Here is a 60,948-nt window from a genome sequence, read left to right on the forward strand (position 1 = left end):
TTGCTCTACTCCACAACATTAATGTCTTGTGCGGATATCTGTATTTTGACTTTCGGTTTTAAGTAAGCGATTTAAAAGTTCCCGAGTCCCAGCGGAGTCACACGTTGATTAACCGGTGGGAATATACACAATAGGCCTACCTGATATTGAACACAAGAGGGCAGTATAGCACTACGTATGACTCAGATTATTTTTTCTTCTTCTGAATTTTAAAACCATTCTGGCTGTTTTTGAACGTAAACATAATTCTTAAATGAAAAAAGGGAAAAACTGGTTTAATTATAATATTTGTATAATTTAATTTAGAAACAAATGATGTATAATTACATTTTTAGAAGATAAAACACTTTTAGTGTTTACTGTTTACTTTTTTGACATTACTTTAATCTTTTGCCAAAGTTGCACATGCCTACTGGCTAATAAATGTGATGTATCTGTCGAGCTATCTGTATCTATCTGTTTCAAGCAATTTCAAGCATGCTAAGAGTCCCAAAAGTATCAAAAAAGAATGTTAAAGTTTGATTTGTTGCCACAGCAACAGTATCAAAGATATCAAGAATCCATTCACAGGTCTACATCTGCTGTATTTTTACATTATACAGATGAAGTTTGAAGCAAATCGGTTAAAAATAAGAGGGTGATATCAAAGCATTTTGAAAGTGACACACTTCCTGCTGCCAGTTGGTGGCGCTATAACTTTGACTCACAATAGTCACATCCATGTAATCAGCCTCTTACAGTGAACACACTGCTGGAGTTTCATCAAGATCAGTTAATGTATGCTGAAGTTATAACACACTTCCTGTTTCACGTTTCTCGCCATAATTTTGTTTCCTCGCCACGGCCAAACCGTTCGAGATATCAAAAATCCCGTCGCAAACTTTCATCCTCAATGCCTTGACTTCATGCTGACCGAGTTTCGTGCCGTGTGTTTGAATTCTCTAGGAGGAGTATTGCACATTCCATTGCGAGCGTTTTACAAACAAACCTCAATAGCCGACTTCCTGTTTGGCTGGGGTAAAAAGTAAGAGCGTGAGGTATAGATGAAACGATGAGATCAACATGTGTACCGAGTTTCATATTATTACATGCAAGCGTGTTTGATTTATGGACCAAGTGTTCGGACCCCGTTCCAGGGGGCGCTGTCTAGCCCCCCTGCCACACCCAGGTACCATCTTCAGCCAGGCTCTGGTGGCTGTGGGATCTGACCTGTGTGCAAAGTTTCAAGAGTTTTCAAACCCGTTAAGGGCCCCAAAAGCCGCTAAGAGTCTCAAAATCATAAAAAAAAAGAATTTTAAAGTTTGATGCGTTGCCACGGCAACAGTATCAAAGATATCAAGAATCCATTCACAGGTCTTCATCTGCTATGTATTTACATTATACAGATTAAGTTTGAAGCACATCGGGTAAAAATAAAAGGGTGAGTTCAAAGCATTTTGAAAGTGACACACTTCCTGCTGCCAGTTGGTGGCGCTATAACTCTGACTCACAATAGTCACATCCATGTGATCGTCCTCTTACAGCGAACATACTGCTGAAGTTTCATCAAGATCAGTTAATGTATGCTGAAGTTATAACACACTTCCTGTTTCACGTTTCTCGCCATAATTTCGTTTCCTCGCCATGGCCAAACCGTTCGAGATATCAAAAATCCCCTCGCAAACTTTCATCGTCAATGCCTTGACTTCATGCTGACCGAGTTTCGTGCTGTGAGTTTGAATTCTCTAGGAGTAGTACTTCAAATTCCATTGCGAGTGTTTTATGAACAACCCTAAATAACCGACTTCCTGTTGGGCTGGGGTAAAAAGTAATAGTATGAGGTATATATGAACGATGAGATCTATATGTGCACCGAGTTTCATATTATTACATGCAAGCGTGTTTGATTTATGGACCAAGTTTTCGGACCCCGTTCCAGGGGGCGCTGTCTAGCCCCCCTGCCACGCCCGGGTACCATCTTCAGCCCGGCCCTGATGGCCGCGGGTTCTGACCCGTGTGCTAAGTTTCAAGAGTTTTTGAGCATGTTAAGGGCCCCAAAAGTGCCCGAATAGTCGTATAAATAATAATAATAATAATAATAATAATAATAATAATCCTAAGGAAAACAATAGGGCCTTCGCCCTTTCAGGGCTTGGGCCCTAATAATCGTTAGGAAAACAATAGGGCCTTCGCCCTTTCAGGGCTTGGGCCCTAATAATAATCGTTAGGAAAACAATAGGGCCTTCGCCCTTTCAGGGCTTGGGCCCTAATAATAATAATCCTAAGGAAAACAATAGGGCCTTCGCCCTTTCAGGGCTTGGGCCCTAATAATCGTTAGGAAAACAATAGGGCCTTCGCCCTTTCAGGGCTTGGGCCCTAAATATAGGTGCGAGCAGCGATGAAGGGCCCAAGCCGGTGGCACCGCAACCCCGGTTCCTTAGTTACCTAAAAGCACCAGGGTGGCCATGCCACTGGCTTTGGCCCTTCATCGCGGATCACAGCTATATATATATATATATATATATATACTGTATATACATATATATATGAAGCCGGTGGCACCGCCACCCTGGTGCCTTTAGGTTTATTGTGCACGACATGCAAAATGTAACCCTGCTTTGACTGATGCAAGCTCTACAGCACAGTTTATAGTAAGAAAGAATATAGTAAGAAAGAAAAGTAAGCTGTTACTCTGAGATGGTTTGGGAAACAAACATTCATCATGTCGCATTGGTTTTAGTTACTTGTCCTCGAACAGAGCCCTAATCTGTTTATATTTCAGTTACACATTCTACATTGATTAAAAAAGAAAAATCAAATGTGTTTTTAATTCATACAGAAATAAAATATTTATAATTCAGCTGAGAATAAAGTTAGTTCAAATTTTAAGAAAAAACAAATATGATCTGAAATATAGCACATTCATTTTTAAATTCATTCAGGTTCAATTACCAAAAATACAATCTTAATTTAATTTAAAGCAAATAATACATCTAAAATATATGGGTTATATGCATATTTTGTAAAAAAAGAAAAAAAAAAGAAAGAAAGATATATATCCAAAAACACAAGGCCTTAAACTTTAACAAGGGTGCAACTCTTATCACTACAACAAACATAGTCACACACACAAGTCAAGTCACTTACATTTTAGATGCAATATTGACTTTTTAGATGCAATATTGACTTTTTTCTGTTTCAGCAGAGAAAATAGTTAAACAAAGATCACAGCGACCCATCGCGCATCTCAAAGCAATGTGTTTTCTCATTACTGAATGATTCACCATTTTGAATCCATGACTCGTTCATTAAGACGGTCATCTGGCGACACCTTATGGTGATTTAGGGTTATGTTTAAAAGTATCGTTCTTTACAGCGATTTTTAATTGACTCCTGTTAAACCAATCTCGTAACATTATTGTGTAACCGATTTAATTTGATCAGCCTTACCTAGGGTAACAGCCCTATAGTGTCTTATTATTCTAAATTATTGAATTTATTGATCAAATTTACTAATGAAAAATGAAGCATACATTTATTAAGACTAGGCTGCCCTGCAGATATTAGGCTACAATATGCAGATTTAAATATACCATTTATCAAATAATCTGTTTATTTTTAGGTTACACATTACATTGTTTAAAAAATAAAAATCAAATGTGACCCGGCGAAATGAGTCGGAAGTTGCAACCTTCCATTTTAAGATATGGGCCGATTATATGGAAAAACCATGAAATAACAAAAAAAAAATATATATATATATTTTTTTGCTAATTTCAAAGAACAGACATTCAAAAATAATCTCACAGGGTTTCGTAGTCGAGATAATTGAGTAAAGGTATTTAAATAACGATTAAAGTTGTCAAAGCTTTAAATTCGCTGAAATAAACATTGCTCTTCTCAACTCCCCTCGTCACCTCTGAGCATTTCCCGGGTATCCCCTGAAACGTTGAACTCACTGGAGGCTTCTAACCTAAACTGCGTGAGTATATTTATCTGCAAGAAAAATATAGCCTATTAAGGCTGTAACGATCGCGACACTCAGATCCACGAACCTGTGTCGCGGTGTGAGAGGACAGAATCACGACACCGACACGTCCCTTCAACTCCCGAAGTTATCCTTCACGTCCAGACCCAATGCTAGCTACAACATCTTTAAATTACTAGTATTATTTGAAGTTAACATTATAAAATACGTAGACTTACACCACAAAACTTAAATTATTACTAAATTTGTTAAAATTGGGCAATTTCAGCATTATGGAGGAGATCCAATTCCCAGATAATTAAATATTTTAATAAATTGGCCTATGTGAACCACACTGCACAAACCAAAAGTAATACTCACCGGATGAAGAAGGGTTGACTCTCTCCAGAACATAAAATCTTTATTTTATTTTCAGTGTTCGCATTTATGAGGAAAAACAATCCGAACGTGACCGTTCTCTGGAAGCAGCACTAAAACTTTCACATAGCTTAAACATGCAAGCACAAAGCCTTTCTTTAAAGTAAATTTCGTTTTAAAATAATTATCCTAATTTAAATCAATGTTTCATCAACCAATTACTAGGATTTAATAATAAGAAATAAATTGCAGACAATAGGCTAGGCCTAATCACGACGCTGAGACGCGCGGCACGTGAACTGAAGCTTGTCTCATGAACCGAAAGTCAGCGTATAAGGTATCCTCACAGACATATATATTGAAATGTCTACTTTTAAAGACAACCATTCAAAATGAAAGAAAACAGACTGCTCTCTGCTTATGTGGGCTAATCCGTATGAAAACTGAATTTCTCTCTGACTCCTCTTCAATCTTTCTGATTTTAGAACATTTTTGTAAAAGTGACTTTTTAATTATTTATTTCAAAAAAATTAAAAATAAGTTGAGTTTCAGCCTCGTTAAATTGCATTTATATATGTTAATCTATTTGGTCAAATTAAGCTATATAAAATAAATAGTTTATCCCTTAAAATGCTATGGATTTTGAAAGATATCAAAAAAAAAAAAAAAAAAAAAACGGGCAAAAAAACTTTAAAAGCGATTTTCTTAGGTTTTCAATTGGAAAAAAAGGGCAGACGAACAGAATTCAAATCTGTATATCTTTACAACCATTCAAGGTATGACCAAGGTATCATTTGAAAGCTTACAGTGTCCTCTTTTCATTAATATCAAAATCTCAATTTTTAAATTTGGGTCACTGTGACTAATTTTGGTGGATCAGGTCGGTCACAAATGTGTTTTTTATTGTAGTATTATTTTATACAGAAATACATTATAATTATATATAATATACAAAATATAACCGTGGGCGCGATTAAACAGTGTTACAATAAAACTCAACATTGTGCTTTTTAAAAATAAATTCAAATAATACAAATCCCGAAATTGCGCTAATTTTAAAATTAAACTAAAACTCATGGCTGCACAAGCATTCATAACTGTGCGCGCCAACAGCGAGGAACCAGCAGAACAGAGTGAACGTTCATTCTGTTTAGTTCAATCCTACTTAATAGGAATTTATTTAAAATGCTTGCTCTACTCCACAACATTAATGTCTTGTGCGGATATCTGTATTTTGACTTTCGGTTTTAAGTAAGCGATTTAAAAGTTCCCGAGTCCCAGCGGAGTCACACGTTGATTAACCGGTGGGAATATACACAATAGGCCTAACTGATATTGAACACAAGAGGGCAGTATAGCACTACGTATGACTCAGATTATTTTTTCTTCTTCTGAATTTTACAACCTGGCTGTTTTTGAACGTAAACATAATTCTTAAATGAAAAAAGGGAAAAACTGCTTTAATTATAATATTTGTATAATTTAATTTAGAAACAAATGATGTATAATTACATTTTTAGAAGATATTAGGCTTTTAGTGTTTACTTTTTTGACATTACTTTAATCTTTTGCCAAAGTTGCACATGCCTACTGGCTAATAAATGTGATGTATCTGTCGAGCTATCTGTATCTATCTGTTTCAAGCAATTTCAAGCATGCTAAGAGTCCCAAAAGTATCAAAAAAGAATGTTAAAGTTTGATTTGTTGCCACAGCAACAGTATCAAAGATATCAAGAATCCATTCACAGGTCTACATCTGCTGTATTTTTACATTATACAGATGAAGTTTGAAGCAAATCGGTTAAAAATAAGAGGGTGATATCAAAGCATTTTGAAAGTGACACACTTCCTGCTGCCAGTTGGTGGCGCTATAACTTTGACTCACAATAGTCACATCCATGTAATCAGCCTCTTACAGTGAACACACTGCTGAAGTTTCATCAAGATCAGTTAATGTATGCTGAAGTTATAACACACTTCCTGTTTCACGTTTCTCGCCATAATTTCGTTTCCTCGCCACGGCCAAAACGTTCGAGATATCAAAAATCCCCTCGCAAACTTTCATCGTCAATGCCTTGACTTCATGCTGACCGAGTTTCGTGCCGTGTGTTTGAATTCTCTAGGAGTAGTACTTCAAATTCCATTGCGAGTGTTTTATGAACAACCCTAAATAACCGACTTCCTGTTGGGCTGGGGTAAAAAGTAATAGTATGAGGTATATATGAACGATGAGATCAACATGTGTACCGAGTTTCATATTATTACATACAAGCGTGTTTGAGTTATGGACCAAGTTTTCGGACCCCGTTCCAGGGGGCGCTGTCTAGTCCCTCTGCCACGCCTGGGTACCATCTTCAGCCCGGCCCTGATGGCCGCGGGTTCTGACCCGTGTGCTAAGTTTCAAGAGTTTTTGAGCATGTTTAGGGCCCCAAAAGTGCCCGAATAGTCGTATAAATAATAATAATAATAATAATAATAATAATAAATATAGCTGCGAGCAGCGATTGCGGGCCCAAGCCGGTGGCACCGCAACCCCGATGCCTTTAGTTACCCAAAGGCACCGGGATGGTGGTACCGCCGGCTTTGGCGCTTTATCGCTGCTCACATCTATATTTATATTTAATATAAAGCCGGTGGCACCGCCACCTTGGTGCCTTTAGGGTTATTCTGTACGACGTGTAAAAACATAACCCCCGCTTTGACTATCAAAAAGAAGTGTATTGTAGAGCTTGCATCAATGCGGACTCGATGCGCTGTGCGCTGTAACTCCATGTGGCTTTAAGCGCATCATTCTCCACTCGGGATGCGCATAAGCGTTTTGTGCCACACTGTACTGAGCCTTTCATATCATAATGCAGTGACGCAATGACAGATTATTAATTGCCTTTCTTGTTCTGTTCTATCTATTATATGTTGATAATAGATAGGACAGAGCACTAAAAACCTCAAACAAAGCACTAAAAACTTAAGCTGTTTGCTGTGTAGTCTGAGAATGAGCTGTTTGATTTGCACCCTCTTCCTCTTCACTGTCCTCCATAAAAACCAGCTATTCAGGTCTATGTTGTTCTAGAAAGTTTGCATGTTGCTGCCTCAATTAACATCTCTGCTATACATTTAAAACATGGCTATATCTAAAATAATTTATCTTTTTGATTTTTGTTATCTTGTTTTTCATGAATATTTTACAACAATACAAAGAGCAATGTGTATTTTCCAATAATATAGTTTGTAATGGCTTTTTTTGTCATAGATTATAATCATATATTTTTTGGATTTGTTATTTATCTTTATAATGAAGTTGTCTGTATTAAGTAGATTGTGTTTAACACACACAAGAGTGATTTATTAGTTCAACACATAGTTATAGAAATTCTACTTTATCTAAAAAAAACCCTGCACTTTATATACACACACACACACACACCACACACACACACACACACACACATAAATACATGTAAATAAAAATCCAAAAAAAAAAAAAAACATCAAATGTGTTTTTAGTCAGAGTATTATTTTATACAGAAACAAATATTTGTAATTCAGATAAGAATGAAGTTAGTGTTTTAAAATCTTAAGGAAAACAAATATATTGAAATATAGCACATGAATTTTAAATTCATTCAACTTCAATTACAAATACAATCTTACTTTTATTTAAAGCAAACTATACATTTAAAAGATGGGGGTTATATGCCTATTTTGTCATTTAAAAATATTGTTATGCAAAATTGTTATGCAAAAAGACAAGGACTTAGAGACAAGGACTTGTAGGAAAAATCGCAGCCAGCCACACACACACACACACACACATAAACACAGACAACAGCCCTCCCCTCCCCACACAGACACACACACCCACACACACACACACAGAGAGAGAGAGAGAGAGAATAGCAGGGGAAATAAATCCATTCAAACTACAATATCTGACTTTCTGTTGCTCAGAGCGAATGACTTTAAATTGGAAAGTTGATCGGCTTGACGAGAACAATATACGTGGTAAGTTTTGTAACTGTAGGTAAATTGAGCAAAGTTATAACACACTTTATGTGTCCTTTTTTAGTCATAAAATTCATGTCCTCGCCACGGCCAGACCGTTCGAGATATCAAAAATCCGTCCGGAATTGAGCATCCTCAATGTCTTGACTTCATGCACACCGAGTTTGGTTGTGATTGGTAAACACATGCATTGTGATTTGATGTATTTCTCCTAGGACAATTATTCAAACAACCCATAATTCATAATTCATAAATAACTTCCATTTGAACTGTCATAAAACTTAGAGCACGAAAGTTGTTTGGCCTGATGTGATCTTTAATTGTACCGAGTTTCATATTAATTCATGCAAGTGTGTTTGATTTATGGACAAATTTTTGAATCCCAGTCCAGGGGGCGCTGTCGAGCCGCCCTGCCACGCCCGGTTACCAGCTTCAGCCCGGCCCTGATGGGCATGGGTTCTGACCCGTGTGCAAAGTTTCAAGAGTTTTAGAGGATGTTAAGGCCCCCGAAAATGCCAGAGAAGTTGCACACAGCAAATAAAGGGTTAAAATTAACCTGACAGGCGCCCCTCCTCTCACTCACACAGAGAGACACTGAGAGACTGGCAAAATTCTGAGATTTTCTCTACATTCAAACAAACATATCTGACTTTCTGTGGGTCCTAGCTAATGAGTGTCAATTAGAAAGTTGTCCGGCTCGAGGAGTACAATATACATACTGATTTTTGTAACTGTAGATAAAACTAACAACCCCACTTTTGTCAAAAGGTGGCGCTACTGAGCCCTCACCACACCCGTTTCTGAAACGTTGCACATGTCTACTGGCTAATAAATGTGATGTGTCTGTCGAGTTTCATGCAATTTGAAGCATGCTAAGAGTCTCAAAAGCATCCTAAAAGAATGGTAAAGTTTGATGCGTTGCCACGGCAACAGTTTCAAAGATATCAAGAATCCATTTACAGGTCTTCATCTGCCATGTATTTGCAATATACAGATGAAGTTTGAAGCAAATCGAGTTAAAATTAGAGGGTGATTTCAAAGCATTTTGAAAATGACACACTTCCTGCTGCCAGTTGGTGGCGCTATAACTTTGACTCACAATAGTCACATCCATGTGATCGTCCTCTTACAGCGAACACACTGCTGAAGTTTCATCAAGATCGGTTGATGTGTGCTGAAGTTATGATACACTTCCTGTTTCACGTTTCTCGCCATAATTTTGTTTCCTCGCCACGGCCAAACTGTTTGAGATATCAAAAATCCCCTCGCAAACTTTCATCCTCAATGTCTTGACTTCACGCTGACTGAGTTTCGTCGAATTTGGATCAAAGCTCTAGGAGGAGTATTAAAAATTCCATTGCGAGTGTTTTACGAACAACCCTAAATAGCCGACTTCCTGTTGGGCTGGGGTAAAAAGTAAAAGCACGAGGTATAGATGAAACGATGAGATCAACATGTGTACCGAGTTTCATATTATTACATGCAAGCGTGTTTGATTTATGGACCAAGTGTTCGGACCCCGTTCCAGGGGGCGCTGTCTAGCCCCCCTGCCACGCCCGGGTACCATCTTCAGCCCGGCCCTGATGGCCGCGGGTTCTGACCCGTGTGCAAAGTTTCAAGAGTTTTTGAGCATGTTAAGGGCCCCAAAAGTGCCCGAATAGTCGTATAAATAATAATAATAATAATAATAATAATAATCCTTAGGAAAACAATAGGGCCTTCGCCCTTTCAGGGCTTGGGCCCTAAATATAGCTGCGAGCAGCGATGAAGGGCCCAAGCCGGTGGCACCGCAACCCCGGTTCCTTAGTTACCTAAAAGCACCAGGGTGGCCATGCCACTGGCTTTGGCCCTTCATCGCGGATCACAGCTATATATATATATATATATATATATATATATACTGTATATATATATATATATATATATATATACTGTATATATACATATATATATGAAGCCGGTGGCACCGCCACCCTGGTGCCTTTAGGTTTATTGTGCACGACATGCAAAATGTAACCCTGCTTTGACTGATGCAAGCTATACAGCACAGTTTATAGTAAGAAAGAATATAGTAAGAAAGAAAAGTAAGCTGTTACTCTGAGATGGTTTGGGAAACAAACATTCATCATGTCGCATTGGTTTTAGTTACTTGTCCTCGAACAGAGCCCTAATCTGTTTATATTTCAGTTACACATTCTACATTGATTAAAAAAGAAAAATCAAATGTTTTTAATTCATACAGAAATAAAATATTTATAATTCAGCTGAGAATAAAGTTAGTTCAAATTTTAAGAAAAACAAATATATGATCTGAAATATAGCACATTCATTTTTAAATTCATTCAGGTTCAATTACCAAAAATACAATCTTAATTTAATTTAAAGCAAATAATAAATCTAAAATATATGGGTTATATGCATATTTTGTAAAAAAAGAAAAAAGAAAGAAAGAAAGATATATATCCAAAAACACAAGGCCTTAAACTTTAACAAGGATGCAACTCTTATCACTACAACAAACATAGTCACACACACAAGTCAAGTCACTTACATTTTAGATGCAATATTGACTTTTTAGATGCAATATTGACTTTTTTCTGTTTCAGCAGAGAAAATAGTTAAACAAAGATCACAGCGACCCATCGCGCATCTCAAAGCAATGTGTTTTCTCATTACTGAATGATTCAGCATTTTGAATCCATGACTCGTTCATTAACACGGTCATCTGGCGACACCTTATGGTGATTTAGGGTTATGTTTAAAAGTATCGTTCTTTACAGCGATTTTTAATTGACTCCTGTTAAACCAATCTCGTAACATTATTGTGTAACCGATTTAATTTGATCAGCCTTACCTAGGGTAACAGCCCTATAGTGTCTTATTATTCTAAATTATTGAATTTATTGATCAAATTTACTAATGAAAAATGAAGCATACATTTATTAAGACTAGGCTGCCCTGCAGATATTAGGCTATGGAGATTTAAATATACCATTTATCAAATAATCTGTTTATTTTTAGGTTACACATTACATTGTTTAAAAAATAAAAATCAAATGTGATCCGCTCTGGCGAAATTAGTCGGAAGTTGCAACCTTCCATTTTAAGATATGGGCCGATTATGTGGAAAAACCATGAAATAACAAAAAAAAAAAAAAAAATTTTTAAAAATTGCTAATTTCAAAGAACAGACATTCAAAAATAATCTCACAGGGTTTCGTAGTCGAGATAATTGAGTAAAGGTATTTAAATAACGATTAAAGTTGTCAAAGCTTTAAATTCGCTGAAATAAACATTGCTCTTCTCAACTCCCCTCGTCACCTCTGAGCATTTCCCGGGTATCCCCTGAAACGTTGAACTCACTGGAGGCTTCTAACCTAAACTGCGTGAGTATATTTATCTGCAAGAAGAATATAGCCTATGTAAGGCTGTAACGATCGCGACACTCAGATCCACGAATCTGTGTCGCGGTGTGAGAAAACAGAATCACGACACCGACACGTCCCTTCAACTCCCGAAGTTATCCTTCACGTCCAGACCCAATGCTAGCTACAACATCTTTAAATTACTATTAGTATTATTCGAAGTTAACATTATAAAATACGTAGACTTGCACCACAAAACTTAAATTACAATTTTTTTTTAAAATTGGGCAATTTCAGCATCCAATTCCCAGATAATTAAATATTTTAATAAATTGGCCTATGTGAACCACACTGCACAAACCAAAAGTAATACTCACCGGATGAAGAAGGGTTGACTCTCTCCAGAACATAAAATCTTTATTTTATTTTCCGTGTTCGCATTTATGAGGAAAAACAATCCGAACGTGACCGTTCTCTGGAAGCAGCACTAAAACTTTCACATAGCTTAAACATGCAAGCACAAAGCCTTTCTTTAAAGTCAATTTTGTTTTAAAATAATTATCTTAATTTAAATCAATGTTTCATCAACCAATTACTAGGATTTAATAATAAGAAATAAATTGCAGACGATAGGCTAGGCCTAATCACGACGCGGAGACGCGCGGCACGTGAACTGAAGCTTGTCTCATGAACCGAAAGTCAGCGTATAAGGTATCCTCACAGACATATATATTGAAATGTCTACTTTTAAACACAACCATTCAAAATGAAAGAAAACAGACTGCTCTCTGCTTATGTGGGCTAATCCGTATGAAAACTGAATTTCTCTCTGACTCCTCTTTAATCTTTCTGATTTTAGAACATTTTTGTAAAAGTGACTTTTTAATTATTTATTTCAAAAAAATTAAAAATAAGTTGAGTTTCAGCCTCGTTAAATTGCATGTATATATTTTAATCTATTTGGTCAAATTAAGCTATATAAAATAAATAGTTTATCCCTTAAAATGCTATGGATTTTGAAATATATCAAAAAAAAAAAAAAAAAAAAAAACGGGCAAAAAAACTTTAAAAGCGATTTTCTTAGGTTTTCAATTGGAAAAAAAGGGCAGACGACCAGAATTCAAATCTGTATATCGTTACAACCATTCAAGGTATGACCAAGGTATCATTTGAAAGCTTACAGTGTCCTCTTTCCATTAATATCAAAATCTCAATTTTTAAATTTGGGTCACTGTGACTAATTTTGCTGGATCAGTTCGGTCACAAATGTGTTTTTTATTGTAGTATTATTTTATACAGAAATACATTATAATTATATATAATATACAAAATATAACCGTGGGCGCGATTAAACAGTGTTACTATAAAACTCAACATTGTGTTTTTTAAAAATAAATTCAAATAATACAAATCCCGAAATTGAGCTAATTTTAAAATTAAACTAAAACTCATGGCTGCACAAGCATTCATAACTGTGCGCGCCAACAGCGAGGAACCAGCAGAACAGAGTGAACGTTCATTCTGTTTAGTTCAATCCTACTTAATAGGAATTTATTTAAAATGCTCGCTCTACTCCACAACATTAATGTCTTGTGCGGATATCTGTATTTTGACTTTCGGTTTTAAGTAAGCGATTTAAAAGTTCCCGAGTCCCAGCGGAGTCACACGTTGATTAACCGGTGGGAATATACACAATAGGCCTACCTGATATTGAACACAATAGGGCAGTATAGCACTACGTATGACTCAGATTATTTTTTCTTCTTCTGAATTTTAAAACCATTCTGGCTGTTTTTGAACGTAAACATAATTCTTAAATGAAAAAAGGGAAAAACTGGTTTAATTATAATATTTGTATAATTTAATTTAGAAACAAATGATGTATAATTACATTTTTAGAAGATATGAGGCTTTTAGTGTTTACTGTTTACTTTTTTGACATTACTTTAATCTTTTGCCAAAGTTGCACATGCCTACTGGCTAATAAATGTGATGTATCTGTCGAGCTATCTGTATCTATCTGTTTCAAGCAATTTCAAGCATGCTAAGAGTCCCAAAAGTATCAAAAAAGAATGTTAAAGTTTGATTTGTTGCCACGGCAACAGTATCAAAGATATCAAGAATCCATTCACAGGTCTACATCTGCTGTATTTTTACATTATACAGATGAAGTTTGAAGCAAATCGGTTAAAAATAAGAGGGTGATATCAAAGCAGTTTGAAAGTGACACACTTCCTGCTGCCAGTTGGTGGCGCTATAACTCTGACTCACAATAGTCACATCCACGTGATCGTCCTCTTACAGCGAACACACTGCTGAAGTTTCATCAAGATCAGTTAATCTATGCTGAAGTTATAACACACTTCCTGTTTCATGTTTCTCGCCATAATTTTGTTTCCTCGCCACGGCCAAACCGTTCGAGATATCAAAAATCCCCTCGCAAACTTTCATCCTCAATGCCTTGACTTCATGCTGACCGAGTTTCGTGCCGTGTGTTTGAATTCTCTAGGAGGAGTATTGCACATTCCATTGCGAGCGTTTTACAAACAAACCTCAATAGCCGACTTCCTGTTTGGCTGGGGTAAAAAGTAAGAGCGTGAGGTATAGATGAAACGATGAGATCAACATGTGTACCGAGTTTCATATTATTACATGCAAGCGTGTTTGATTTATGGACCAAGTGTTCGGACCCCGTTCCAGGGGGCGCTGTCTAGCCCCCCTGCCACACCCAGGTACCATCTTCAGCCCGGCTCTGATGGCTGTGGGATCTGACCTCTGTGCAAAGTTTCAAGAGTTTTCAAACCCGTTAAGGGCCCCAAAAGCCGCTAAGAGTCTCAAAATCATAAAAAAAAAGAATTTTAAAGTTTGATGCGTTGCCACGGCAACAGTATCAAAGATATCAAGAATCCATTCACAGGTCTTCTTCTGCTATGTATTTACATTATACAGATTAAGTTTGAAGCACATCGGGTAAAAATAAAAGGGTGAGTTCAAAGCATTTTGAAAGTGACACACTTCCTGCTTCCAGTTGGTGGCGCTATAACTCTGACTCACAATAGTCACATCCATGTGATCGTCCTCTTACAGCGAACACACTGCTGAAGTTTCATCAAGATCAGTTAATGTATGCTGAAGTTATAACACACTTCCTGTTTCACGTTTCTCGCCATAATTTCGTTTCCTCGCCATGGCCAAACCGTTCGAGATATCAAAAATCCCCTCGCAAACTTTCATCGTCAATGCCTTGACTTCATGCTGACCGAGTTTCGTGCCGTGTGTTTGAATTCTCTAGGAGTAGTACTTCAAATTCCATTGCGAGTGTTTTATGAACAACCCTAAGTAACCAACTTCCTGTTGGGCTGGGGTAAAAAGTAATAGTATGAGGTATATATGAACGATGAGATCTATATGTGCACCGAGTTTCATATTATTACATGCAAGCGTGTTTGATTTATGGACCAAGTTTTCGGACCCCGTTCCAGGGGGCGCTGACGAGCCGCCCTACCACGCCCGGGTACCATCTTCAGCCCGGCCCTGATGGCCGCGGGTTCTGACCCGTGTGCTAAGTTTCAAGAGTTTTTGAGCATGTTTAGGGCCCCAAAAGTGCCCGAATAGTCGTATAAATAATAATAATAATAATAATAATAATAAATATAGCTGCGAGCAGCGATGAAGGGCCCAAGCCGGTGGCACCGCAACCCCGGTTCCTTAGTTACCTAAAAGCACCAGGGTGGCCATGCCACTGGCTTTGGCCCTTCATCGCGGATCACAGCTATATATATATATATATATATATATATATACTGTATATACATATATATATGAAGCCGGTGGCACCGCCACCCTGGTGCCTTTAGGTTTATTGTGCACGACATGCAAAATGTAACCCTGCTTTGACTGATGCAAGCTCTACAGCACAGTTTATAGTAAGAAAGAATATAGTAAGAAAGAAAAGTAAGCTGTTACTCTGAGATGGTTTGGGAAACAAACATTCATCATGTCGCATTGGTTTTAGTTACTTGTCCTCGAACAGAGCCCTAATCTGTTTATATTTCAGTTACACATTCTACATTGATTAAAAAAGAAAAATCAAATGTGTTTTTAATTCATACAGAAATAAAATATTTATAATTCAGCTGAGAATAAAGTTAGTTCAAATTTTAAGAAAAAACAAATATGATCTGAAATATAGCACATTCATTTTTAAATTCATTCAGGTTCAATTACCAAAAATACAATCTTAATTTAATTTAAAGCAAATAATACATCTAAAATATATGGGTTATATGCATATTTTGTAAAAAAAGAAAAAAAAAAGAAAGAAAGATATATATCCAAAAACACAAGGCCTTAAACTTTAACAAGGGTGCAACTCTTATCACTACAACAAACATAGTCACACACACAAGTCAAGTCACTTACATTTTAGATGCAATATTGACTTTTTAGATGCAATATTGACTTTTTTCTGTTTCAGCAGAGAAAATAGTTAAACAAAGATCACAGCGACCCATCGCGCATCTCAAAGCAATGTGTTTTCTCATTACTGAATGATTCACCATTTTGAATCCATGACTCGTTCATTAAGACGGTCATCTGGCGACACCTTATGGTGATTTAGGGTTATGTTTAAAAGTATCGTTCTTTACAGCGATTTTTAATTGACTCCTGTTAAACCAATCTCGTAACATTATTGTGTAACCGATTTAATTTGATCAGCCTTACCTAGGGTAACAGCCCTATAGTGTCTTATTATTCTAAATTATTGAATTTATTGATCAAATTTACTAATGAAAAATGAAGCATACATTTATTAAGACTAGGCTGCCCTGCAGATATTAGGCTACAATATGCAGATTTAAATATACCATTTATCAAATAATCTGTTTATTTTTAGGTTACACATTACATTGTTTAAAAAATAAAAATCAAATGTGACCCGGCGAAATGAGTCGGAAGTTGCAACCTTCCATTTTAAGATATGGGCCGATTATATGGAAAAACCATGAAATAACAAAAAAAAAATATATATATATATTTTTTTTTGCTAATTTCAAAGAACAGACATTCAAAAATAATCTCACAGGGTTTCGTAGTCGAGATAATTGAGTAAAGGTATTTAAATAACGATTAAAGTTGTCAAAGCTTTAAATTCGCTGAAACATTGCTCTTCTCAACTCCCCTCGTCACCTCTGAGCATTTCCCGGGTATCCCCTGAAACGTTGAACTCACTGGAGGCTTCTAACCTAAACTGCGTGAGTATATTTATCTGCAAGAAGAATATAGCCTATGTAAGGCTGTAACGATCGCGACACTCAGATCCACGAACCTGTGTCGCGGTGTGAGAAGACAGAATCACGACACCGACACGTCCCTTCAACTCCCGAAGTTATCCTTCACGTCCAGACCCAATGCTAGCTACAACATCTTTAAATTACTATAGTATTATTTGAAGTTAACATTATAAAATACGTAGACTTACACCACAAAACTTAAATTATTACTAATTTTTTTAAAATTGGGCAATTTCAGCATTATGGAGGAGATCCAATTCCCAGATAATTAAATATTTTAATAAATTGGCCTATGTGAACCACACTGCACAAACCAAAAGTAATACTCACCGGATGAAGAAGGGTTGACTCTCTCCAGAACATAAAATCTTTATTTTATTTTCCGTGTTCGCATTTATGAGGAAAAACAATCCGAACGTGACCGTTCTCTGGAAGCAGCACTAAAACTTTCACATAGCTTAAACATGCAAGCACAAAGCCTTTTTTTTTAAGTAAATTTCGTTTTAAAATAATTATCTTAATTTAAATCAATGTTTCATCAACCAATTACTAGGATTTAATAATAAGAAATAAATTGCAGACAATAGGCTAGGCCTAATCACGACGCTGAGACGCGCGGCACGTGAACTGAAGCTTGTCTCATGAACCGAAAGTCAGCGTATAAGGTATCCTCACAGACATATATATTGAAATGTCTACTTTTAAAGACAACCATTCAAAATGAAAGAAAACAGACTGCTCTCTGCTTATGTGGGCTAATCCGTATGAAAACTGAATTTCTCTCTGACTCCTCTTCAATCTTTCTGATTTTAGAACATTTTTGTAAAAGTGACTTTTTAATTATTTATTTCAAAAAAATTAAAAATAAGTTGAGTTTCAGCCTCGTTAAATTGCATTTATATATGTTAATCTATTTGGTCAAATTAAGCTATATAAAATAAATAGTTTATCCCTTAAAATGCTATGGATTTTGAAAGATATCAAAAAAAAAAAAAAAAAAAAAACGGGCAAAAAAACTTTAAAAGCGATTTTCTTAGGTTTTCAATTGGAAAAAAAGGGCAGACGAACAAAATTCAAATCTGTATATCTTTACAACCATTCAAGGTATGACCAAGGTATCATTTGAAAGCTTACAGTGTCCTCTTTTCATTAATATCAAAATCTCAATTTTTAAATTTGGGTCACTGTGACTAATTTTGCTGGATCAGGTCGGTCACAAATGTGTTTTTTATTGTAGTATTATTTTATACAGAAATACATTATAATTATATATAATATACAAAATATAACCGTGGGCGCGATTAAACAGTGTTACAATAAAACTCAACATTGTGTTTTTTAAAAATAAATTCAAATAATACAAATCCCGAAATTGCGCTAATTTTAAAATTAAACTAAAACTCATGGCTGCACAAGCATTCATAACTGTGCGCGCCAACAGCGAGGAACCAGCAGAACAGAGTGAACGTTCATTCTGTTTAGTTCAATCCTACTTAATAGGAATTTATTTAAAATGCTTGCTCTACTCCACAACATTAATGTCTTGTGCGGATATCTGTATTTTGACTTTCGGTTTTAAGTAAGCGATTTAAAAGTTCCCGAGTCCCAGCGGAGTCACACGTTGATTAACCGGTGGGAATATACACAATAGGCCTAACTGATATTGAACACAAGAGGGCAGTATAGCACTACGTATGACTCAGATTATTTTTTCTTCTTCTGAATTTTACAACCTGGCTGTTTTTGAACGTAAACATAATTCTTAAATGAAAAAAGGGAAAAACTGCTTTAATTATAATATTTGTATAATTTAATTTAGAAACAAATGATGTATAATTACATTTTTAGAAGATATTAGGCTTTTAGTGTTTACTTTTTTGACATTACTTTAATCTTTTGCCAAAGTTGCACATGCCTACTGGCTAATAAATGTGATGTATCTGTCGAGCTATCTGTATCTATCTGTTTCAAGCAATTTCAAGCATGCTAAGAGTCCCAAAAGTATCAAAAAAGAATGTTAAAGTTTGATTTGTTGCCACAGCAACAGTATCAAAGATATCAAGAATCCATTCACAGGTCTACATCTGCTGTATTTTTACATTATACAGATGAAGTTTGAAGCAAATCGGTTAAAAATAAGAGGGTGATATCAAAGCATTTTGAAAGTGACACACTTCCTGCTGCCAGTTGGTGGCGCTATAACTTTGACTCACAATAGTCATATCCATGTCATCAGCCTCTTACACCCAGCCAGCAATGACATGTGGGGCCCATATGAGGGCTTGATGGGCGGCAAATGTGGGCCCCATTATGGGCTTGCACCCGGGATCCACATTGGGGCAAGCTGTGGAAGCCCAGATGTACTAAAATTGGGACCAGTACGGGTACTGCGTGGGTCTTAATTGGGCAATTCATGTCAGACCCATTTGGGCCCCACCTGGCCAAATGGGCCTTAAGTGGGCTTGCACCCGGGATCCAACTATGGTTACCCAGATGGGCTTTAAATGGGCTCTGTAAGAGTCTTATGTGGGTCCTAAGTGGGAAATTCAAGCCAGACCCATTGGGGCCCCACCTACAGTGAACACACTGCTGAAGTTTCATCAAGATCAGTTAATGTATGCTGAAGTTATAACACACTTCCTGTTTCACGTTTCTCGCCATAATTTTGTTTCCTCGCCACGGCCAAACCGTTCGAGATATCAAAAATCCCCTCGCAAACTTTCATCCTCAATGCCTTGACTTCATGCTGACCGAGTTTCGTGCCGTGTGTTTGAATTCTCTAGGAGGAGTATTGCACATTCCACTGCGAGCGTTTTACAAACAAACCTCAATAGCCGACTTCCTGTTTGGCTGGGGTAAAAAGTAAGAGCGTGAGGTATAGATGAAACGATGAGATCAACATGTGTACCGAGTTTCATATTATTACATGCAAGCGTGTTTGATTTATGGACCAAGTTTTTGGACCCCGTTCCAGGGGGCGCTATCTAGCCCCCCTGCCACACCCAGGCACCATCTTCAGCCCGGGCCTGATGGCTGTGGGATCTGACCTGTGTGCAAAGTTTCAAGAGTTTTCAAACCTGTTAAGGGCTCCAAAAGAAACTAAGAGTCTCAAAGTCATCAAAAAAAAGAATTTTAAAGTTTGATGCGTTGCCACGGCAACAGTATCAAAGATATCAAGAATCCATTCGCAGGTCTTCATCTGCTATGTATTTACATTATACAGATGAAGTTTGAAGCAAATTGGGTAAAAATAAGAGGGTGATTTCAAAGCATTTTGAAACTGACACACTTCCTGCTGCCAGTTGGTGGCGCTATAAATTTGACTCGCAATAGTCACATCCATGTGATCGGCCTCTTAAAGCGAACACACTGCTGAAGTTTCATCAAGATCAGTTAATGTATGCTGAAGTTATAACACACTTCCTGTTTTACGTTTCTCGCCATAATTTCGTTTCCTCGCCACGGCCAAACCGTTCGAGATATCAAAAATCCCCACACAAGCTTTCATACTCAATGTCTTGACTTCATGCTGACCGAGTTTTGTGCCATGTGTTTGAATTCTCTAGGAGGAGTATTTAAAATTCCATTGCGAGCGTTTTACAAACAAACCTCAATAGCCGACTTCCTGTTGGGCTGGGGTAAAAAGTAAGAGTGCGAGGTATAGATGAAACGATGAGATCTTCATGTGTACCGAGTTTCATATTATTACATGCAAGCGTGTTTGAGTTATGGACTGAGTGTTCGGACCCCGTTCCAGGGGGCGCTGACGAGCCCCCCTGCCACGCCCGGGTACCAGCTTCAGCCCGGCTCTGATGGCCGCGGGTTCTGACCCGTGTGCAAAGTTTCAAGAGTTTTTGAGCATGTTAAGGGCTCCAAAAGTGCCAAAAAGGTAGTAAAATAATAAGAAGAATAAATAATCCCAAGGAAAACAATAGGGCCTTCGCCCTTTCAGGGCTTGGGCCCTAATAATCCTAAGGAAAACAATAGGGCCTTCGCCCTTTCAGGGCTTGGGCCCTAATAATCGGAAGGAAAACAATAGGGCCTTCGCCCTTTCAGGGCTTGGGCCCTAATAATAATAATAATAGAAAAGAATAATTCTAAGGAAAACAATAGGGCCTTCGCCCTTTCAGGGCTTGGGCCCTAATAAGAATAAATAATCCCAAGGAAAACAATAGGGCCTTCGCCCTTTCAGGGCTTGGGCCCTAATAATCCCAAGGAAAACAATAGGGCCTTCGCCCTTTCAGGGCTTGGGCCCTAATAATAATAATCCTAAGGAAAACAATAGGGCCTTCGCCCTTTCAGGGCTTGGGCCCTAATAATCCTAAGGAAAACAATAGGGCCTTCGCCCTTTCAGGGCTTGGGCCCTAATAATAATCCTAAGGAAAACAATAGGGCCTTCGCCCTTTCAGGGCTTGGGCCCTAATTATCAGATGTACCTGGGTTAGATTTTGTACAGATGATTTTGGGTTTACCTCAATATAATGTAAATAATCACCTCCTTTGGTTATTCGGGTGGGTTTTTAATACGCAAAATGGATTATAACCCCGGACATTTAATAGAACCCGGCGGCTATTTGCAAACCGGTTATTAATTGGGGAAATATGCTAGTTTATCAGTGCTCCTCTGATCTGGGCAGTCTGTCTGTCTGACAAGGGCCGGTCATGCAGAAATAACATACTGTGTGTAATGACTTAAATAAAGGCATTGCAATTACATATATTAATATTCATGTTTCATATAATTAGCTTCATAGATGTAATGTGCTTCATAGAACATATTAAAAAAATTATGAAAACATTTATTAACCTGTTATGCTTCAAGCCCACTTTTGAAAAATCCCCAGAAATGGGCAACCCACACTAAAAAATAAACCCTTAGCACTATAAGCACTATTATCTCATTTGAAAGCTGACACTTTGCAGTTTGCTGTAAATTTGTAATAAATTATTGCCATGATGAAAAAAAAAATAGTTTTATATATTCAAAGTTTTTTTTAAAGTTATTAGAAATTTGAAACTGTAGGCTATCAACTGTAAACTAAAAAAGAAACATTTCAGTAAACATTTCCTATTTAAAATGTGGCTTCGGATAAAAAAAATCGGACATAAAATATAGTTTTTTATAGTATTCTGCAATATTATAAAGATTATATCGATTAGCATTACATTATAAATATAATCTATTATGAAGACATCTGCATGGCTTGAAGAACACTACATCATAAATTATTCTGTCCTCAGTGTGTGTGACTGTACACAAATCGACAGATAGCTAACAGGCTTCAAGAGAAAGTCAGAAGCTGGAGTAAAGTTAAGGCTCTTTACTGTTGTCGTAATTCTCATGAAGGAATTTTGTAATACTGAAATGATACAAAAAGATAGCACCAATCACTGAATGCTATTCAAACACATCATACATTAACAGACATAAAATAATATACCTTTAAGCTACAAAGCTGAAACATATATATTTATATTTTACATTCAGCTGGAATGCTTATAACTGTAAACATAGTATGTGCAGTTCAACAGCTAAACTAACAAACTATTAGCTACCTTTTAGCTGAAAGGCTACACGATAGCAGTTGCACATGTTAACAAATAAATCAACATCACAGAACATCTTATATGACACTTGTGTATTAAAGAATAATTAAGTATAAATTCAAATCCAACTTACAAGCGAAGCTTTCTCAAGGCACAAACAGATCGAGAACAGGATAAGGAGACTGGAGCCGACCGCATGGAAAATAACTACTAATGTTTCCTGATCAAACTGCATCATGTGATAAAATCAACCAATGATAGCAATGTAAGAGTTGTACACAATGAATTACTCCCAGATGACCACTAGGGGGAGAAAGTAACAAACTAAATGCAAAAGTCAGAACATAACACTCCCCGCCTGGTATTAAATAAAAGTCAGAACATAACACTCCCCGCCTGGTATTAAATAAATACCACTATCTGAAGTACCTTATTGTGTCTGAATAAAAAAGGGCAACTAAATCAGTTAGTCTCCTCAGCACTCTTGAGAAGGATCATCTCAGAAACAGGTCTCAAGAAGGTTCTTGCTGATCCAGATCTTGTGACCTTGAGTTCGATCTTCCTAACCTTTCCATCTTCATCAGGGAATGTCTTTGTGACCAGAGCTAAGGGCCATTCATTCCGTTTCGCCTGGTTATCCTTAAGCAGAACCAGGTCACCTTTCTCAATGTTAGGCCGTACGTCCTGCCACTTGCTTCGGCTTTGCAGCGTAGGAAGGTACTCGCGTCTCCATCTGCTCCAAAACGTGTCGGCTAGATGCTGCACCCGTCTCCACTTCTGGCGGTGCAGGTCTGTGCTGTCAAAGGTTCCCGGAGGAGAAGGGTAAGTAGACATCTTCTGAGTCAGAAGTGTAGCAGGGGTAAGGAGAAAGGGTGAATCCGGATCTGAAGAAATAGGCGCGAGTGGCCTAGCATTAATAATTGCCGTGATCTCTGCCATTAAAGTAGACAGCACCTCATGAGTAAGGCATGAAGGACTGGTTTGCATAAGCATGGAGTTGAGTATCCGTCTGGCAAAACCAATCATTCGCTCCCAAGATCCTCCCATGTGGGAGGAATGCGGGGGGTTAAATACCCAAGAGCAACCCTCTTCACCCAAGTACCTCCTAACATTGGGCTCTTTGGGATCAGTAAGGAGTATATGCAGCTCCTTGCAGGCACCTGTAAAATTGGTTCCACAGTCTGAACGGATTTGCTTAGCAGGTCCCCGCAGCGCAAAGAATCTGCGCAAAGCATTGATGAAGCTTGACGTGTCCATCGCCTCTATCAGCTCTATGTGCACGGCACGTATGCTCATGCAGGTGAAAAGTACAGCCCACCTTTTGCTGTTAGCCTGTCCACCGCGGGTTCGTCTTGTGGTGACAGCCCATGGGCCGAAAACATCAAGTCCCACGTAGGTGAAGGGTGGCTCTGTACTCAGACGATCTGGTGGTAGATCTGCCATCTTCTGTTCAGCGCTTTTCCCTCGAAGCTTGTTACATGTAACACATTTGTGAAGGATACTGCTGATGCATTTCTTAGCTCCAACAATCCAGAACCCAGCTGTGCGGACAGTGCCTTCTGTAAGAACACGACCTTGATGCTTAACCTGTTCATGAAAATGACGCACAAGCAATGTTGCAATGTGGCTACGGCCTGGAATTATAAGAGGGAACTTTTCTTTAGTGTCGAGTACAGCATGGTTGAGCCTGCCTCCTATTCTAAGGAGACCCTCTTCGTCCACATAGGGGTTCAGCTTTCTCAATGAACTATCTTTTGAGATGTCTTTCCCAGCTATCAAGCAGGCAAACTCTTTGCTGTAAGTTTCTCTTTGCACACACCTGACAATAAGAGTTCCTGCCTTGGACAGCTCTTCTGCCGGGTGAGGTTTTTTGCATTGATGCCAGCCACTACAGGTGTCATCCTTGGATTTTACTGCACTTTGTTGCGACTGAATGATGTGTTTCAGGAATGCTATGGCTCGCACCAGAGACTTCCAAGATGAGAACCGTTCGAAGCGATGCGATCCCAGGCTAGACGATGGAGTAGAGAGAGTGGTGGCATGAGAACGCACTTCAACGTCTGTGTCCGGATCAATGAGTCCATATGGCTTCTCTTCTGAAATGGCTGGTCCTTCAGGGAGAGACAAAAATGGAGGCCCTGTGAGCCAGGTTGTGCTAGCTAATTCGGCCGCAGGTACAGAACGTGTAGCATGATCTGCCGGATTCTGTGTGGTGCAGACGTAGTGCCACTGCTCAGGTCTGGTGGACTTCCTGATCCGCTGGACTGTGTTGGAAACGTACACATAAAACCTCCTGGTCTGATTGTACATGTACCCCAAGACGACCTTGCTGTCTGTGTAAAACTTCAATGTGTCCACACTGATGTCCAGCTCACTCTCTATCAACTCTGCCATTTCTACTGCCAACACAGCTGCTCCCAGTTCCAACCTTGGGATAGTGTGGGCAGATGAGGGCACCAGTTTTGCCTTTCCCAAGACAAATCCTACGTGACACTCTCCATCATAAATTGATCACCCTGAAGTAAGCTACAGCGGCGATGGCTTTCAACGAAGCATCTGAGAAGATGTGGAGCTCTTTCTTTTGCGTGGTGATAAGAGTGGAAGGTGTATAAGCTCTTGGAATCTTAAGCTCACTCAGGTCTTGCAAGGAGTCTTTCCAAATTCTCCATTCAGTTTCCTTTTCAGGTGAAAGAGGCTTATCCCATTCGAGGGTTTCAATGCTGGTGAGCTCTCGTAACAGGAACTTGCCTTGTATAATAATTGGGGCCACAAATCCGAGAGGGTCAAACAGACTGTTCGCGGTCGCTAGAACGCCTCTACGGGTAAAAGGCTTCTCAGTAGACGCTACTCTGAAGGTGAAGACGTCCTGTTTAAGATCCCAGCTGAGCCCTAAGCTGCGTTGAATGAGGGCTGAATTGTCATTAAAGTCCAGGTTCTGCAAACCCTTTGCATGGTCTTCAGGAGGGAAGGCATCCAAAACATCAGAGTGGTTTGACGCTATCTTGTGGAGACATAGGTTTGAGCCAGCAAGCATCTCCCTTGTCTTTTTCAGCAGGTCTATGGCTTCAGCAGCTGATGGTAGAGACTTGAGGCCGTCGTCGACGTAGAAATCACGCTCCACAAAGTGTTGCTGAGCCATACTCACTAGCTCCATGTTGTGCCGCGCGACGAAGACCATAGATAGCTACTGCTGGCGAAGGGCTATTGCCGAACACATGGACTTTCATCCTGTACTCCACAATCTCCTTGCCAGGTTTGTTGTCCTTGAACCAAAGGAACCGAAGGAAGTCTCGGTGGTCTTCTCTGACAGTAAAACTGTAAAACATCTGCTCAATGTCTGCTACCACTGCTACTGACTCTCTTCGGAACCGTAGTAAGACTCCAAGTAAGCTGTTGTTCAGATCTGGGCCTTTAAGTAACACATCGTTGAGAGAAATCCCATGATGCTAAGAGCTGGAATCAAACACGACTCTTATCTGATTCGGCTTCTGAGGGTGGTACACACCGAAGATGGGTAAGTACCATCGTTCCTCTCCCTCCTGCAGCGGTGGAGCCAGCTCTGCCTGGTCATGATCGAAAATCTTTTGCATGAAGTTCACAAAGTGAGTTTTCATCTCAGGTTTTCTTTCAAGTGTGCGGCACAAAGAGGTAAGACGATTAAGAGCTTGCTCTCGATTGTTTAGTAGCTTTCGCCGTGGTGATCGAAATGGAAGAGGTGCCACCCAGCTGTTGGACTCATCCATAAACATTTCTTTATCCATAAGCTCCAGGAAAAGCTCATCTTCGATGGAGAGACCCACTTTGTCATCATCCTTGGTTCTTTCAAAGATTGTGCTGCCGAGGCTGCTGTCATGGAGGACTGAGATGTGGTGTGTAAGGCCATGACAATTTATGCTGTGTAGTCCTTCGTTGCCAAACCTCTCCTTGACTTGAATGCGATTGGGACATGGAGTAAGGATAGATGGACGTCCATTTTCAAGCATGCTAGTCCGAAAAGAAGTCACAGACTCTGTCTTGTGGGCTGAGCCCAAGCAAACGTCACCTATAACAACCCAGCCAAGGTCTAGTCTTTGAGCGTAGGGTGCTCTGGGTGGCCCATTACGTTGTTCTCTGACTTTGTGAACCTGGATGATGTCGCGTCCCAGAAGGAGTAGTATCTGGGTCTCTAGATCTAAGTGTGGTATCTTGTGAGCTATGGACTTCAGGTGTGAGTGGTGCTGTGCGGCTGCTGGAGTTGGAATCTCTGAGCGGTCATTTGGCATGTGATTGCATTCAATGAGTGTGGGGAGCATCACACTTGTTGTTCCATCCAGTGACTCCACCATGAACCCCGTGGCTCTTCTCCCAAACGCGTCAGTGACCCCTGAACATGTGCGCAGAGTATATGGTGAGTTTAACCCTTCAATTTGAAAGAGGTCAAAGAATTCAGACCTGGCCAGGGACCTGTTGCTCTGGTCATCTAGAATGACATACATTTTTACAGCTTTTTCAGGGCGTTCTTTAGGATAAACCTTCACTAGGCAAATCTTGGAACAGGATCTAGGTTTCATACTGTCATCGCAAACCTCTGTGCACCTAGAGGTGACTGCCTGCTGAAGTGTTTCTCTTTCACCCTCCCCGCCATGCTCTGAGGAGGGATCTTTCCTGTCCCATGGTGGGGGTCCAGGGTGCAATGCTGCAACATGTCTGTCACTCTCACATTCTGCACACTTCAAAACCGCTTCACAGTTCTTTGCCAGGTGACTGGTAGAAGAGCAACATCTGAAACAGACACCATTTTCTTTAAGAAACGCCTTACGCTCTTCTAATGACTTGCTTCGAAAACCTCTACACTTTTTCAGAGGATGAGGTTTCTTGTGGATAGGGCATTGTTTGTCTATTTCACCTCGCCTGCTGCTTGAACTGTCCGCCTGAGAAGCTGTTTGTAACGTTGCGATTTCAGTCTTGTGTGCAGAGATATAGCTTTTCCCATATGCTGGTCTCTTTTCCACTCGTTCAAGCTTTGATGGACCTGTAGTAAACCGGTGGGAACTATTCAATGGAGCTACAGGGGCTGTTGAGAGAGTGAAGCTTGGGTCGTTTCTTCTGCGTGCTTCACTGCATATGAAGTCTGTGAAGTATGCAAATGGAGGAAAAGATACATTGTATTGCTCCTTGTATTGTGAGCCTTGAGCTAACCACCTCTCTTGCAGACCAATTGGCAACTTTTCAACGATTGGGTTTACACCCCTAGCGGTGTCCAAGTATGAGAGCCCTGGCAGGTAACCCTCTGATTTTGCAGACGCTAACTCCCTTGGAAGGTCTCCCAGCTCCCTGAGCTTTACAGGGTCTTTATGACTGATTTTAGGAAAGTTCTCATTCCTCTCAAAGAGAGCTCTTTCGATAACCTCGGGGGAGCCATAGCACTCCTCTAGGCGATCCCAAGCCATTCTTAAACCTATGTCAGGCCTGGCAACATGCACAGAACGAATTCGTATGACGTGCTCTGAAGACTGGTTTCCTAACCATTTTGTTAAGAGGTCAAGCTCCTCGCCAGCACTTAAGTTCAATCCTCCAATAGCATTGCAGAATGAAGATTTCCAAGCCCAGTAATTTTCTGGACGATCATTAAATTTGATCAGGCCAGAATTCACCAGCTCTCGACGTAACAAATACTTTGCAATATCACTCATACCTTCCCTGTCGTCTGTATACCCAACATGTGTCTGTAATGAGGCTTTACTGACAGAGCAAGGGTGATGATGAGTAGAGAGGAGGTGATCATGGGAGTGGTGATGAATTGCTGGCATTGGCCTTTCAGACTGATGCATTTTATGGCTGCTGTCCCTTGTGGTGAATTGACGAATCACAGACGTCGCTCTTTCTGGCAGTTGTACTGCAGCCTGAATTGCACCCTCATTCTTGGGTATGAAATGAGAAGCGCTGCTGGGACCAGGGAGACACTCCTTTCTGTTTGATTGAATGTCGGGTTTGATGAGCGGCGGCAACAGTGATGGTGTATATGGTTCAAGTACTGGGGGTTTCTCATCACTGAGATGTAGCTGGGAGTGGTGTTCGACGTATTCACGTGTGCGCTGAATGGCGACTTGAGCCGCGTTGTGAAGACTCCTACTGCCTTGTGTACCTTCGATTTCCGCTGCTGCCTCAAGAACTTCAGCTTCAGCCAAGGCTACTGCAATCTCTCTCTCATGCTCTAAAGCTGATAACTCAGCGGCTATCCGTGCCTCCTCAACCTTCAAATCAGCTACAAGATGTGCCTCTTTTATCTTCAATTCAGCTTCTTTCTGAACAAAGGTGGCACGTGCACGTGCAGCTTCCACTTTAGCACGGGCCCTAGTAGCGGCCCTGCTAGCTGAGGATACTTTAGATGTGCTTGATGAGGTGGAACGTTGTGATCTTGCTTCATGCGTTGTCTCCTGATCTTTAACATCACCATCAGTGATGGACACCTTTTCCAATCCAGCTTCACTGGTATGTGACATTATGGTTAACAATCCTCCAAGTTGTATTAGATGGGATGAATAAAGAGGCCTTAGTATGCTTGAGAGGGTGTACTGGCTCAGTACCTGATCTTCTCGTTGCTGTTTTGCCCGCCGTGAAGACGCTTTTTTACTATTCTGTCCTCAGTGTGTGTGACTGTACACAAATCGACAGATAGCTAACAGGCTTCAAGAGAAAGTCAGAAGCTGGAGTAAAGTTCAAGGCTCTTTACTGTTGTCGTAATTCTCATGAAGGAATTTTGTAAAACTGAAATGATACAAAAAGATAGCACCAATCACTGAATGCTATTCAAACACATCATACATTAACAGACATAAAATAATATACCTTTAAGCTACAAAGCTGAAACATATATATTTATATTTTACATTCAGCTGGAATGCTTATGTTACGTCCCTAAAACGACTCAGGCCAGGGGATGAAAGGACACAACATAAAGTACTTTTTTCTTTTAAATAATATGTCCCAGAATTAGTTAGCCTTAGTTACACTATTATGATGCTGGAGCGAAATACCACGATAACACAAGGAGGTTTGAATCATATAAATGAAGGTATTTATTCGTGACCACCAGGTGCACAAATGAGAGGGAGAGAATAATACAATTGCCGTACCCAGGGAGTAGGAGTCTAAGCGGGGCTTAAAGCAAAGAAATAATCAAAACAAAAACCCCATTCTAACTTCCCATCCCCACTAAACTACAACACCAAAGAAAAAAAGAAAACAAAATCGACGGCGCTCAACACGCCCTCGCTACCCTACTCTACATAAAACTTAAACATACACAGATAGCACCCGCTCCTTACCTGGTGTTCTAACAGCGTGCTTCCCTAGGTGTTGTGATGGAAGTCACGTGACATGCTTTCCTGACTACTACTCCCGGGCCGGACCCAAAACAAGATAAATAGTAAAAAAAAGAAGAAACATAATAACTCAAGTTCTTAACGTAATACAAAATAAACAAACAAAATATGTACTCCAAGGTATTAACCTTCAGTAACAAAAACAAAACAAAAGAAAACAAATGAGGCACGCCAATATCACGGCGTGACCCAAAACAAAGAGCAACAGCTCCCTCTCTCTCTCTCTCTCGCTTCCGGTCCACGTCAGTCTTTTATAAGGACGCCCATCCCATTCCACGTCCCAATGATGACAGACAGCCAGTAGCACCGCCCTGAGAGGTGATAGCGGAGAAAGTGAAAGCAAAACAACAACAAAAGAAACACATATCCTCGGAGAACGTAACATCCCCACCCTAAAAAAAACAAACATGATGTTTGTTACAAATTCCACAAGGAAGGGGAAAAAAAAAAAAAATTCAACAATATCAACATTCATACACCTTCTCCAACTCTTGAAAGCGCATCAGCTACTACGTTCTCCGAGCCTCGTTTATGCCGAATTTCGATGTTATAATTTTGGACAATTAAAGCCCACCTCATTAACCTTTGATTCTGGTTATACATTCGGCACAGAAAGGTCAGGGGATTATGATCGGTGTAAACAATCACTGGATATGCCGTAGATCCCACATATACTTCAAAATTCTGGAGTGCCAACAGCAAAGCTAATGCCTCCTTCTCAATAGTTGAGTAGTTGATTTGGTGCTTATTGAATTTCTTTGAAAAGTAACAAATGGGATGATCGACTCCATCTGCACTCTCCTGGAGAAGTACTGCACCCGCGCCGTACGCACTCGCGTCAACCTCAAGCTTAAACGGCACCGTGAAATTAGGCGCAGACAACACCGGTGCACTACACAGCAATGCCTTAATATTCTCAAAAGCTTGTTGACTTTCCAAAGACCAGCTAAAAGTTTTTACAGGGCTAAGCAGATCCGTTAAAGGACGAGCCACAGTGGAGAAATTTTTACAGAAAGTTCTGTAGTACCCTGCCATCCCTAGAAAACGCCGCAATTCACGTCTTGTCGACGGTGCGGGAAACTCGAGAATGGCTAGAATTTTAGCTTCCACAGGACGAACTTGACCCTGACCTACCTGCCTTCCCAAATATCTGACAGTGGCTTTGCCAAATTCACACTTGGTTAGATTCAAAGTCAATGAAGCTTTTTCAAGGCGTTGGAACACTTTTTCCAACAGGGATAAATGTTCAGGCCAACTCGTCGAATACACCACCAAGTCGTCTAAGTAAGCACTACAGTTTGAAACTCCGGCAAGTACAGTATTTACTAATCTTTGAAAAGTGGCCGGGGCGTTTCGTAATCCGAATGCCATAACTCGGTACTGCATGAATGAATCAGGCGTTACGAAAGCAGAAATCTCTGAAGCTCGAGGGGTTAACGGCACCTGCCAATATCCCTTCAGAAGATCTAATTTACTAACAAACTGGGCTGAGCCTAAATTGTCAATACAATCCTCCATACGAGGCAGAGGGAAACAATCTGGCACCGTGACAGCGTTAATCTTACGATAGTCCGTGCAAAATCGATAACTTCCGTCTGATTTCGGGACAAGTAGGCACGGTGAGCTCCACGGACTACTGCTAGGTTCAGCAAGACCTTCTCTTACTAAGTATTCAACTTCGTTTTTCATTAAAGATCTCTTAGTTGCATTCATCCTATATGGATGCTGCTTAATAGGCTGCGCATCCTTCACATTGATGTCATGGCACAACACATGTGTTTGTGTGGGAATATCACCACAAATTGCAGAAAACTCATGAATGAGCGCAGTCACATTCTGTTTCTGTGACTCAGTTAACCCGACAAGGAAGCTTGAAAGATCGCGCAATACCTCGGAGTTCGACAAACGTGGGGAAGGTAACGGATCGCTGCGTAACATCAAACCATCCTCATCAATTGCAGCAACGGATGACGCTTCCACAGGGCAATTCACTGCCACCGGAGAGAGAGCGGGCCCTGCAATCTCATCCAGAGGGGAATTTAAGACCACGTCATCTCTGGAATGATACATTTTTAGCATGTTAATATGACAAATTCTTCGCTGCCGCCTCCTGTCAGGCGTTTTAACTACATAGTCAGTTTCACTCTTCTTACCCACGATTTCATACGGTCCAGCAAAACGTGCTGACAATGCAGACCCTGGGATCGGTAACAATACTAATACTCTGTCTCCCACAGAAAATGAACGAAGAAGTGTTTTTTTATCAAACCGTTTCTTCATGTCACGCTGAGTCTGAGATAAAAAATCTTTAGCCAAGTCACAGGCGTTCTGCACACGTTCGCGAAGTCTGCAAACGTAATCCAACACATTGATTTTCGGGCTAGAGTCATTACTAATGCCAAGCATTTGTTCCTTAAGCACCTTTAAAGGTCCCCTAACTGAATGTCCGAAGACCAGGTCAGCTGGACTAAACCTTAACGACTCCTGTACTGTCTCTCGTATAGCGAATAAAACGAAAGGAAGTCCCTCGTCCCATTCATTACCGGTGTCCACACAGTACTTTTTCAACATCGATTTCAGCGTTTGATGAAACCTTTCCAGGGCTCCCTGGCTTTCAGGATGATACGGACTTGACACACGATGTTTTATATTGAGCGAACTCAACACCTGCTTGAACACTCTGGAAAGGAAATTCGTTCCTTGATCAGTTTGGACGAACTTTGGCAGTCCAAAAGTAGAAAAAAATTTAATAAGGGACCTAATTACAGCTTTAGCAGTAATCGTTCGTAACGGTATGGCCTCTGGATACCGGGTAGCAGAACACATGATAGTAAGAACAAACCTATTACCCGACTTTGTCTTAGGGAGCGGTCCCACACAGTCCACAATTACATTCTCAAACGGCTCACCTAATGCTGGGATAGGCACCAGTGGAGCCGGGGGAATAACTTGATTCGGTTTTCCCATACATTGACATGTGTGACATGTTCGACAAAAATTTGCCACATCCTTCTTAAGTCCAGGCCAAAAAAAATGTCGCAAAACACGGTCATACGTTTTAGTGACCCCCAGATGTCCAGAAAAAACGTGATCATGCGCCAGGGAAAGAACGGGAGCCCGGTATGTGGAAGGAATTACCACTTGATATACTATTACACTCTCCTCGCTCGTAGTGGAAGGCGGCTGCCATTTACGCAACAATAAACCATCATCGATGATATACGAGCCTCCCTTGTCCTTACCATCCCTTGCTGCAATGAAACACTTCGACAAAGTTTCATCCATCTTCTGGGCTTCCACGATTTCCTCACGAGTAACTGATAAAGGCAAAACAACATTACCGACCTTCATAACTTCTGTATCTTTACCAACAGGATCGCTGTGCGCCACAGCTTCACCAGACTCACACAAAAAGGTATCCTCCAACACCACCTCCTCAGCCTTTTTTTTAACCTGCGCACGAGTGAGAACACATGCTGGAAAAAGATCAGGGTATGTTTGAGCTAATTCCTCTGATTCCAGAGACAACACAGGGCTGTCAACTACTTCTAGTGCAGGTAACACTCTCCCTCCAGCCAAGTCATTTCCTAAAATAAATGACACCCCTGGAACAGGTAACGCAGAACGCACCCCCACATTGACAAATCCCGTGACTAATTCAGACCTCACATATATACGATGCAACGGCACCTTAACCACCTCCATACTAAACCCCTGAACTAATATGCTAGATCCTAAATGTGACTGATTAGAAAAGGGCAACACATCAGCACATATGAACGAATGAGCAGCTCCGGTATCACGCAACATCTGTATTTCCACCTGTTCCTCAAGATTACCACTAAATGATACAAACCCTCCCAATAAGAAAGGCTTATATACTTCAGATAACACTTTTGAGGACTCCTCAGGAACCGTGTTTACAAAAGCAACAGGCTTCTGCTGTGAACCATTCTGCGATTTGCGCTTCAGCACTAAACAATCTGCGATAACGTGTCCAGTCTTATGGCAATAAAAACACTCACGTCTCTCTTTCGATTGTTCACCCGCCACCTTTACCTGTTCGTTAACAAGTTTTCCCTGAAACACCTGAGGCTGAGCTGCACCCGCTGCCGTGTTTCTATCCGGGCGTACACTAAAAAACACATTCTTATGCGTGAGCGCAAACTCATCCGCGCGCACGGCTGCAGTTGCAAGATCGGTAACTTTTTGCTCATTCAAATACAGAACCACGCGTTCCGGCAGACATTTCTTGAACTCCTCAAGCAAAATTAATTCTCGGAGAGACGAAAAATCTGTTACTTTGTTTGAGACACACCATTTATCAAACAGCACCCCTTTCTCGCGCGCGAATTCAACAAAGGTCTGATTCATATTTTTCCTGTGGTTTCTAAATTTTTGCCGGTAAGCCTCCGGAACCAACTCAAACGAACGAAGGATAGCTATCTTGACAGTCTCATACTGTAAACTATCCTCTAACGAAAGCGCGGAGAAAACTTCCAAAGCTTTCCCCGACAACCGGCACTGCAACAATAATGTCCAAACATCTTTCGGCCATCCCAACGAGACCGCTATTCGCTCAAAAGCTCCAAAATAGCTATCCACTTCCGACTCCCTGAACAGAGGCACTAAGGGAAGATTTTTACTCACATCAAATGCAGCATGACCTGCAGTATTCTTACTCACCGAGTGAGAGGTGACAGGGCCAGCAGCGACAGGTGCGAGCTTCCTCCCCTCTATCTCTAACCGGCGTAAGTTCACCTCCTTCTCTGCCTCAATTTCTAGGCTACGGATTTTGAGCCGCAGATCAAATTCGCCCTGACGTACTTGCGCTCTCTCCTCCGCATCAATGCGGAGTCGGGCGAGGCGAACTTTCAGTTTCGCATCCTCCCCTGATCCCGGCGTGGCCGGGGAAAGCGGTTCGAAAAGTGGCAGAGCCGCTCGGCCTTCGACCTCCGTCTCCGTCCCAGCAAGTCCCACCACTTTCTCCCCAGCTTTAATTCTTTGCGCATTAACGGCAATTTGATCTGCTTCTCCCTCCGCCCCAGATAAATTCAAAATATCCATTTCCACTAATCGATGTAGCAAAAAATCTTTAATTTCCTTTTTTAACAATTGCTGCTTAACAGAAATTCGGAAGTGGTCAGCTATAGCGATCAATTCATCCTTTCTACATTTCTCAAATGTCTCAAACGAAGGATTCGCAATAAAATCCTGCGCATTAGATGTCATGATAAAATCTACAGGTCGGCACAAATCCCAAACGTAGACCTACTAAATCCTTCGATCTCGTAAATAACCCCCAAACAATGAACCAGCCCACAACAACGTCTCCAGGCTTTTAGGAACGGACGAGCCCCCAATTTATGTTACGTCCCTAAAACGACTCAGGCCAGGGGATGAAAGGACACAACATAAAGTACTTTTTTCTTTTAAATAATATGTCCCAGAATTAGTTAGCCTTAGTTACACTATTATGATGCTGGAGCGAAATACCACGATAACACAAGGAGGTTTGAATCATATAAATGAAGGTATTTATTCGTGACCACCAGGTGCACAAATGAGAGGGAGAGAATAATACAATTGCCGTACCCAGGGAGTAGGAGTCTAAGCGGGGCTTAAAGCAAAGAAATAATCAAAACAAAAACCCCATTCTAACTTCCCATCCCCACTAAACTACAACACCAAAGAAAAAAAGAAAACAAAATCGACGGCGCTCAACACGCCCTCGCTACCCTACTCTACATAAAACTTAAACATACACAGATAGCACCCGCTCCTTACCTGGTGTTCTAACAGCGTGCTTCCCTAGGTGTTGTGATGGAAGTCACGTGACATGCTTTCCTGACTACTACTCCCGGGCCGGACCCAAAACAAGATAAATAGTAAAAAAAAGAAGAAACATAATAACTCAAGTTCTTAACGTAATACAAAATAAACAAACAAAATATGTACTCCAAGGTATTAACCTTCAGTAACAAAAACAAAACAAAAGAAAACAAATGAGGCACGCCAATATCACGGCGTGACCCAAAACAAAGAGCAACAGCTCCCTCTCTCTCTCTCTCTCGCTTCCGGTCCACGTCAGTCTTTTATAAGGACGCCCATCCCATTCCACGTCCCAATGATGACAGACAGCCAGTAGCACCGCCCTGAGAGGTGATAGCGGAGAAAGTGAAAGCAAAACAACAACAAAAGAAACACATATCCTCGGAGAACGTAACAGCTTATAACTGTAAACATAGTATGTGCAGTTCAACAGCTAAACTAACAAACTATTAGCTACCTTTTAGCTGAAAGGCTACACGATAGCAGTTGCACATGTTAACAAATAAATATTCAACATCACAGAACATCTTATATGACACTTGTGTATTAAAGAATAATTAAGTATAAATTCAAATCCAACTTACAAGCGAAGCTTTCTCAAGGCACAAACAGAGTGAGAACAGGATAAGGAGACTGGAGCCGACCGCATGGAAAATAACTACTAATGTTTCCTGATCAAACTGCATCATGTGATAAAATCAACCAATGATAGCAATGTAAGAGTTGTACACAATGAATTACTCCCAGATGACCACTAGGGGGAGAAAGTAACAAACTAAATGCAAAAGTCAGAACATAACATAAATCGTTGCAATCATGTTTATTGTGTCCAAAACATCCTTATCTGCGTGTATTCAGCGATCTTTGGAAACTTTGTTATGGTCAGGTGTGTTCTTCGTGACATATATTGAGTAACGTTATAAGAATGTGCACACGGCGCCCCCGGGCTGCCTGTATGTATTGAAAACTCACTCTGAGTATGCGCTCTTATGATTACATCGGCCCATTTTGGATATATTCAATAAATAAAATCTATATATACAGAAATCCGACATAAACCTATGATAATCTATAAATATTTCTCAGAATCTGCATATTTTTGAGCTGAATTAAAGCACTGAGGGACGTTGTTAGGTCGAAATCTGTCATGACGACAATATGGGAGCCAATATAAAATGGTCAAATACTGAAACCTGAGACTTTTATATGTTTAATATTAGTATAATTTGTCAAGGAAATCACATTAAATCTGATAGTAACTTTGAACACGTTGCCCAACGGCCGACCATCGGCTTGATGTGTCCCGGGCGGGCTATGGCGACGCTAGCGACAGATTCGAACTTTAATTTCAAGTAATGGCATGTTAAACAAACGAAAGCCGAATACAAGTGAAGTGTAATATCTCATAATTAAAAAATATACAGGAATCCTATGTAAATAGCTTACCTTCACTTCTGCTGTTCGATGGCAGCCAGAGAGAGAAGATCCAGCGTCGACCACACTCACTCAAAAACGCGGGCTGGCTGACGCATGCGCAATTTAAAGCAAAAAAAAAAAAACTCACGGTTTGGGGGTATATTTTACTGCATTTTTCTATGTGATAGTTCTTACTGTTGACGAATGGGTAGCATATGTAGAATTTACCCATTACTTTAGAATTCGTTGGCTGGCTGCAATAATCATGTATATTTTATATGGTTTCCACAGATTATATTTACCACTCTCCAAAATCACTTTTTTCAGTGTACAAACACAAAAGTCTAAACACAACGTTAAATGCCCACTTTATGTTGATTTCATCATCATCATCATCAACAACAACAACAACAACAACAACAACAACAACAACAACAACAACAACAACAACAACAACAACAAGGAGCTGATGAGAGTCAATTTTCTTGGCTTTCTCTGTCACAACAATGGTGTTACAACAGCCAAAGAAAAGCTAAAGTACAAATTATTGGGACCAAGCCCAACTAAAGCAAACACTGATCACCACAATGGTGACTCAAAATAAAATAAATATCACCATCTAAACAATGTAAGGAAATTACATTGAAATAAACATGAGTTTTAATTTAATGGATCCTGAGAGTGTTTATTTGGTCAAGAAACAGTATAAATTGTCTAAATGAGACCATAAATAATGTTGAAAATGGCCACATTTGAACTAAAATGGCCACATTTGGGGCGGCAGTGGCTCAGTGGTTCATGTGGGTTGTCTACGAACCGAAAGGTTGGTGGTTCAATCCTCGGTTCCACCTGACCAAGTGTCGAAGTGTCCATGAGCAAGACAACCCCAGCTGCTCCCGACGAGCTGGCTGGCGCCTTGCATGGCTGACACCGCCGTCGGTGTGTGAATGAGTGTATGAATGGGTGAATGTGAGGCAAATGTAAAGCGCTTTGGTGGCCATTAGGTCTATGAAGGCGCTATATAAATGCAGTCCATTTGCCATTTACCATTCACATTTGAACTAGTTTTTAACCTTGTACGAAGGATCCATTAACATCTTTTTCAGATGTCCAGAACACGTCAAAAAAGATGTCATAAAAACTTTCATTCTGGCCCCTCAGTGGATGTCTTTTCAAAGTCCGACTTTTGTGACAAAGACGTTGAAAAATGTCTTTTGGACATCATTTTGCTCAGTGGGTTATGTCAAACCATAATCAACACCACCTGATCACCTTTTCTCTAAGTTCATCTGACAGTTGTAACTCAGTTACAACAGCCAAACTAAATCTAATGTTAATAGTTTAAGGGTCAAGAGGCCTACTGAAGCAAATAATGATCACCATTATGGTGACTTCGAAAATGAGATTTTTCTTCTTCAGTGATTCTGCTTGTTAACATCAGGTGTCTTCAATGATGGTCAATTATCATTCAATTAATCACTTAATTAGCTCATTAACTTTAACACTCTGGAGTGTTAATTTAACAATCATATTTTAACACGTTAACACTCTTGAGTCTGGAGCCAAATAAACTCCCAGGAGAGTTAATTTAACACTAGAGTTTTTGTATACTTTTAGAAAATGTGTTTAGTAACACTTGAGTCATTACCAGTGTAACCCCTCCACCCGGGTCCTACTCGCCCCGCTCCGAGCGGGCCTCGAACCCGGGTCTCCGGCGTGAGAGTCGGGCGCTCTAGCAAGGAGGCTAAAGACTGCAGCCTCTAACGTCTGTCGCTAGAGCGCCTATTGAGATTCGGGGAGTGAGGTTTACTCGCACAACAACTACTAGCTGGCCTCCGTTACACTCACACCCCTAAACCTCACTCTCATCCGGGTCACGGCACCAATGTAACCTCTCACGCCCGGGTCCAACTCGACCCGCTCCGAGCGGGCCTCGAACCCGGGTCTCCGGCATGAGAGTCAGGCGTGCTAACAAGGAGGCTAAAGACTGCAGCCTCTAGTGTCTGTCGATTTACTCGCACAGCAACTACTAGCTGGCCTCCGTTACACTAGTTAGTTCATTAGTAATTCCCACAGAAGTATAGTACCACTTTCATCTGTGAGCTATTACTTACTAATTTGTTAATAAGAGTTTCTTTTAGTTAATAGTAGTTACTAGATTATTAATACACTTTTTCAGTAGTTCTCTGGGAAGTATTAAAAAAATAGAAGTTATTGATTAGTTAATAGTGAACTACCACTTTCATCTGTGCGCTATTACTTACTAGTTCGTTAATCAGAGTTTCTTGTTAGTTAATAATAGTTACTAGATTGTTAATATTGTGTTAATCATTGGTTCTTGTGTAGTTATTCATTAACGAAGTAACCGTATTCTAAAGTGTTACCGAAATGTCTATTCTTGATATCAACAATTCAATTGCTACTAGTAAAAATTACCATTTTTGATATCTGAAAATGTATTTCTGATATCAATATTATTTCAGATATCTAAAATGGCTTTCTTACTAGTAACAATCACATTCATGATATCAGAAATTAACATTGTCACTAGTAAAAATTTAATTATTGATATCATAAATGAACATTGTTACCAGTAGCAATTCAATTGTGAAAATATCAAGAATAGACATTTCAACTAGTAACAATTGAATTCTTGATATAAAAAAATAAAGGTTTTTACTAGTAATGATTGTATCTCTGATATGTGAAATTGGAATTTCAACTAGTAAGAAATCAATTGTTGACTTCAACAATTGGTTTTGAATGGCAGTCTATGGTGACATTTCACTAGTGAAAATACAATTGTTGATATCAAGAATTACATTTTGATATCAAAAATGTAATTGTTGATATAAACAATTGAATTCTTGATATCAACAATGTAATTGTTGATATCAAAAATGTAATTGTTGATATCAAGAATGTAATTGTTGATTTCAATAATTTAATTGTTGACATCAACAATTAAATTCTTGATATCAATAAATATAATTGTTGATATCAACAATTGAATTCTTGATATCAACAATTCATATCCTGGAAATGACAGCCCGTTCTCATCCTTTAACGTCATATAGAACGCTATATGCAAAAACGGCGCTATACTACGCACATGGCACCCTTTATCGTTAATATAACACACGAACCCAAGACGTTATAAATCCTTTAGCGTGAATATATGACACGCACACCCTACCCCACACCTAAACTTAGCCCTCACAGCACGTGTTATATTACAGTTTTTTCTGAATGCTTAAGCGCTAATCGTGATTCTTGTAGCACAATTTCTAAAACTATTAATACGTATAGCAAAACCACTCACTGAGTTTGCAAAACTGTAGGCACAATTCACTGCACAACACTATTTTTGCAGAACTTTAAACACAACTCACTGCTTACACTCAATTACCAAATTTCCAACACACTTCTAGCAAAATTATACACATGTATGGCTATCATTAACGCTATTTTGCCAACTGTCTGGCTCACTTTCACATTTGAAAACTGTTTTAGAAAATTAGTTCACTTTGCAATCAGCCTAAGCACTATAAATAAGCCACAGGTAAGCTGTCTGTGTGGAGTACAATGGAAGGAGCAGTAAGAGTGAGAATCAGAGGAGGCCGAGGGAGAGGACGTGGAGGTGAAGAAGTTGGAGGAAGGAGCTAGAAGAGGACAAGGAGGCAGAGGGAGAGGATGTGGAGTTGAAGAGCATACCCGATATGTCATCATATGGGACAATTTTAGTCCGCAACTGGTTTACAGACCACACATTTTTCATGGCACTCAACCTCCCTCCATACTCTCCATTCTTACGTAAATCCCATTGAGGAGTTCTGGAAAGTGTACGACCGTCATCCTCATCAACAGGTAGCCCTTTTACAGGCAATGGAGGAGGCATGTGGAGATATTGACCAGGCATCATGTCAGGCCTGGATACGGCATTCAAGGACATATTTTCCCTGGTGCCTTGGACTGGAGGATATTGCATGTGATGTCGACGTAATTTTGCAGCCGAACCCAGAAAGACGACATGATGTAGGCTGATTTTTTTTTTTTTTTTTTTGTAAAATTACTATTTTGTGTTCTGACTTTGTCTTTGTTTTTATGAGTGTGAATAAACACCAATACTTGAAGTTTGTATCCTTGTATGTTTACATGACACTATGACAAAAGTATGACCTCAAATTGACATCTGTACACAGAGACAGCAAAAGCCAGATGTGTTTTGTATTCATACCATCAGTGTGTAGTTGGCACATTGTGTGCTTAGTATTTGATGGCTTGTGTTTACTGTTTGATACGAAAACACAATTTTTCCGAAGGTGTGAAGAGTTAATCTAGCTGTGTTTGCTTTTGCAAGAGAACTACAATGTTTTGATAATTGGGTGAAAGGTTTTCTTATTTGTGTGTAGAGTTTTGCAAAACTAGCCAATAGTTACAAAAAATGTGCTTAAGCAATCAGAAAAAACTGTAACGATAACGGGTGCCATGTGCGTAGTATAGCGCCGTTTTGTCATATAGCATTCTATATGACGTTAAAGGATGAGAATGCATTGGAAATGAATAAAAGCTAAAACGGCTTGCCATAGCCTATGATGACATTTCACTAGTGAAAATACAATTACAGATATCAGCAATTCAATTGTTGATATCAACAATTCAATTGTTGACATCAGCAATGCCATTTTTTGATATCACGAATTCAATTATTGATATCAAGAATTCAACAACAATTAAATTGTTGATATTAAAAAAGGCATTGTTGATATCAAGAATTCATATCCTGGAAATGAATAAAAGCTAAAACGGCTTGCCATTCTCAGTCGTATTTGGTACAATTTTTCAGATCAGAATTGAAATTCTGTTCAATCTTTACATCATTATGTCACTTCTCCACATCAAAACAGCAGTTTCTCATTTCTTTGAACAAGTTACAAATGCTTTAGTAAATCCATGCAAATGATTATGTACAATTATCAGCTGTTTCATACATTATCAATTGTTTTATCATGTTGATCAAAATGTATTATAATGGGTCTCTGTTGAATAGTCTCACCCCCACAACATTTAGGCATTAGTTCATAGCATAAGTTTTTACATGCAAAATGGTGGAACAAGTTCTCATAATATGCATGTACAGTTTTCCCTGGGAGATTGTCCAATGTTCACTTCTACTTTTTTCTTTGTGTTCTGTCTTTCCTTTTTGTTTTGCAAGGACATGGTCTTTCAACAAATTACAGTACAAACCATTAAAGCGTAAATGTGAATCTTGTCCAATCTCTGGCAATCAAACTCCCACATACACTAGGGTGTAAGCTACAATTTACAATAATTGTCATCAAAACTTTATCCATACATCAGAACATCCTTCCAGAGTAGACTGTTATATGGACAACATGAATAAGCAATTTGATTGTGTTATCTGTACACAATGACACAAGGACATGTTCATTGACACTGTTGGATTTTGAACAAGAGACTGGCTTTTGCAGGTAATCCATGGTGTTTTGCTATTTGTACAAATTGTTTTGAGTAATGCCCTTACTGGTTTGCAAATTTCAAGGATGATTCGAGAAATGTACCGTGACTGAAAAAACTGTAATACCAGGAGTAAATGGTAAAGTGTTTTGGTTTACCAACTGCGATCACCAAAAACGCATCTTAATGCCTGTTGATACAGTGTAGATAGATACACTGTAGATAGTTAGATAGGCTTGGAATGATATGAGGGTGAGTCATTAATGACATAATTTTTATTTTTGGGTGAACTAACTCTTTAAGGCATAGCTATTCTCTCTCTCTCTCTCTCTCTCTCTCTCTCTCTCTCTCTCTCTCTCTCTCTCACACACACACACACACACACACACACACACACACACACACACACACACACACACACACACAATATGACCAGTCCATATATCTAGGTTGTCTTCTCATGGGCTAGTGTATGTTGTGTGTTTGTGTGTGTTTGGTGGTTGTGTGTCTTTAGTTGTTTCTAGTGTGTCCATGGGGAACAATGTTTGTCTCTCTGTCTTTGTTGCCATTGACAGATTGGACATGATGAATGCCATTTTTCTGCATGCCAGCATGCAATACATCCCAAAATAACTGGCAAACACAAATGTGCACACACACACACACACACTTCAGGCAGATGACACAGACTTATTAAGCTGCTGTGTGAGAGAGAGGCAGGGGAGGGGAACAGGCTGGTGGCTTTCCCCAGCATCACCCCCTCCTCTCGCTCTCTGCTCGCTCATTTGCTGTATTATGATGAATTATCTTTGTGTTCTCTCTTCACTCACTGAAGGTCTGTCCTTCCCTCCTTTGCTGAGCTACAAAGCTGGCAAATTCTCTTTTTAGTTGGAGGAGGAGCAAAGGAGACATTTAAAACCCTGAAATCTCTCTCACACATACACACTCTGGCATTGTTGCTGACAGCTAAAACAATCCTACTAGTGAGAGCTGCCTTTGTTCTGTCAGGCTGGATTCTCTTGTCTCCTACTCAGAATGCTCTTTTCTCCTACTCACTGGCTCTTTCACAGCTGGCTTTCTCTCACATGTTATTCCTTTTGACCCGTGTCCAGCGTTCTGATGCTTATATACACATAAGCATTGTGCTTATTGTCCTTTTCCACCTTTCTGTTTCTCTCTTTCTGTCTCATTAAGGTGTGTTCAATGCATGCAGATATTAGTACTGCACACCAGGGAACTTACAATTGTAAATTATCCATTTCATTCTTGTGCTGAGTGACAGCTGTGTCTCCCAGAGCAGTTTTCTTCTCTTCCTATTTCTCTCCCTCTCCTGCTCACTCAGTCTCTCTCACGCAAACGCACACACTCCCTTGGGAATTATAAAGTCTGCAATCAACCAGGCCTAAAAATAGTTTGTGATAAGAACCACCACCTTCTCTTGCAACCTTGTCATAGATTTTGTTTTATTTAACAATCCATCAAGAGCATTGTCACAATACCCTTAAACAATCTATGGCACATTCATTCTATAATAAATATTCTATTATATAATCTATAAATATACCAATAATAATATTCATGTCCTGGCCATGTACTGTAGTGTATGAACACAGTCAGATTTCTCCATATCAAAGTTTAAAATCTTTATGTCCGTCAAAAGGTTTGTATACAGAAGGTTTCATCAAGCCTCCATGAATTTTAATGGAAATATAATTTACTGAGAATAGTTCATGCAGTTGAAATTGTACAAATATATTACAGTAACATGATTCAGCATAAAATGTTTCTATGATTAATAATTCAATAAATAATAATAATCCATGTGACGTGTAATGATGTGGGTGTGAAGGAGACTCAGGTCTAAATGGCAGAACACTTTTCCTGCTGTATTATGGAGTCAATCAGCTTACAGAAGACAGTTTTCTATAGCTTACAGTTTTTCTCAATTGTTTACACACAAATTCTGGTACTTGAGACACAATGACCACAACATGTAACTCATTCACCAACCCCCTGAACCAATTCTGATGAACAACAAGCACAATTCCTGCTTTACACTCAAATTGCAGCTCTAAAACACACTTTTTTCAAAACACTACACACAAATTCTCTGCATTTGGCACAATTTTCATGCAGAAAATCTCTTCTTTTCACGAGGAACACACTACCATTCAAATATTCACACTGACTCGTCACATGGACAAACACACGTCACACAGTTTTACAATTAGCAATCAGAGCTTCTTTTTTTCTGTAGTTTTGTATGTAGACCACTGTATGTGCAACTTTGTGTTGAATGGGGTGTATGAAATGTGCGATCTATCTCCCATTGTTTTTGTGGGAAAAGTACAGTAAAATATATTTGTTACCGTGTATTTGTGTGTTCTGGGTATAAAAACAATATTCTCAAATATTTTACAACACACTTATGTATGTAATGTCTGTAGTAAGTGTAACCTTGAACAAAAAAGGCCCAATTCATTATGATGAATGGAGAAGAAGTGTTTTCCATTGATCATAGTGTTTTACATTGAGCACATCAGTGTTCAACTGGTTCTTATAAATGTCTATTCATATGATGGTTTGTGTGTGTCATTTGAAAACAAAATAACATTTTGAGAATATATAACATTGTTTTGAATGCAAAGTTTCATTTTGCACTAGAATTGAGGGGTTTTGCCGATTGTGTGTGTGTTTTTAGATTTGTGTGTAGAGTTCTGAGAGTATGAGGCATACTTGCAGGAAATGTGTGTAAACAATCGAGAAAAACTGTAAGATGTTTGTGTATATATTTGACAAATAGGATTTTATTCCGACTGTTTTGTTCCATAAATGTGGGATGGTTTGAGATTGTAACCCATCTAAAATAAAATAAAAATGAATGTGCCACAACCTTAAAATGAACAATGAATATACATACTTATAGTAGATACACACCTGCAAACATAAACACACACAGTGTCTACAGCTGTCACAATTATAACTAAAGTTATATAAGTGCCTTTTTGCCCTTTTTCATATGAGAGTGGGAAAACAGACTGTCGTCACAGTTGACTCATAGTCCTGAGAGAGCAGTATATAAATAGTAAGGTAATGTTCATGATTATTGAACAATGACGACCAATCAGACTGACTCACTGTGGAACACTCAATTATTCTATGCGCACACATGATTCAATCGCTTCCTGTCAAGGCTCTTCCATTCTTTCTCTCATACTCTTTTTCTCTTGTGGCTCTGACGCACTTACTCTATGGTGGTAAAGGTTAATCTGTGGGCCTAACACACTCAGAAAAAAACGTACAAAAACACTGGGTGGTGTTATAAAGGTTACATATTTGTTGATGTTTGTCAGACAATTTGTGCATATTCATAACTAAAAGGCACATATTACTTCCATAAACGTTTTTTTTTTTATTGTTATTATTTTAAGGGATAAAGCCTGTACCTTTTTTCCTGAGAGTGTATATAGCTGAATCTCACCCATTAGCTTGCCAATAGTAATATTCCTTAAAGAGATACTCCACCCAAAAATGAAAATTCTGTCATCATTTACTCACCCTCAAGTTGTTGCAAACCTGTATGAGTTTTCTTTCTTCTGCTAAACACAAGATATCTTAAAGAACGATTGGAACTTTGGCACTATTTACTTCCATAGTATTTTTTTTTCTATTGATGTAAATGGTGCCAAAAAACCTTTTGTTTCCAATAGTTCTTCAAAATATCTTCCTTTGTGTTCAGCAGAAGAAAGAAACTTATACAGGTTTGCAACAACTTGAGGTTGAGTAAATGACAGATTTTTTTAAAAACTTTTTTGTATCGCTTTAATATTTCTGAAATGCTGCATGTACCATCAGGTCATACTTGTGATGACATGTAACAAGATTGGTTTAAATACGATAAAGCGTTGCAGAGATACAGCCTTACACATGTTTTCGCAAGTGCTACGTAAAATGTGTTTGTGTGTTTATCGAAAACTTTTGGACGAACTGACTTGAATTCAATAACTTTTTGTCGGCATGGTCTGGAGATGATCTGGTTAAATTTTCATGAAAATTGGAGCATCGGCCTAGGAGGAGTTAGAAAAAGTAATTTATTTGGAAAATTCAAAATGGTGGAAAAATTACTAGGAATCATAGTATAGGAAAAAATGGTTCCAAAGTTATTAGCATAAACATGAGGGAAAGTTTGGACAATTGGTGACGCTAGTGGGATTGAGTTAGAGACTCCAAATTCGCTATGGTGACAGTTTAGACTGTCCTCTATCTGTGTGCCTAATTTCACAAATTTCCCACAAGCGTTTCTATGGGCTGCCAGAAGAAGAAGAAACGGAAGAATAATAATGATAAGAATCGTAACAGATACAATAGGTGCCTCCGCACCTTCGGTGCTTGGCCCCTAAAAAGTATATTTCAAAATAGAGACTACGGTGGAAACTGGAAACTGAGAGAAAGGTTTGGAGTGGCCTTGAGCGTGGCAGTCAGACATCAGTGGGGGGTGATTAGCTTCAGATACTCTCACCATCACATTTCCACATTAACACAGAGGATCAGCATCCGCCTCCATAACAAGCCTTTAATAATGACATACTCATTTCACAGGACCGCATCCCTCAGGCAGACCCTCTGTGTCCTTCTGGTAGACTCATGCTACTGGTATCAAATCCAGTTGATATCTGCACCGTAGTCAAATACAGGATAGCACATTCTATATGATGTGCATATTTGAAAGCAATTATGTGCACCTCACGCCACAAGCATTCTTATAGATTTTCTGAAGCTATTTTATCGAGAGAAAAATAGATCGATAGATTTGGATGGTTGTGTGTTTTTTTTTCTGGATCAGGGCACTGAAATGGCTGTGCTGAAGTCATTGTTATCACGACTGCTAGTGTGACTGGCTCTTTAAAACACACTGCCTGCAGCCCCATGCAATGAGCCACCCCCACAACACACTCACACACACACATGGTGGACACACATGCATGATGCACACGCACATCTGAAGTCATGGCACACACACACACTCCCGCTTTCAACCACACACACATTGAGTGTCACTATATCCCTGGAGCTGGAGATGGGGGGATGGGAGAAGTGATGGAGACAGAGCGAGCGATAGAGGGAGGGGTGGAGAGACAGACCGCCAGGCTTGTGGAGGGGAGTCGGTGGAATTTTGCAGGTTGCCGTGGAGAACAAGTCAATACTGTATTGAGCACTTTGCAGGCAGGAGGAAAGAAAGTGAGCAAAATGAGCTCTGAAGCAAAATGTGTGCATCAGAGTGTGTGGGGTCATGCACATCCCCATAATGTGCAGGTAACCCTCAAACAAAAGAACAATGGCACGATTTTAGTCAATTGTATGGCTGCGGAATATACTTTAAATCTGTTTAGAGTCAATGGAAAAAAAATCTGGATCACCATCAAAGTGATTTGTTTTTATATGATTTAAATGCACATGCAATCTCTGACACATCATGTGTACATTAGCATCTGGATTTGACATTCCATTCATGTTTTTTTAGTGTGATAGAATTCACATGAAATATACACAGTGAAAATCACTGAAGAAATGATATTTCATTGATTTGAAGTCCCTTCAAGCAGCCTGCCCAGCAAACAAATTTAGGTTCTGGGAACGTTAGTTTTTTGTTCCCAGAACGTTCCTAGAACTTTCCCTTAAGGTTAAGGGAACGTTCCCGGAACATTCTCCTTGCGTTATAAAAATATGGAACCTAAAAATAACCTACATGGAACGTTTCTATAACGTTCTTGTTTGGTTCCCAAAAAAATAACCTCATGGGACCATTCGGGAACGTTAGGGGAACATTCTGTGTTCACTGGATGGCTGTTTCGTCTGTGTACAAACCTTGCTAAATGTTTAAAAAATGAGAATCAGTTTAGTCACTGAAAAAAAAAAATAAATAAAAAAAAGTAAAAACACGATCTAAATGAACCGAAAATCAGGAATATAATTGAACTTCTCTGAATTAAGCTAAATATATTAGACTAACAAAATAAGTTTAAGGTCTAAATAAGGTAAAGAAATAGTTATTTGCACATTGCCACTGTTTAAAGTGTATTGAAAGGAGATAAAGGTTTTCAGATTAAATTTCAAGCATGTGATTGCAGCATATGCTAATAAGAAAATATTACTGTAAACCTTAGAACCTGCCATGACTTCATGTCTTTGGAACAATTCCTTCTTAACCCGCTGTAATCCTCTTCGTGCACCAGTGCCCACTACCTCTGTCATGCAAATCGCTGTTTTCCTCTCTTGCCTGTGGAACAAGGCCATTGATTGGAGTACCTTGGGCCTGGCTGCCTTCAAAGACTTCCTGTGGGGAGGCTAATTTGCCTTTTTGCATGTTAATGTAGTTGAGCCGGATAGAGAGAAAGAGGAACATATTTACTTTCAGTCAAAACTCATCAGCAGCCTGCCACAAATAATGATCCATCAGTAAAGTCTTGACTGGAGACGAGCAATTTTCCTATCAATTACATGCTGGATTATCATATTTCAGGAAAATGGCTAAACGTGAAATGCACAGTGGTTGCTTTTGGATACTTGAAAAACAAAACATGGTTACAGAGTAATGTCATGATTAATGAGAATGGTATTGTTAACGAAACCAAATGATCATAACCAAACTTCCTCTTTCTCCAGTAACTAAAAACTAAAGGTGCCTCAAATATCCCGTCGGATACTCAAGGAACCTAAAAACACAATTTAAGTGCCTCAAAGCTCTTTCTCATAGAGTTGGGGTTACTGGAGGAGCATTGACAATCTTAGCGGTTCTTGCTGGAACTTATGGGATCCTTGAAGCACTTTGTATTAAATTTCAGAGGTTCTGGAGGTACCTTTTCACTACCATGAGACCTCGAAGTGCTTTGGGGGAAATTAGAGGAACTTGAATGCTATAGAAGGGTTATTGTAAGATCTTTTAACATTTAAATGGTTCCTGGAAGATCTCTTATGTTAAAGTCAGCATCTGGAGGAACCTAATAGTTCTGTGAGTCCAGAATACAATTATTATCCTATAATAATACCATTATTAAAATAATAATAATAATAATATAATAATATATATATATATATAGCCTATATATATATATATATATTTCGAAAATTATATTTCTGATGCAGCTAGTATACATGCATTTAATTAGCATTTGCCTATTTTATTGATTCATTTAAAACTTAAACAACGACAAAAAATAGTAAGTATGTCTAATAATAATTATAATGATAATATATGAGAAGAATATGAGAAGAAGAAGAAGAAGAAGAAGAAGAAGAAGCAGGAAGAGAACAGTTTTATTCTGTAACGAAACTGCTGCTATTCATCTGCTGTTATCGCTTCAGTGAACCTCGCGCTGCTCGCGCGTCGCGCGCAACACAGATCAGCGGATCGTCGTCGGATTTGAAAGTAACGGCTCCTCTCATCAAAGCTTCAGCTGTTTGTTCGGCTCTCCGTTACAAGGTTTGTAAACTCGCCAAAGAAATTTAAATACTGAGTCTATTCACTATATATTCAAAACATACATATATAAACTAAAACACGCGTTCTTACAGAGTTTACCACTCGTTTATTGCACAGTAGCCTATGTGGTATGAAGGTTTGAGCCGCGACGCTAACTAATCTAACGTTAAAGAATTAATGAAAATCATTGACTTATTGTCTTAGATTGTTTTAGTCATTCACTTAAATGTATTCTGTACAACTGTGTCTTCAAATTGCTGAACGTATTAATAGCTAATTCCTGCTGTCGACTGTCGTCATTTGCGTTATGAATAACAAGTGGATAGGCGTTAAGGCCAATTTATACTTCTGCGTCGAGGGTACGCCGTAGTGTACGGCGTTGGCTACGCACGTAGGCGACGCCGTTGTGAGCATTTATACTTCTGCGTTCAGGTCTTGGTTGCTCTGCAGTACTGCTCCGAAACGCTAGTTGGCGGCGGAGAGTTTTAATGTTCCACTGTGTTTAGATTCCTCGCGGCTAGGTTACTACGAGTGAAAGAGAGCTGATCATGTTGGAATTGGAGCTTATTAAGGTGGAAAAACAGTTCACTTTAGTGAAATTACTAAAACTGAAAGGCAGAAATGAGAGAAGACTTCGGAGGAGATGAAACTTGTGGAAATCATAGACAGTGGTGGAAATGCGTGAGAAGGTACGTGCGGAAATGCGTAGGAGGAAATGCGATGCTACCAAGCCAACCAATCACCGATCTTGCGGTCCGCGTCGTCGCGACGTGTAGTTACATTTTTGAGGAGGTGCGCGTCAGGCGACGGCGAAGGGTACGCGGTATGGGACGCGTCTGTGCGTATGCTACGCCGTACCTACTGCGCGCACCCTACGCAGAAGTATAAATTGGCCTTTAGTTTGGTCTGTTTTTGTTTATTTAGCTGCTAGCCTACTACATGTGCCCTATTTCTTTCAAAAAACATTTTAAAGCCCTTTACTGGCCAATAATTATTATGTTGTGAATGGATATAATCAACTTTGTTCTTTTGTTTCCTCAGAAGAACCACTGCATTTCTAAAATCATCTGAACATTTCAGAGGCTACATTGAATTACAGGAGGAAGTTACCGGCACCACACTACAAGTACTTTATTACTATGAACTTTTCTGTGTGAATTTGTTTTGTTTGACTGTGTACTTGTGTTTTTTAATCAGTTATTCTATGAAAATATTCCTTCAGGCTCTTAAATCTCATTCATGTCACTGTCACGGGTGACAAAATCGCTCAGTAAACGGAACCTTCTTGAGAGTCCTGAGTTTCCTAGGGGAACGTATTGGGTGCAACACTCCACTACGGTTCCGGGTGTGATGAAAACATGCCCGTACTGATTAGCGCTAATGCATGGCAGGTGTGAGAGAGAGAGGAGCGGCGCTCACACAGGCTTCCTGTTTCATAAGCCACAATATAAAAGGAGCATTTAGAGAGTGTTTGCAGCGCGGTTGGTGGGTGTACAGTGTGTCAAGATTCCAAAGGGTTGACTCTGGGCAGTGCTGGATACAGGCTTCCTTGGAAAAATCGTTGGAGTGTGGAGATCGCCCATTCGAGTTTGCTGGGTCAGATTGATCGTTTGTGGGAAGACTGCTGGGCCGAGCTAGGGCTGGATCTGTGCTGTGGAAGGAGAGAGGAAAGATAAGTGAATTGTTTTCATCTTATGAACATTTGAACCACTTGAAGAGGATACAGTGAATGTGGATCTGACTGTTGGAGGAGCTATGTGTTTCAGAGTGTGATGAGGAGGAATTAAAAGTGAAAACCCTGTAAACGAGCGCAACGGCCGGAGTGGGGCCTCTGTCCAACCCTATCGTGTGAGTGAATTGCAGTGCTTTTGCCTTATTGATACACATTGATTTATTGCTGTGAAATTGAAGTGAACACAAGTGTGCTGTGTCTTTGTTGAGAAGTGGCCCCCATCCATGCTTACACGTTCGTGGAAGGTTATTATATCTGCCCCCGTCAGAAGCCCAGAGTGATACAGTGAACTGAAGAGAGAGTACTTTGTACTGTGAAGATCCCCACCTGTTCTACTTGCTGTTTGAGCCTAGAAGCATACAGCACCACTGGTAAAGTAACCTTATGACTCACTGTCTCCCTATTGTGAACTGAAGAGAGAGTACTGTGTACTGTGACTATCCTCACCTGTTCTACTTACTGTTTGAGCCCAGAAGTATACAGCAACGCTGATAAAGTAATCGTTTAACCCACTGTCGCCCTACTGTGAACTGAGGAGAGAATACTTTGTACTGTGAAGATCTCCACCTGTTCTACTTGCTGTTTGAGCCCAGAAGTATACAGCAACGCTGATAAAGTAATTGTTTAACCCACTGTCGCCCTACTGTGAACTGAGGAGAGAATACTTTGTACTGTGAAGATCTCCACCTGTTCTACTTGCTGTTTGAGCCCAGAAGCATACAGCACCACTGGTAAAGTAACTTTATGACTCACTGTCCCCCTATTGTGAACTGAAGAGAGAGTACTGTGTACTGTGACTATCCTCACCTGTTCTACTTACTGTTTGAGCCCAGAAGTATACAGCAACGCTGATAAAGTAATCGTTTAACCCACTGTCGCCCTACTGTGAACTGAGGAGAGAGTACTTTGTACTGTGAAGATCCACACCTGTTCTACTTGCTGTTTGAGCCCAGAAGCATACAGCACCACTGGTAAAGTAACCTTATGACTCACTGTCTCCCTATTGTGAACTGAAGAGAGAGTACTGTGTACTGTGAATATCCTCACCTGTTCTACTTACTGTTTGAGCCCAGAAGTATACAGCAATGCTGATAAAGTAATCGTTTAATCCACTGCTTCATTACCGTGCACCCACGAGAGTACCCTGTACTGTGAAGAATCCTTACCTGCCATACTTACCGTCTGAGTCTGGAAGTCTGCAGCACCGCTGGGGAAAAAAAGTAAGCTTTTAATCCACTGCTTTATTATCGTGCACCAACGAGAGTACTCTGTACTGTGAAGAATCCTTACCCGCCATACTTACTGTCTGAGTCTGGAAGTCTGCAGCACCGCTGGGGGAAAAGTAACCTTTTAATCCACTGTTTTATTATCGTGCACCAACGAGAGTACTCTGTACTGTGAAGAATCCTTACCCGCCATACTTACTGTCCGAGTCTGGAAGTCTGCAGCACCGCTGGGGGAAAAGTAAGCTTTTAATCCACTGCTTTATTATCGTGCACCAACGAGAGTACTCTGTACTGTGAAGAATCCTTACCTGCCATACTTACTGTCTGAGTCTGGAAGTCTGCAGCACCGCTGGGGGAAAAGTAAGCTTTTAATCCACTGCTTTATTATCGTGCACCAACGAGAGTACTCTGTACTGTGAAGAATCCTTACCCGCCATACTTACTGTCTGAGTCTGGAAGTCTGCAGCACCGCTGGGGAAGAGTAAGCTTCTAATCCACTGCTTCATTACTGTGCACCAACGAGAGTACTTTGTACCGTGAAGAATCCTTACCTGACATACTTTCTCTTGGGTCTGGAAGTCTGCAGCACCGCTGGGGAGAAGTAAGCTTCAACCCCCCTGCTCCATCATCATACATCGACGAGAGTCTCTTGAACTGTGAGAAACCTTTGGCTTAATAAAGATTGTTACTCCTTTGAAATTTATCTCTGTCTCCGGGTCCTCTGTTGTGTGCCTGTGGTGTCGGCTCCTCACGGTGGTGACTCGGTTAGAGGGGGGGGTGGTTGGTCACCCGAGCGTTCCTCCCCTCGACCTGTGACATCAAAAGTGGCGTAGTCGGCAGGATACACACCGTGAGTTGTAGCGGCCACAGGTACGCGATGGCGGACGAAGAGGTACCCATGGTAGGGTGGGCTGTGGTCCCGAGGGACCCCGAAGTTGAAGCCAGAGCGGCTCCGCCCTCGCCACCCCGACGACCTCAGTGGGATACCCAAGGACAGCCACTGGAGAGATATGGCAAATGGAATTGAGGAACGTCGGTTCTAGGGACTAGAACCGATTGGCAAGGGGGCATGTCACGGGTGACAAAATCGCTTGGCGATCGGAACCCTCCTCAGAGTCGCAAGTTCCCTAGGGGAACGGATTGTGTGCAACACACCACTGCAGTTCCGGGCGTGATGGAACCATGCCCGCACTGATTAGCGCTAATGCCCTGCAGGTGCGAGAGAGAGAGGAGCGGCACTCACACAGGTTTCCTGTTTGACGAGTCAAGATAAACAAGATAAAAGGAGACAGACAGGAGGGAGAAAAGGGCTCAGACGGGGGAAACACAGACGGGGAAGACACAGATGGAGGAGGCTCAGATGGAGGACCCACTGACAAGGAAGGGAAAGGGGAAAGGGAGAGACGCCCATTCAAGCTTGCTGGATCAGAGTGATTGTTTGTAGGAAGCCTGCTGGTCTGAGCTATCGACTGGATCTGTGCTGGGAAAGAAAAGAGCAAAGATAAGTGAACTGATTTTAACTTATGAACATTTAAACCGCTTGAAGAGGATACAGTGAGTGTGGATCTGACTGTTGGAGGAGCTATGTGTTTCAGAGTGTGTGGAGGAGGAATTGAAAGTGAAACCCCATGTAAAGTGAGCACAACAAACAGAGCGAGGCCTCTGATCAGCCCTACCGTGTGAGTGAATTGCAGTGCTTTTGCCTTATTAATACACATTGATTTTTGCCTGTGGAATTGAAGTGAACACGAGTGTGATGTGTCTTTGCTGAGAAGTAGCCCTATCCATGCTTACACGTTCGTGGAAGGATATTATATCTGCCCCCGTCAGAAGCCCAGAGTGATATAGTGAACTGAAGAGAGAGTACTGTGTACTGTGAGGATCCCCACCTGTTCTACTTGCTGTTTGAGCCCAGAAGCATACAGCACCACTGGTAAAGTAACCTTATGACTCACTGTCCCCCTATTGTGAACTGAAGAGAGAGTACTGTGTACTGTGACTATCCTCACCTGTTCTACTTACTGTTTGAGCCCAGAAGTATACAGCAACGCTGATAAAGTAATCGTTTAACCCACTGTCGCCCTACTGTGAACTAAAGAGAGAGAGAGAGTACCCTGTACTGTGAAGAATCCTTACCTGCCATAGTCTGGAAGTCTGCAGCACCGCTGGGGGAGAAGTAAGCTTTTAATCCACGGCTTCACTACCGTGCACTAACGAGAGTACCCTTTACTGTGAAGAATCCTTACCTGCCATACTTGCTGTATGAGTCTGGAAGTCTGCAGCACCGCTGGGGGAAAAGTAAGCTTTTAATCCACTGCTTCATTACTGTGCACCAACGAGAGTACCCTGTACTGTGAAGAATCCTTACCTGAGAAGTAAGCTGCAACCCCCTGCTCCATTATCATGCATTCATGAGAGTATTTTAAACCGTGAGAAACCCTTGGTTCAATAAAGATTGTTACTCCTTTGAAACTTATCTCTGTCTCTGTGGTCCTCTGTTGTGTGCCTGTGGTGTCGGCTCCTCACGGTGGTGACTCGGTTAGAGGGGGGGTGGTTGGTCACCCGAGCGTTCCTCCCCTCGACCTGTGACATCACTCAGAAAAATTACATCACCGATTTGGCTCCAATAATTCTATATACATTTTTTCTTATACAGTTCCTTAAAGGGGAAATGAAGCAGTGAATCAAGTTTACATGATTTACAAGATGGATTTCCAATATAATCAACAATTATATAAGAAATATTACAAATGTAAACATTTAGAAGAAAAAAAGAAAAAACTTTGCATCTTTCGCCGCCAGGGTGCCGCCATTGTGCAGTTGACGTCACGGAGTTGGTTGGCTCAAGTTTAACAGGCTCTGGGCATTGAAAATCGCGACATCAAACTGTGTTTACACCAGTGTTTTGACCGCAAACGACTAATGTTAGGTACAGTCATTAGACAAAAAGACGACGTCTAATGTTATATGTTGACAAACTGCACATAGAAACATTGTTCGCGATGTCTTGTCTGCCGTCATATTCCCGTCTCGTCAACACCATACAACGTTAAGTCACGTTGCTATGTAGAACAGCCGGTGGTGGTTTGGGGCGAAGAGCGGGTTTGCAACGCTAACTAACCAGGTGTCAGTGTGGCTGTTGTAGCGTTACTTCGATGCCCTCCGTGTCAGAGTCCATCTGTTGTCAAGAGGTTGATCGTGAGCATGTATTGCGTGGTCAATTCTGCATCACCGGCGCGCACGTTTACCATGCTGTGCCGGGAGGTAGACGTGTGGAAGCGGCGATGCTTTCCCTGAAGGATGTCAGAGCGGAGACACTTTTTCCTAGTATGTAGGCTGTAGCTACTAGCACTACCACTGCGAAAATATGGACGTTTCATTTCCCCTTTAACAAATAACGTTACATGCTAACTTACATGTTGACGAGACGGGAATATCTGACGGCAAACATCGCGAACAATGTTTCTATGTGCAGTTTGTCAACATATAACATGAGAAGTCGTCTTTTTGTCTAATGACTGTACTTAACATTAGTCGTTCGCGGTCAAAACACTGGTGTAAACACAGTTTGATGTCGCGATTTTCAGTGCCCAGAGCCTGTTAAACTTGAGCCAACCAACCCCATGACGTCAACTGCACAATGGCGGCACCCTGGTGGCGAAAGATACAAAGTTTTTTCCTTTTTTCTTCTAAATGTTTACATTTGTAATGTTTCTTATATAATTGTTGATTATATTGGAAATCCATCTTGTAAATCATTCAAACTTGATTCACTGCTTCATTTCCCCTTTAATCATTTGCATTTGCATATAAAAAAAAAATCGAAGTGTAGTCTTTTTAGACAAAAAAACAAAGGCTATTATATGGCTTCAGAAGACTTGCAACACAACTCATAACACATGAGTTGTGGACCAATTTTCAATTTAATTTTTCATATTTTTGTGATCTTTTCTGTGACATTTTTGGAGATTAACACAATATTTAAGCATTTTTACATAAATTGTTGCATTGAATTGAACTAAACAAGTGTACATAAGAATGGTTTCATGAATGATTTACACAGTTTTGTTCTGCTTGTCTCCTGCAGTGTAACTGAATGATGACTGGGGTTGCATTACGCCTGAGATCTGCTTTTGGGTTCCACCGACAGAAAGTCTAACAGGTTCGGAATGTCACAAGGAAATTATTTTCAGTTCACAACTATCACTTTAATAACACTGCTGACAGTAATTTTGGTTCTTTGCAGGCACCTCGGTAAGCTGAAATACAAGTTTGAACAAGAAAAATAATCCTCCTGTAGACCTGAAAATTATAGAAGTGCCTGGACCATCCACCAGTAAAGAGGAAAAACAAACGGAAAATTGTACTGTTCTAACTCGTTAACCTCACATGTCCCTTGTTAAGATTTTATTAATGATTGCATTTTATGTTTCAGCAAGTAAAGGTGCGGTCAAATTTGTGAAATTACACAGGCAAAAAAAGTCCATTGACACAACTTAACTTAATTTTTTTTTTTTTTTATTAATGTGATGTGTTTCCATGCATTTTGTTGAGATGTATACCCTTTTCTTGTATACCCTATTGTATATACTGTACATTGTTGATTATTCATGTTGCTTACAGTATGTATTATACTATTTGTTTGTGTATTCTATTCAGTGATATTAATCTATTACTAGCTTCTTTTCCCGAGTGCATGGAAGTGTATGTATTAAAATGGATCTAAAATTTAATAAACAATTCTTACCTTGTATTTGGTTCAGTTTGTTTATAATAATAGAAGTTAATGCTAACCATAGTAACAACATGAAATAATAAATAAATAAATAAATAAAAATTGGTTCCTGGAAGCACCCAAAGCGGTTCCATGCAGTGCCTAATATAAGAGTTCCTCAGGAAACCTGGGTGGTTCCTCAGAGAACTGTCCCTTTTTTTAAAGGGTTCCTAGAGGATCTACAGACGGTTCCGCCGGCGTGGCAAAGTGAAGAACCCCAAAAGGTTCCTCCAGGCACCTTTTCTTTTTACAGTGTGGAAGTAAATATGACTGCACATTTTCACTCTTTAAAAATGAATCCATCAGTTTTTCCCATTCATGTTAAATGGCACTGTGGGTTTTGAAAGCAAATTATTATTTATGAATGAAACTAATCTGATATGGACAACTAGTGCTGAATCAACAAAGATCCAGTCCAGATGCAGATTTTTTATGAATGGCTAAATGTTAACCTTCCTGGAGGTTAAATTTAATTGAACCTTTATTCCCAAGTTAGACAGGGAACTGATCCAACTTCAGTGAGTTTGCCAAAAATTTGTTCAGAATGGAAAGGTACACTTTATTTATTCCAGGGGGGATTAATACATCAGAATTTCCCCTGTGATGTTTACTGTAAGTCAGAAAGAGAGAGAAAGAGAGGTCCAAATGTGGTCCTGGGGTATATGACCCTGCCCTCTCTCACACACTCCCACACACTTGGTTGAGACTCTGTAATTAACCCACCAACCATCTCAAACAAAGACAAGAACAATCGCTACCGTCCAGATCACAGGACTCAAAACATCATTAAATCAGTCAGTGTTCGTTGTTGGTTTCACATGTGACTCTATACAAAAAGATTCCAGAGGTGCAAACCAAAGACCTGCGTCATAAATATGCGTGTTTAGGTATGTGACATTAATTGTATGCTCTGTATTTCTCTGAGAAAAAGAAACAGAAAGGATACAACAAGCAATATACAAGCACCACAAAAGTGCTCCATGCAACTCGTGCACCACATTAAAGTAGGGGTGTCACAATGGACAGGTATAAATGACAACCTTTATTAATAAAACATAAAATTAAAGAGTCTGCTGGAAGTGCTGATCAGCAGTACGTTCTTTTGTATATGCTTTTCTGAAGTTATGGTTACAAAATCTTTCTGCACCTCCCCAAGCTTGTGTTTTGAGTGTGAATCATTGGCCAAGAAAAAAATAAAACAACAACAACAACAACATAAAATTAAAGAAGTATTCGGTGTTACTGTTATTATTATTTATTATGCAGATTACATAGGATAAAGGGTAGGACTTGATTTTAATTTGTCAATATTGATGTCATGGTGGCTTTAAATTTGATGTCTGGTGAACAATGTTTATGATCTGTTCCAGTTTGGACAAATGATTTAACCAAATATCTGTGTTGAATAGAGCTGCATAAATAATTATTCTTATGCATGGAAAAATAATTGGTTTGAAAATGGATTGCTACTGAGAATATAATTACAGAATGTGTCTGTTTGGAGTAAACTATTCTTTTAAATATGAAATATGGATCTGAGAGTGCCTGCAGAGGCCTGAGAGGGGCTGAAAGGCCTGCCCTGGCTTCAGCTCAGATTCTTCACAACTAACAGTGTGTAACCCAACCCTGATTTGGCACCGGTTAACACAGAAACTCACATAAGTTCTCTCTCTTTCACACACACACACACACACACACACACACACACACACACACACACACACGCACGCACGCACGCACGCACGCACGCACGCACGCACGCACGCACACACACACACACACACGCACACACGCACACACACACACACACACACACACATCCTTGCTTGCATTATAATGTATTTCATAGAAACCATATTGCATTTTACATGGTCATAAAAACATATATTTTGTTGGTGAAGAGAAAGAGAGAGAGATTGATTGAGTGACAGCCCATTCTCACCCCCAAGGCGTCACTTAACTGACGCCTTGGGAAGCATTTGGACATGCTTCAATATCTGACGCTTTAGGCACCCTTTAGCGTCAGTTAGATGACGCCCTAGGATCGCGTGTACCCTACCCCCACCCCACACCTAAACCTAACCGCGTCCTCTAACAGACGCTTTCCTTTAGCGTCAGTTAGATGACGCCGTAGGATCGCGTCATGTAAGTGACGCTAAAGGGCGCCTAAAACGTCAAATATTGAAGCATGGTCAAAGGTGACGCCTTGGGGTGAGAATGCGTTGTGAGTGAAGAGGAGGAGGGTCTGAGAAGACAAAAGAGAAATGTAGAGGGGCCAGGAAAGGAGGAGAAAACAGGAGATGCTACACAGAGAAGCAGAAGATGGAGGGAAAGGGGAGAGAGAGCTGATGGTGATGGATGAGTAAATTGTAGGCGTATGATGGGTGGGTGTGTTGGGGGGTGGGTAGGTGGAGAGAGAAAGGGAGTGTGTGAGAGATTCAGCGTTCCAGAGCATTTGTGACAACGAGAGTTAAGCTTTATTAGAGCCTCAATCTGCTCTCTGCACACTAACATGGCTGCTGATTACTCCACATTTCTCTTGGCTCCATACCACTAAATGTGTTATTAACACACCTACAGAGAGAAAGAGAGAGTGAGGGAGAGTGGGTGTGTTTGTTTAAATAAGATCTGTGAAGAGAAGGGTGTTCTAAGCGAAATATGGGAGGGAGGAGCCAACACAGTTGTATAATCTGTAACTATTTTACATATTGGTGGCTTGGTGGCAAATTTGTTTTATTTTTACATTTTTGTACAATCTGCTGCTTACACCACACTGACAGTTTAGGGATGGACCTAGAGCAGTGTTGGGAGTAACGCATTACAAAAGTAATACATTACAGTAACATATTACTTTTTGCTGTAGCGCAGTAGTGTAAGGCATTACTAATCAATTTTCAGTAATATTTTACTCGTTACATGTTCAGTGAGGCTTGTATTACAGTTGTATTACAGTGCATTGTCTGCTTTTACTTCTTAAAGGCAACAGACTATGTGAAAGTTTTAAAGCAGTTTTAGAGCCAGTTCAGAGCGGTCACGTCTGTAACATTGTTTTTTCCTCATAAATGCGAACACGAAAACTAAAATAAAATGAATATTTTAAGTTCTATGGAGACT

General features: G+C 40.0%; 1 protein-coding gene and 2 long non-coding RNA genes across 3 annotated transcripts; 2 read left to right on the top strand and 1 right to left on the bottom strand.

Annotated features, from left to right (window-relative positions):
- Window positions 1-22,689: 22,689 nt before the first annotated feature.
- On the bottom strand, window positions 22,690-24,926 carry LOC148977697 (uncharacterized). Its single transcript, XM_089134613.1, has one exon. It carries the CDS (start codon window positions 24,924-24,926, stop codon window positions 22,995-22,997), a length of 1,932 nt encoding a protein of 643 aa, XP_088990739.1. The 3' UTR covers window positions 22,690-22,994.
- Window positions 24,927-51,415: 26,489 nt separating this feature from the next.
- On the top strand, window positions 51,416-57,811 carry LOC120490215 (uncharacterized). The gene is made up of 3 exons (XR_016169471.1): window positions 51,416-52,205; window positions 57,148-57,222; window positions 57,307-57,811. It is a non-coding gene; the product is annotated as an uncharacterized LOC120490215 (long non-coding RNA).
- On the top strand, window positions 52,215-55,536 carry LOC148977698 (uncharacterized). Its single transcript, XR_016169472.1, has 2 exons — window positions 52,215-54,993; window positions 55,159-55,536. It is a non-coding gene; the product is annotated as an uncharacterized LOC148977698 (long non-coding RNA).
- Window positions 57,812-60,948: the final 3,137 nt, after the last annotated feature.

Source organism: Pimephales promelas, chromosome 8 (genome assembly GCF_988280905.1).
Source record: "Pimephales promelas chromosome 8, fPimPro1.hap1.1, whole genome shotgun sequence".
Taxonomy (NCBI): domain Eukaryota; kingdom Metazoa; phylum Chordata; class Actinopteri; order Cypriniformes; family Leuciscidae; genus Pimephales; species Pimephales promelas.

Excerpts from the sequence above, each read along its gene's own strand:
- LOC148977697 (XM_089134613.1), bottom strand. The coding sequence starts at position 24,926 with ATGGCAGAGTTGATAGAGAGTGAGCTGGACATCAGTGTGGACACATTG.